The sequence below is a fragment of the Ambystoma mexicanum genome, chromosome 2p, assembly GCF_040938575.1.
Source record: "Ambystoma mexicanum isolate Mex_15411 chromosome 2p, UKY_AmexF1_1, whole genome shotgun sequence".
Lineage (NCBI taxonomy): Eukaryota > Metazoa > Chordata > Amphibia > Caudata > Ambystomatidae > Ambystoma > Ambystoma mexicanum.
Genome location: NC_090923.1, coordinates 1,303,739,395 through 1,303,811,483, shown reverse-complemented (window position 1 = coordinate 1,303,811,483; position 72,089 = coordinate 1,303,739,395). Strand labels below are relative to the sequence as shown.

General features: G+C 46.7%; 1 protein-coding gene across 1 annotated transcript; it reads left to right on the top strand.

Moving 5' to 3' along the window:
* The first annotated feature begins 56,042 nt into the window (after window positions 1-56,042).
* On the top strand, window positions 56,043-60,134 carry LOC138567445 (parvalbumin beta-like). The gene is made up of 5 exons (XM_069645645.1): window positions 56,043-56,174; window positions 56,676-56,743; window positions 57,288-57,420; window positions 58,872-58,981; window positions 59,862-60,134. Exons 2-5 carry the CDS (start codon window positions 56,683-56,685, stop codon window positions 59,885-59,887), a joined length of 330 nt encoding a protein of 109 aa, XP_069501746.1. The 5' UTR covers window positions 56,043-56,174; window positions 56,676-56,682; the 3' UTR covers window positions 59,888-60,134.
* Window positions 60,135-72,089: the final 11,955 nt, after the last annotated feature.

The window sequence follows — 72,089 nt, the reverse complement described above, 5'->3', positions numbered from 1 at the left end:
GGACTTTCCGTATAACCTCGCGGAATCCGCGTAAATTTAAATGATTGTCCTCCTAATGTGAAAGCGAACAAGTATTTACTGTCCTTGTCCACTGGAATACTAAAGAATGTGTTCTTCAAATCTATTACACTAAAATATTCTGCTGAAACAGGTATTATTGTCAATATTGTAGTGACGTCTGGCACTAGAGGAAATTGCGGATGTACTACCTTATTCAATGCGCGTAGATCAATTATGAAACGGTATGATACCTCATTACCTCTTTTTTTATAAACCGGAAGGATCGGCTGTTACATGTACTGCCTGTGATTTCCTCTATTACCCCTAATTTCACCAAATCGGTAACAATACTCTTCAATCCTTTCTCACCTTCAACCAAACTTTTGTATTGGGGTATTCGCGGTAGGGTAACACCTTCTTTTAAAATAATCTTTACTGGCTCTATCTTTAAACATCCCACATCGTTGTCATACATTGCCCATATACAGGTTGGTACTTTACTTAGTTCCCCTGGTAACGCTTCGGACATGAATTCTGACACAGGGGCATTGTGTGGCCATATCGTTAGAAACACTCCGTCTGCTGTGCAATGTATAACAGAAACTAGTTTTTTCAACAAATTTAATCCCAACAATTTTCTCCACAATTTTCTGTTAGAAGGAAAGGACAACGTTTGGTAAATGGTCCTATGGTAACTGGGACTGGTTTGGACACTGGGTTTATGACTGGTGTACCTGCAAACCCTACGGAAATATTCTTTTGCCCTGACAGTGGCATATTCGGAACCAAGTGATGGTCTATTGAACACTTCTGTGCTCCTGTATCTATAAGAAAGCGGTGTTCCTCATTCCCGACTCTCGTTTCTACATAGGGTCCTCTCTGATTCATGGGAATAGACACTGGTTCCGACCCCTGTCCTGGGCTGTCCTATTGGGGAAATAACACATTGTCCGATGTGTAATCATTACTATTACTGTAATACGTGTTTGGCTGTTTATCGAAAACATTTCCACTCTTCCCTCTATTTCCACCACTCTGATTTCCATATTGCTGATTTTGCTGTCCCTGACTCTGGTTTAGGGCATTTTGGTTTTGGCCTTGGTTTTGATTACCTCCGTTATTATGATGCTGCTGCATACTATTCCTATTTGGTCCATTCGCTCCTGGGTGTCCTCTATGCTGTCTCCTCTGACCAGACCCATTTCTGTTCTGTAGATGCGGTCATTGCGCTCGCCAATGTCCTTCCTCTTTACAATATGCACACTGATTCGGCCCCACTGTTCCCCCATGCATATTCAAACTACTCCTTACTTGTGCGTTCCCTCGCCCTCTATTATGTCCTACTACTTGCTGCATTAATACCCTTGTCTTTAGATTTACCCTATCCCTCTCTTCTTTTTCTTTTCCTGCAGTCACTCTGCGCTCATAATATTGGGCCATATGCAGTACTTTTGCTTGCCATGCACTCTCTGATGTCATTATTAGATCCTGAATTGGTAGTTTTAACCCCCTCACATATTTGTCAACAAATAACCTCTTCCCCGCTTCTGAACACACATCCTGCCCGCTGAAGTCTGTGAATACTTCTTCAAATCTATTCAAATAATCTGTAGCCAACTCATCTTTGCCTTGTACACATGCAGTCAATTTGTCCTATTGGATTCTTTTCTCTGGGACAATTGTTTTTAACTTCTGTACTATACGTGCTGGTAATGCCACCAGGTTCGGTCCTGGTGTTCCTCCAACCGCTTTATTTCTATCCTCTATTATCAAGTCCGCCCGTGTGGCGCCAAAGGCAGTTGTGTCATTTACCTTCCTTATTTGTTTCCATATATCTGCTGGCAGGATCACCGGGAATATTAGGTCTATATCACCCATGGTAAGCACGGATGACTGTAGGCAGGACTCTACTTCCTTGTAAAACCCTGCAGGATTCTTTCTTATATCCGGAATCGTCTGCTTTATGTTGTTCACCTCTAGTCTGGAAAAGGGGATATGCACGTATTGGGCGGTGTAATGGGCTGGTGTTACCTGCGCCGCTACATTGCCCGCTGCGGGAACCTCCACTTTGGGCACAAAGGTAGGTGGGACCTCTCTCATAGGAAATGCCCCAATTATCGTCCCTCCCCCTTCTCTTAGATGCAACAATATTCCCAGATCCAATGATAGGGCTGTTTCTCCTGTCCCTCGCTCTAATGCTCTCCTATATACTGCCATTATTTCAGGTGGGCTGGCCTTATCATTTTTTATATCTTTATCTTATAAATGTTCAACCATCGATTGTAGCGCTTTTCTTTTCATAGGCATGGAATATTCATCAAATATCTTGTGTATCTCCATTGTGGGAATACTAGGATCTGACATCCATCTAGACGCTTCTCGCATACATACTTTTAACTTGTCGCCCCTTTGTACTGATGACATCGAATGTTGTTGCTGTATATATGGCTCTGGTTTCCTTTCTGTTTCTCCTGCCTGTACCCGGGTGCAATAAACATTTCGGCATAGTCATTATCTAATTCATCTTTAAGCTCAAAAAGTCTATAGTCATGTTCTCTCACTTCTTCATCCCTCTCCCTACAGCGTTCTAATGCATTCAAATCTAACAATCGCTGCGGTGGTAATTTCCCAATTAGCTGTTTCCATCTTTCCACCAAATATTCACCCATGCATTCCAACACTACCTGTCTTTCGTTGCTTCTACGAAAGTCATATATCGAAGCCAATGTTGCCGTCCCATCATTCCCGTCTATATACATCTCTGCCTGTTGCTGCAATTCCACCTTCCTTTCCTTGCTGATTGCGCTACGGGTTACCCTCGTGCACTGCCGTTGGTCAGTCCCGCCTCTTGCCCCCGTGGTTTCAACTTCAACCCCGGGAGGAACGGACGGTACCGAGTCTGTGTCTAAGGCAGGAGGTGCGGATGGGACAATGGGAACAGCGAGTGTCTGTTGTGGGCCTGGTTGGCTAGTAGGAAGTGTTACGTGCGCGGTCTGTGGCTGTGGGAGGGCTTGAGCTAACGGAGGGGGAGCTTGAGCTACGGGCGGGGTCTGGGCAAAAGCTACTGACGTATCTGGTCTTACTTCTGATCTTGGGCTTTGTTTTGTATGGGTCAATATATTTTCTATCAATTCATCTGTCATGTGTAATTCTTGTTGTGGGTATATCTTTTCTATATTCAACTGGTCACGCCTGCCTGCCCTTCTTAGACTCTCAGTCCACTCCTCCTCTTCTTTTTCTTCCGCTACCTCACCTTTTGATTTATGCCTGCGCGCATGCATTGCTCTGCTTTTAAATCGGAGCATTGCTTCCTTTCTCCAGTCTTTAATAGTTTCAAATGCTGCAGGACGTGCTTTCTTTCTTATTAACACCCTTTCCAAGTTATCTATCCTCGCCATCTCAAAACTACCATTAATCGGCCACTGATGGTCTTGTTGCTTTCTGGTTTGCCTATGCCTATCTCACAGAATATTATCGCACTCACTCCATACTTCACATACATCTCATACACCGGCGTTCCTCCAGGTGGTACAATTTGGCAATTTTCCAAAGACTGTCTACCACAGCGGAAAAACCCTGCTAAGGTGGACAATACCCCAGGCATGTTTCAACCTTCCCCTTGGTTAATCAACCTTACCTAGGGCTTTTGATTTTGCAAAGTCAACTCTCAACCAATATCAGGATGCTTTGAATCGGGGAATGACTCACCTGATAAATCAAGTCGTCTGTATACTGACGCACCAAAGGACGTTGTGTCTGCGTTTCTTGGCTTCCGCCTCGTTTCGGGACCCTCGCCTCCTTGTTCTCTAGCCAGGCACGTCGATCAGGGATCAGATGTGTGCAGATCTGCAAAGGGGTCTCTCATCACTTTTACAGGGCGCCCCGAACACCTCTTGATCCCGGCTCGATCGTCCCGTCCTCGCCGTTCTCTGCCTTTCTCAATTACAACGTTACGCGAAGGAACAAGTGGGGGAGGGTCCCTATTCGGGCGCCATCTTGAAAGGGGCCCCTAGGGGACCCTGACGTCTATGGAAACAAGGTGGGTCTCCACACACGATAGAGACGCCAGACACAAGGTTGTAGTCCCAAAGCTAGGGTTTTATTGCAAAGCAAAAGTCTCAGTTGGCCAACTCGGTCTCACGTCCGGCAACGTGTATCTCTAGACCTCGAGGGACGCAAGAGAGTGAATTACGTACATCAGTTACATATATACAAAATGCATATCAAACAATCAGCTATGACATGTATAACACCCCTCTTCATTGGGTTTCTTTGAACTTGGTGTGATGATGGACATCTCCGACCACTATGACACCTTCAAACATCTATTCTAGTAACAATTTGCAATTTGTGAGTGCGTAGGCAGCTTTCAGTTATTGAATAGAACACGGCGCTTCTGTTCGTGGAAGCGAACCACATACAGGGGGAGTTGCATTCCAGACCTTGCTATCTATCAGGTGCTATTCATGTCCTGGGAGCAGACATGCTCTTAGCGGGCTTAGCAAAGGGGGGCCATTAGAAAAGCATAATTCAAGCCTTTAGCGGTATTATTCTAACATATTCTACCATATAACGAGACTGGCTGGCAGCTGTGAAATGATTAAATGCCCTGCGGCTCTGCTTCAAGGCTACATAAAGGAGGGAGCCGGGCATTCTTCCTGGCGTTGCCTACGTTTGTGTTTCATTGAAACTCTTGTTATCCTCTTGGCCATGTGGCCTTGTCCTTTTCATATACAGACAACAATGTTCCACAGTTGAGCAGTGTAAGCGGAAAATATACTGCGAAGAAATAGGAACAGAAAGCAATGAGCAATGGTTAGAAAACAAAATGGCGATTCTTATTACATCAAAATGGCCATTCATTGGAAAACTCGAAAACCTATATTCTGTCATATCGTGCATGAGACGGTTGGCCCACGGCCACCAAAATGCGTTTGCGGTCTCAAATTAGATTTCTAGACTGACATGAGGATCCCCCACCTGGGCAATCTGTAAATAAAGATATGAGACAAGCCCAGTCCATATATTGTTGATAAGAGTCTTATTTCCTTCTATAAATGTTCTACTACCCCAATGTACCTGGTTTAGCAGACCTCGACGTTGGGTCGTCAACGGTTCCTTCTTGAGTGAATTCCCTTTAAGACAGCCACGGATCATCGAGTTCACTCGAAGGAAAGGTGAACAAAGGCGTCAAGGCAGCAGCTTCGGTCCTGGTGGTGCTCGTCTATGATCGGTCATGGACGTCCTGTGAAGATGAGGCATGCGGTGCACCTCGACAACGATAGTTTGTTGCCACAATGCGTCACTGAAGAACTTTGGCCCAGCCAGGGCATTGGGTCGTCGGCGTCTTTGTGGTCTTCGGGTGGCGGGAAACCCATCGGCAGATTCTCCTCGGTCGTCGGCGGCCTTGACTTTCTCCGGCAGGACAAAACGGTCCTCGGTGATGAGCGAGTGAGTCCTTGATTTAAAGTGTTCTTAGGCAATGGAGAGTTGCCTCTCCGGTTGATGGCGTCACAGCGTCAAGCTGTGCCCGCTTCTGGGCAACATGGCTTTGACGGGCCTCCAGCAGTTACGACAATCCTCTGAACCCTGGTTGACGATGATGGACGGAATGTCTGGGCACTTCTCTTCAGTTTCTTCAGCGGTCCCCGTCTCTGGTCGACAGTCTTTCGAAGGCTGAATTCAGGGGCGCTTTGGCGAAGGTTAGCTAGTGCACAATGGTCCCTCGTAGCTCAGTAAGAGGTCTCCTAGCCAGGTCCTCTCTTGGATCAGTCCTCGACGGCACAGCAGCTTTCACATTGCGTCGAAGGGAAACTGCAGTTAACCTTCTTCTTCCGGCTCAGCTTCGAGATCAAGCATCAAGGTTCGACTTCAGCTTCTGAACGATTTCCATAAGTGAGAGGTTCCCAGATATACTGTTCAGTCTCTCATTCACTCTGCTGGGTCACACTCAGGCAACCAATCATTCAGAAGGGCATTCATGCAGACAGGCAGCCAATAAGGCTCACAGTGCGTTCAGGCCATTCACTTCCCTCCAGACACTCACAACAAGGAATGTGTACTGGGACAAGCACTCAGCCATTCAGCACTCCACACTGGATTCATACCAGTTTCGGGCAGGGCTGTCTCATTCATTGTGTTACATACCAGAAACCAGGCACCCATAACATGAAGTGCATATTGGTCACACACTCCATTTACCCAGGTCCCACCCCAAGGGTATACGCACATCATACAGACACTGGGAAGGCTCAAGCAAATCTGGCCTGAACTTCCCCACAATACCATATATAGAACTTCCACCCAACAGCCAGTCAGGGGAAGGGACAGAGTCAAGGCTTCCCAAGACTTGGGAAAACAAGGTAACAGGCAATAGAAAGCAGGAGGCCACGGAGGCCATCTTGTCTTCTATCAGTAATAAACCGATTCCAATGGCAGGGCCTGGGTATCCCAAAATGGAGGATACTGTCAAATTCAGCATGGGGCTGCCACCAGCCCATACCCTGCTCTGTGCGCCACACACAGGTGCACAAAAACATACTAAGGGGGACAGGGTTGTACCCCAACGCATGGGTGCCATAAGGGTATCCCAAGGGTTTGTACACCAAAAAGAGGAGGAGCTGCACTGCCAGGAGTCCCACATGGACTCCTGTGCAGAAAATAACACAGAACACACATGATAAAAGGACTACAGGGAAAGGACAAGGAGGCCCTGTCCCGCCAATGCATTTCCAGCATCACAGCCGCATGTGTAACAGTGTGAGGATATAGCCCATAGAAAATAGGATTCCTGAACTTGTAGACAGTAGTGAAACAGACACTGTTATTATGGGCACTGTTCCACTTAGGTAGTTCAATACGAGCTATGTCACTGCTGCAAATAGATGATAACTGGGTTATTGAACCCCACGTGGGCAGCAGAGAAGTACGGTTCAAAAATGGGCTATCAGGTCTTGGTAAAAGATTAGAAAATAGTTGTTTATAGTTAGCTTGTCCCTTGGCGCTTATTGCTTGTTGCTTATTGATGAAGTTTGACAAGTTGGTAGTTAGTAGTTAGCACTAGGGTATATAACAACATGGTGCCCCACCAGTGGATAAGTGGGTGGGGGAGTTTACGCTCCACTCCAGGCAGGCAGACAGGCCGTGCTTTACCTGGTCTGGGCCACAAGTTACACCCAGACATCCCAGTCCGCGATAGTACCAGCAGCTAATCGCAGATAGCCAAAAGGCAGCTAGCCTTTATCCCTCTCGTCACTGACACTGTGCCTAAATGCAGGGTGCGGGCTGCACTCAACGCGACACAGCATAATTGACAGAGGGTTAGTGGAAAGGGTTAGGATAGGGGGAAGGGTATAGATATTAGATGTTAGGGGATATAGTGGCTCAGACTATTCAGTGTGCAGTGCCACTGCAGTTACACAGAGCATCCGATTACCGCCACACCAGAGGATTTCGGCAGGCTCCCAATTCTCCCAGTGGGAGATGTCAGCTCAGTGGGCTTCAGACTTCGGCAGTTACGGAGCTCGTAATGCCTCGTCTCTGCGGTTCCCCTCCTTCCTCCCTCCTCCTCCTTCAAGGGTAGAGGAAAGCACCTAACACGTCAAGCTGCACCGTGTTTCCTCACACGCTCTCATAGCCCCCTCCGACATGTAACTCAGCATAATGTGAATAAAACCTCCTCCAGAGCCATTGGTTTCTGAATTTATTTGACAGCCGTGGCTCTGTAAACTCCACTGGTTCCGCTCCAGACCAAATTAAATCTGCAATCCCTTTTGATTTCCCCATCACTGTGCATCTGATTTGTATTGTCTTGGCGCATTTGTTCTTTCTGTTGTTTGCAGTCGTGTGTTGGGTATCCAGTGATGTTACCGAAAATAAAATAACAAATGAAATGTTACCGAAAGAATATTGAAAAATAAATATAAAAGGGGCGGGGGTAAAGGGTTAAAAGGTGTGGGGGTGGTTCACGGTGGGTTACATGAATGGGGAAATGAAGGGTTGGAGGGGTAAAAAATATATTTCTTTTTTTTTCCGGTAACATTTAATTTGTTATAAATGTTCGGTACCATCACATAGAACCAGTGCTCAAGTCGAGGTTACACGCGGGGGGGGGGGGGGGACGGAGTCCACCCACTTTTTTTCAGAGGGTGTACTCAGCCCCCCAGCTAAAATGAGAAACATTGAATGTCTTATTTGAATTTATGAATTCAAGCAGATCTCAGAATAGAACCGTAGTCGTCAGGCTGTCAGGCCGGACACTGCACTATATAACATGATGAAAAAAAAAACTGAAGGTGAAATGTCCCATTTCGGTACTGCAAGTCCCATGCAAAACGTGTATTGGTTGAGTCACTGATTTAGTCTGTTTAAAACATCCACACCTTTTAACGTTTTCAAAAACACTATTAGAAGAACATATCCTCTCCTAGATTTGTTTGTGTGTTGAGTTTATGGAAGGTTTGTGTGTTGAGTTTATGGAAGGCAAATACCATTCGTCCTGTGCAATTTGGCTGGTTATGCAAAGCCTATTTAATGAAATGTGCATTTTTCACCTTGATATGCTAATTTTGCGTTTTGAGCCCCCCACTTTCATTTTTAGGACTTGACCCCTGCACAGAACCGTGTGTTGCCGTGTGTTGCGTTATTCATTGCCCGATTTCGAGTGGGATTTAAATGTGTGTGAACGCTTTGCACTCATATTTGCAAAGTCTGTGTTTCTGTTTCAACTTTTCAGACTCACTGGCAAGGCCGGGGTTTCAAGACAACTTCATGACTTTTGAGGTGTACAGCATGGGACGAGATCACAATGCAATTAGTGGAAGGAGCATGCATTCTACTGGGTAGGAGCCAGAGTCTTTATGGCAGGAGAAAAGGAGCACTTGCTACAGGCCCCCACCTTGGAGGGGGCCCCACATGGCTGCCTGATCGAAAGAAGCCAGTTCCCATTGTTCACCAGAATTAAATAGCACATTTCGGGATATTTTAGGGCATAATGCTGGGACTCCAAAGCCTGTCTGTTGCTGACAAGTGCATTCGGCTCTGATGAACTAATCCTGTATTGCTGCCTGTGTGCACTGTGGTATGCATAGTTTGTGTGTTCACTACGGCACAACTCCTGTGGCAGCCTCACTTTTCTGTGGGAATTATATTAAAGATGTGCAATAGCCAAAAGTTGAAATGCATAATGAAAAATGTCAGTACTGCATGGTTCAGAAGTTAGCTCTGTGTTTTAAGCACTCATGGCAGAGACCTGTGTTCATATGCAAGATTGCAATAATACATTCTAGCAGGATTGACTCTGCCTTTTACTATGTCAGCAGTTGATAAACCGGCATGCATGCATACTTTATTTTGTAGCACAACAGGTGTTGCTCTGAGCAATGTACATGCATCAGATAGTGGTTGCTATACAAGCTAACATTGCATCAATATGGTAAATGTGTAGAAATTGGCTTCTTCAATGGGAAGATGTATAACTTATGCAATCAACTCCAATGATGAAATTGCACAGGTCTCCTTATTCTCAAAGGTGACCTGCACATTTCAGGAGGGGCACAAAGATGCAATGTCCAGTCACTCTGCATACATTAGTGTTGGGAGTGAACTGGCACACTAAAAAGACCAAATCAAGTCAGAAATGGCCCTGCCATGATTTGCACCTCTGATGCACCTGAACAGGCGCATGGGGAAGACCTTAGTTTCTGGGCATTTCTAAAAGTAAATGTTTTATTTTTATTTAATTTGGTTGGTTGAGAAAATCAACCTTTCAAATTTACAAAAGAAAAAACATTTCAGCTCAATTCAGTACTACTATATAAAATACAATTCATTTTACATAAACATACGAAATACAAACATCAACATCAACAGTCGAAACAGTTAAAAAGTATGACCTAATTGTGTTTTATAATTTAGCAAGATGTTTGAGGAAAAATCGCATCCAAAAAATGGACAATTGTGATTTTTATGGCTAGACTAGGTGAGGAAAATAGTCGAGGCCAGATGTCAATTACAGGAAAGTTATTCAAATCAGCAAAGAATTTACCAAAAAGAAGTGTTCGTAAGGGAATGAGGTAAGAGCAATGGACAAAACAGTGCTCAAAGGTTTCTCTTTGGTTTAATATCCTGCAGAAACGGCAAATATTTTCTTCTTGTGTAATCAATTTCCTTCTAGCTAGAAGATCTAAAGTTGGCCATAGATTTAAATGAAAACAAAGTAGTATATTACGGAAGATGGATGATGGAAATGTTAGTAGATAATCCGCAGTGCTCATATAGGGTTTGTGGCCAAATGTTCTTCGGTCAAAGTCCTTATATCGCAAACAATTAGATTGATTGCTACACCAATCATACTGCAGAATTTTGATTTTGGCGCGATTTTGGTGAAATAACAATGTATCAAGATCAACTGATGCGTCCGCCATAGCGTCTAAAGTAAATTTACACCAGCTCTTGGTAAAAGCGTATTGTTGAGACAATAGATGAGACGCCACTTTACCAAGGATATCTGGCTGAGTAAAGGATAGCAGGCATTTTCGCAAGAAGGCACAACATTTCCAAATAACATATGAAAACATCGATACAGACCCCAACTCAAACCGAATTAGAGGGAGAGGGGTACTGTTCGGAAGATGTAATACTTGTTTCCAAAAACTGGCCTCTAAGTTGTTCCATAATGATACATTTTTCATAGGTAAAGATTCTGCTCCATAAGTAAGCATTGGAATAACTTTTTGCTGATAAAAAATAAGAACAGCTTTTATTGAAAATTTGCCAAACTTACCCAACAGGATTTTAGCTTGTGAAATTAGGGAACGAAGTTTACCACGTAGATTTAGTTCATGGTCAAGACTGGTGACAGATGTTCAAATTAATAGGCCCAGATATTTATATTGTGCAACGTCTAACACTACGTTGTCTATACTCCAACTAAAAGGTTTAATCTTCACAGTCTGGTATGCTTTAAAGATAAGTGTTTGGGTTTTGGTTGTGTTAATCACGAGTTGATTATACTTTACATAGATATCTAGACCATTTAATAATTTTTGTAAACCTATTGGAGTTTTTGAAATAAGAACAAGATCATCAGCATAAAGTAAATAAGCAATTCTATGAGTGCCCAAAGAGGGAGCATCACTCTGGATGTTATTCAGGGTTAATCCAAGATCGTAGATAAATAAATTGAATATTATTGAAGCTACAATACAGCCCTGTTTGAGGCCTCTATGAGTGTAAAATTTTGACGAGAGGGCACCCGCCATGGTCAATCTAACTTGCATTGATGTATTAGTATGAAGCAAAACAATTAAGGAAATTAAGGATGATGGACACTGATATTCGACTAATTTGTTGTACAAAAGCAGACAATCTATTGAGTCAAAAGCGACTCTAAAGTCCACAAAAGCTAAGTACAAATTTTGTTTCCTAACGGCATAGTCAGCCTGGAGCATGTGTAAGGATATAATGTTGGGTATAGTGCCTATGCCAGCAATGAAACCTGCTTGATTGGGGTCGTTAAGATGGATTTTAGATGTCCATTGTCTCAACTCTCTGAGAATAATACGACAAAAAATGTTTGCTGGCGAGTCCAATAGCGCAATTGGCCTGTAGATCGATGGATCTTTCCTATCGCCTTTTTTATAAATAGGCACAATAATCGAATGAGTCCATGTAGGTGGTAAGGTTTGAGTTTTAATAACCATATTGAAAATACTGAATAAAATTTTTTACCAAATTACGGGATGAGCTTTAAACATTTTGTTGGATAAACCATCCGGGCCACATCCTCCAGACTTACTAGCGTTATTAATGAATAATCGAATATCTTCTAAGTCAAAGTCTAAATGAAAGTTGTGTGAACAGTTAACTGTTTCTAAGGCGAATCTCCCATCAGGGATTTTATAGAGGTTGGTGAAATGGGTTATACATTTGTGTTCAGACACTTCATTTGTTTGAGCAACAACTTATTTGCCAGTTGCAGCTCCATTAAGTAGTGACCATGTTCTAGCAGAATTTTTACTGGAAATGGTGTTAAGCATCAGTTGGCCATCAACTTGATAGAGTTTCGCACGATAATACTTGAGCCAGTTTTTGTATTTAGTTTTAATATTAGTCAGGGATCTTATCCTTTTTTCCATGGGCAGGGACATTGCTTCACGTTTTTGTTTCCTAAATGCCTTTTTTCGGAGATGTTACTCCACACATGTAATTTGGGAGTGTGTTTTCCATATGTTAAACCTGAAGTTTTCGGAATAGTACGAAACGCTTGCATCATGTCTGAGTATACTATATTGTTAGGTTTGTCATTGGCACATGCTCTAATGGAGTTGTAACTGATACAAGAATAAAAGTTACTCAAAGACTCGGCTGACCATCAGAGTCTATTCCCTGCATTATTTACAGTCAAAAATCCTTGAGGTAGTTTATCTCGAGTTTGAGGAAGATGACCGTGATGTGACCATTTAGCTGTCAGTTGATTATGATCACTCAAGGCAGAAGGTACAATCTTAAATTCAACAAAATCAGCGAAGAAATTGACATTAGTATAAACATAATCTATGATAGAAAAGGTGTTTCCTCGCTGCCAGGTGGGACTAGCGGGAAGATCAGTTGAAAAGGCTCCATTAAGCCTTTGTAAATTATGGTGATTAACAAATTGTAGCCATTTTCTCACTCGATTCGAGCTCTTTTTGGAATTGGAAGAGATGCAGTTGAGATTTAAATCACCAGCAATTAATACTTTTTGCACTTCAGTATTCATAGTTATCATATTGAGTGCATCACCTAAATCTCTTAAAAAGCGTTCGTCAGTGATCCCCACCGGATTCCAATATACGTTTATGATGGCATGTATATTGGAACCTATGTGTAACCGAGCCAGTTGAATGTATGGATTAGGAGAGGCCCATGAAGTAAGGACAAAATTTGGGTTTTCTTGTATTGCTATAAGGAGACCCGCTGAGGGTCTACCCCGTAGACTTGTTTTAGCCGGAACAATTAGAACCACGTGTTTGTCCCAAATGGGGCTCGACGTGAGCCAAGTCTCTTGCAGCAGTACAAGATGAAATGTGTTTAGAGCACTACTATTATTGTTCAATAAATGGGAGTGGCCTCTCGAGTTCCAACTGAGTAGAGATAATTCAATAAGAGATTCTGTTAAAAATAGCTTATGTTGACCATATTGCTGAACTTTGCTTTGCTGCCCACTCTCAGACTTGAATGAGGTTTTACACGTATTTGTGGTGGACAACTTGGTGTTTGAAGGATATAACGCCAGTTCATTCTTTATATCAGTATCTACTGATAGGTTGAAGCCTAGATCAAAGAGTTGTCTTTTAGCTGACCAGATGATGTTCTGTATAGCTCTGGAATTCAGCCGAATTCTGACAACATGGAATACAGACGGATTACAAAATTCCACTAGTTCAATATCCTGAGAACTGATATCCTCTAATTCAGGAATGTCTGAGAAAATGGACATTAATGACTGGCGATTCAAGGCATACTGCACATTAGGTTTTGGTCGACATGATAGGATAAAAGCATGATTCGCCAGTCGTTTTTGATTAACGCATTTTGGAAGTGAGTTTTTAGAATTTGGGAAGGTGGAAGTTGATTCATTTTTGGGAACTTCTTGTAAGGCAACTTGTACTAGCTTAAGAATTTCAGGAGTAAGTTTTGCCAATATTGAGCGGTTATTTTCATCTGCAAGGTCTTGTTTTCCAAAAAGACAAGAAGAGTGTGTGGATAGAAGATTTGGAACAGGATATGATTGATGAGCTGTTGGTAAACTCACAACTGGAATTTGAGCAGTTTGGGTTTTGGGTATTCAAGTGAGTATTGGTTTAGAGGAAATGACTTCTAGCAGACTATGTCCTGTATTTCTAGGAAGGTGTTGTTGGTCCATATAGGCATCTACAGCTCGTCTGATTTCTTCACGATGTGAATCATTGATCGACTGAGTTGAAGCCTTTTATGTCAATCTACCAGTGCTTTTTATCACAACAGGTACAGCTAAGGAAGTTACACTAGGAGATTTAAAAACATCCGCTTCCTCAATCAAGGCATCTAGAGGGGCATAGGGCGGAATCACTTTAGGGGTGGTCTTAATATCAAAAACTACACGTCGTTTTGCCAGTTGAGTGTATTTTTTTATCGCTGCGGCTGATTGGCAGTTCGCTGGAGGGAGGTGAAGGTGTTTCAAAAAGTTTTTTGTTGCTGATGGTTGAGTCTTCTTGGGCAATTGAGAACTTTTCTGCTTCTTAGTTGCCTTTTCAACGGCTTCAGAGTTAACACTTCTCTGTTTTTTTGTGAAAATTGTAAACAGAGTTTTCGATGACAAAGGTAATATATTAGAGTTGGATTTATTACAGCATAACTTTGGTGCTGCGTCGTTAGGTGAGGAAAGAACTGGCTTAATAATACCTAGAAATTGTGGAAGAGCAGAACTTGGTACAGTGGGCCCATCTGTAGAAAGTGTCACAGGAGATTGGTTTGTGATTGAAACAGATTTGGGTACAAATGTTGGAGCAGTCGGTTTAAGTACCTATACTGGTGGTAAAGGACCCACATTCTTATGCTGTAAAAGTGTACTCACATCTAGTTGCCATGATAGAATTTTGTCAAATTGTAAGGGTTGAACTTGCAATTTATCATTTAAAGATTCATATAATTTTACTAAATAATGTAAAGCTGTATTCATAGTGATGAGATTTGTGATGATCAAATTCGCACTGGCATCTACAGGTCTGTCATGATGTGGCACCACTGGAGAGGAATGTGGACGACAGGGAGTGGGGGCAAGATATGATGCTGCAATAGCTGAACAATTTAAATCGTCGTCTGAGAACAAAACTGGAGTATATGAGTAATTTTGCGGTAAGGCATCAGGGAGTAAATGCTCAGAGATGTTTGACTTACTATTACTCAAGTCTATAATTGCCGCATGAGAGCGAGGGGTACATTTAAGGTTTTTTAAGGCCTCGACCGGAACAGAAGCTGGCATATTATTTAAACAAACACTATCAGACATTGAATTATTGGCAAAGGAGAGGCGCAGGGAAGGTTTAGTACAGGCCTCAGTTAATGGATTTTTTATAAGAGAATTCGAATCGGCATGAGAAGGCAGCGAATTTACTTTTGCGGTCTGAGGAGAATAGGGCACTGTTTGAACAGAATTATCAAGCCGGTGTACTACTGCAGCTGCTGGGGAGGAAAGAGGAACTTGTCTGACCGGAAGATTGCTAAAAAAGTGACGGATATCAGCAACAGCTGGCCTCCCGAATCCAGCTTTTTTGCTCCGTACTTCCTTGTCAATCACCGGTGTCGAGCAGTACGCAGTATGTTGTTGCGCACGCCTGTTAGTCAAGACAGAGTTCAAGGAAGACTTGAACCCACCTGGGATTAAGGAGGGCGGCATGCCCGTTTTCAATGAAGGAAATCTGGCTTGCATTTGAGGATGTGTTAACACTATGATACAGATAAACTTATAGAATAAAAATCAGACAACGCCACTCAATTGCTTCAAATGGCTTAAAAGGTCCAATAAATATTTTCGCAACAAAGTGCAGAGTGCAACTAAAAGTTAATATGACGTCCAGCCACTGGGTAAGGCACGCCCGACAGCTTGAGGAGCTGCCTGAGTCCGACTCTCCCCCCTTACCCCAGTGACGATCCAGATGTGAGGCTGGTGTAAATGTGATGCACCCCCAGTTCGAAGTACTCACAGGACAGGCACAGGACACAGCCAAACAGCTCAACAGCGGCTCCAGCCCTTACTGCCTCCAGGGCTTAACGCCGCAAGGGTGATTATGCCGGCAATTAAAGCAGTAGATGAAAGTCACATGATGTCACGTGACCGCAACAGGACCCGCCTCCTCCAGGAAGCGGAACGGTAAGCAGCAAGAGCACACGCAGCTCGCAGTGCTGCAGTAATGAGAGGAGAATGAATAATAACGTTCCTCTGTGTAAGCGCTCCTTATCAATCCATAGAACACACCGCACGGGCGGTTATGCCGGCAATTAAAGCAGTAGATGAAAGTCACGTGATGTCACGTGACCGCAACAGGACCCGCCTCCTCCAGGAAGCGGAACGGTAAGCAGCGAGAGCACACGCAGCTCGCAGTTCTGCAGTAATGAGGGGAGAATGAATAATAACGCTCCTCTGTGTAAGCGCTCCTTATCTATCCATAGAACACACCGCACGGGCGGTTATGCCGGCAATTAAAGCAGTAGATGAAAGTCACGTGATATCACGTGACCGCAACAGGACCCGCCTCCTCCAGGAAGTGGAACGGTAAGCAGCAAGAGCACACGCAGCTCGCAGTGCTGCAGTAATGAGAGGAGAATGAATAATAACGTTCCTCTGTGTAAGCGCTCCTTATCAATCCATAGAACACCTAAAAGTAAATCCAGCTTTTGAATTCGGGGTGCTCTTTAAAATGCTCAGAAACACCCCCTTATTTGTGCAAATGTACAACAGGGGAAAAAGGGCATCTGAATGAGTGCACCTAAGATGAGCTCATTCAGATGCCCTTTGTGAATTGGGCTGCCACCTTTTGTTGGCGCAAGCAAGAAGATGCACTAGCACATCTCCTCAATTCCACCGAGAAATAATTTGACCATCTGCCCCAAAGCGCTAGTCTGAGAGCTGATTAAGTCTCCAAATTCAAGGCTGTGGGGCCAAAGCGTTCATGCTTGTATCCTAGCTTTGCCAGCAGACAATACAGTGATCCTGGTCCAATCATCTTATATCACTTCCATTAATGACTATGCCGTTTTTTGTTAAAAGGTTGGCCTTCTCGCATGCTGGTGGCATTGTTTACCCATTACCTGATCTTTCTTTTTACTTAGCCTTTTGAGAGGAAGGGGTTGTAGAAAGGAGCAGGCAGACCAGATATTGCAAGCCTCTGGCAAGCATATTTTAAGGTCTACTCATTTCACAAAAAAATAACTGTTAGCTTCTTCTTCTTCTTAATTATCTGTTTTGTAAAATTCAAAGGTTTTCTGCACGTTTTTAAAAATAACAATTTTACAAGCCTGTGTTTTGAACGTATTCAAATATTTAAGATACAAAAGAGAAATCCTGATGAAATCTTTTAAAGCACACTAGTTAGTATTAATACTTATATACTTAAAGAACCAAGAAAAGTAGTCACACGGGCAAACGATTATATAGGAAAAATGTGCAAATAGATTTGACTTTGATATGTGAACAAAAGGGGATAAGCTTGGTCAGTAAGAAATTACATATTCATATTTTATTTATCAAATACACACAATAGTATTCAAATACTCAACAAATTGCTGATCATAAAACAAATTATAGTTTGGCCACCAGAGGGCACACAGATGGCTTCACCCATCGTGTGAGCTCAGCAACCCCTGGGCTCATAAGTGGAATGAGTCCTCACCTATAGAGCACCCACCCTGGAAAAGACACCTGGAATTGCTGTGTGAACATCCACCCGCCCCTGCTGAGAGAAAACCCAGACTGAATCGGCAGCAGAATCGCCAAGAATAACACAAAAGAAGTGGTGTGCCCCTACGGCGACCGGGCAAGGCAGTGAGCGCTGAAAGTGAAAGTAAATCAGCATCCGTGTGCGTGGAGGAGAGCCTACCCTATAACAGTGAAGATCGAGAGAGGAGGCTGTACTTCCCAAAGAGGTCTGTGCTCGAAGTGGAAGGCGCGAGCCGAGTACCGACTGCACAACCTATGCTGATGCCTCCGCTGCAGTTCGGAAAGAAGGTTGCAGGCGAGCCGCCGTTGAACCGACACGGCGGCCCTGCAGAGCATTAAGGAAGAGCCAGTGAGTTCCACCAACTCTCACCGGGTCCCGTTCTGGATCCTTCCCCCCTGCTCGCGCTGCCTCAAGCGACTAACCACGACGAATACCTCATTCTGGAAGGGAGGCTCACCCGTACGGTGCGTTGGTCCTGCGCCGCCATTAAACACAGAATCTGTGTGTCGGGCCCTGTGCGCCCGCTCCAACTTTCAGAGGCTATCCGGACAAATTGCTGAGCGCTGCCAACCAAGAAGCTGTCCCTTCAATCTGGGAAGTGCAAAGGAGTGGGAGGTAATCTTCCCTGCGCGCCGTAGCCTGCATGGACATACGTGGTCACCCTGGCGCTGCGGAGACTGCGTTAGAGTATTGCATGCCGAACCCTGGCGCGGCACCCGACCTGCGACCACAATCCACCCCCAATGAGGGACGCAGGCACAACGTGTAGTGCAGCACCACAAATGCCCTAATTCACAGGGCGGACACCGCCAGCGACTTGCACGGACCCTCCTCTGCTATTTTCATCCACACCAGCAACGGGAAACATGTCAAAGACACACCGGCCCCCCGTACACGAACATTGAAACAGGAGACACGCTCTCCAGCTAAGGTGTATACCGGTGGAGTAAGCCCCAGGACTCCCCATTGAATCAAGTATGCTTATAACAGAGACTGCACACAGAAAATACCCAACTGATCTACCAAGGGGACCTCGTGTAAGACTCTCAGAGTAGTTGAAAATTGCCTTCTCACATGGGTGGCACATCCCCCCGCAAGCAAATTGCCAGTGAATGAGCCCACTCCGGTCTATGACTGCTGAGAAGGGTTGGGCCCTCTTGGTTAAGGTATGTGCCCTCCTTCCAAACCCGTTCTTGGTGTAACGGCAGAGCGAGGCCCCCTGTGACATGAGGAAAGCGACTTAGCCCTGAGACCAAGATGGACCACAGGCGTGCAGAGTAAACCAGAGGCATCAGGCTCATCCGATAACACTCAGAAGGAAACATAGAATATACCGCCCATCAAACAACACACAAAGGATGCATGAACGCTCGCCAGAGGCTGGCTGTCATGAGCAGCCGACCCTGGCGGGTATGGAGAAGGTGGAAATGGTAGACGGACACCGCCCTTGTAAACTTCAGGCGCATTCTAGTCTTCCAGCCTATAAAAACCCGGAAGAAGCTAACGCGCATGCGTTGCAACTTTCCAGTGCTACGGGAAGGTTTTTCCTTATCGCTCCTGTGCGTTTGTTTTTCTTCCCGTTTTCAGACGGGATCCCTTCCTACTCCTTTTCCGGCTTCCCTGCCCTTCCATCCTTCTGACTACTTTCCAGTACGTAGTTCCCTGTGCCTAGTACTTTCTTCCTTTTCCGTGCTTCCCTGTTATTTTAGCCTTGTGCTCTACTTACCTTCGTCTGACCTCTCCCTCTGTTGGATTCTCCGCCTGACCATCTTTGCTGTACAGTTGCTGCTCCATTTCGCCGAACTCTTGCGAATACTCGCATCCGCATCACAGTGCATCCTGGGAACTGAAGTCCTCAGCTGAATTACGCCGTTACAACCTGCCAGGGTTTTTTCAACAAGCTTTTTCCCTGGTTTGGGGTGGGCTCCCTGGGGTCCCCGCTGCCAGATTTACCCACGTTTCTGGCAAAGTGGCTTCCGGTGGAGCCCATACCTGCAACTACAAGCAGAAGGGAAGGATTTACCCGAAGGAGATCAGCGGAACTTGGCGACAAAGAAGGAAAGGACTATCCTCAGACCAATCGGAAGAATCCTCTACAACTCATACCAGCTCAGGTGAGGAGGGGGTCGGGAAACCTGGTGTTACCATACAGTCCAAACCTGAGAGATTGCAACGCCCAAAAATGGCCTCTCTTGAACAGTTTCAGGAAATGGTAAATGCCATTCAGGCTCTGACCTCAGAAGTGCAGTCCCTGAGAGCGGATAATTCCGCACTCAGACAAACTGTCCAACAAATACAACAAGCAGGGCAGCATGTCCCACCTCAAGATAACTATCGTGGAGAATTGCCTCCCATTCCATTACCTTGTGGGAAATACGACGGAAACCCTAAAAAGATCAAAGAATTCTTGGACGCTTGTATTATCCAGTTTACCTTTCGGCCTAGAACTTATGATTTAGATAAAACAAAGGTGGGATTCCTGGTTTCCAATTTGACAGGAAATGCCCTTGCATGGGCCACTCCTCTGGTGACAAGTGCAGATCCGATTCTCACTGATTATTCCGGTTTTGTCCAAAGATTCCGGGACAGATTTGAAAGACCCGAAGTAGGGTATTCGGCATACGAAAACCTGTTGGACATCCGCCAAGGTTCTTTTGATGTCCAGACATACGTCACGGGTTTTCAAAGGATAGCTGCCGAAGCTGGATGGCCAGAGACGGCTCAACAAACTATCTTCAGAAGGGGACTCCGTGAGGATATCAAGGATGAACTGGCGAGAGTAGCCAGACCGAATACCTTTCAAGAATTGATTTCACTAGCTCTTCAAATAGAGTTTCGCATGGCCGAAAGGAAAGCAGAAAGAAGAAGACCAAGAACCTTCGTTCCAGGTCCAAACCCCTCCTCAATACCTGAAAAAGGATCTATGGAAGAGCCGATGCAAATTGGATCCACCACAAGAGGACCGCTTTCCACCAGTGAACGCAAGAGACGGAAGGACCTTGGGTTATGCATGTATTGTGGTTCAAATGGTCATCTGTTACGGGACTGTACGGAAATCCCTCTCAGAAGACAGGGAAACAAAAGACCCCAACCTTAAACAGGGAAAGGGAAGGGGTGAATAACGTAAATCCCTGTCACCCAGCACAGCCTCCGGTTTTGAACAGTAACTGTTTATTGGTTATCAAGGTTCAGATCGAGTGGGTCGAACATGAACCGGTGACATGTCTAGCCATGGTTGATTGCGGAGCTGCCGGCAACTTCATGGACGATAAATGGGCTCTGGACCAGCAGATTCCTAGACACCCCAAGATACGACCTATAACCGTAGAAGGGGTAGATGGTAGCCCGTTAACCTCCGGTCCCATCAGTCATGAAACTCAGGATCTTAAGATCACAATGGCTTCCCATCAAGAATATCTAACTTTCGATTTAATCAGGGCGGCACATTTTCCAGTGATACTAGGCATACCCTGGTTGAGGAAACACAACCCGTACATCGATTGGAGTCTTAACACAGTGGACTTCAGATCTCAGTATTGTGAACAACATTGTCTTACTGCAGAAAGTTCAAGGTGCGTACAAGCAGCACTACACCCTTCTAATGGTATTCATATGATTCCAGCACCCTATCAAGAGTTTGTAGATGTGTTCACTGACACACAACCCCGCCTACTACCTCCTCATCGCAAGGAAGATTGCAAGATCGACCTGATTCCAGACGCAGTCGTTCCCTTTGGAAGAATGTTTCCTTTGTCCTTACCCGAGAAAGAAGCCCTAAAGGAGTATCTTGCAACCAATTTAAAGAATGGTCTCATCAGAGAGTCGTCGTCATCAGCTGGAGCTTCACTTTTTTTTGTGTCCAAAAAAGGGACGACTGAGTTAAGACCCTGTATAGACTACAGAGGCCTGAACAGTCTTACGATGCGGGACAGATACCCTATGCCCCTAATTAAGGACATCTTAGAAGCGGTTCAGGGAGCTCGAATATTCACGAAACTGGACCTGAGAGGGGCTTACCACCTCTTACGTCTCCGTGAAGGGGACGAGTGGAAGACCGCTTTCCGGACACCACTAGGTCATTATGAATATAGGGTTATGCCATTTGGCTTAGTCAATGCACCTGCTCAATTCCAGCGTTTTATGGACAATGTGTTTGCAGATATGCTATTCTCTTCAGTAGTAGTCTACTTAGACGATATATTAGTGTATTCTACCAACCTGGACGAACATCGCACGTTGGTTATAGAGGTTCTACACAGATTAAGAAGACACAGTCTATTAGCTAAGCCCGAAAAGTGCGTCTTTGAAGCAACCACGGTACCTTATTTGGGTTTTTTTTTATCCGCTGACAATGTACAGATGGACCCAGCTAAGACCAAAGCAATCACCCAGTGGTCCGTACCCTCCAACGTGAAGGAAGTACAAAGATTCCTAGGCCTTGCGAACTTCTATAGAAAATTCATATCGAACTTCTCAATGATTGTTCTACCCATAACGAATTTGCTAAAAAAAGGAGTCAAATTTATTTGGGACACAAGCACCGAACAAGCCTTCCAAGTATTGAAAGAGACATTCGTAAGCGCTCCTATTTTGAGACAACCGGACCAGACCAGACCGTTTATCGTGGAGACCGATGCCTCCCAAGGTGCGATTGGGGCTGCTCTTCTACAGAAGGAAGAAGATGATTTGGAACACCCTGTCTCCTATTACTCACGGACGTTAAGTCCAAGTGAAAGGAACTATTCAGTCCTAGAAAAGGAGCTTCTAGCTATTCGCCAGGCCTGCAAGGAATGGAGACATCTTCTCCAGGGTTCCGTGGTTCCCTTTCTAGTTCGCACCGATCATCGAAACCTTAAGGTCTTACAACAGATGGAGTGTCGTAATTCAAGACATGCCAGATGGGCCTACTACTTTTCACAGTTTGATTTTTCTATCACCTATCTTCCAGGGAAAGAGAATACTCTAGCAGATGCCCTTTCACGCAGCTTTTGCGAAGAAGCAGAAGAGCCACATGAACAGGAACTCATACTAGCAGGAAAGACATTCATCAACACAATCAACTCTTTTTTACAGAAGGTACAGGCAGGACAACAAAGAAACCCCAGCACGGAAACAAGTCTTAACCAGAAAGGTGGTTTTCTTTTCAAAAACGATGCCTTGTTTTTACCTACCCGAGACCTACAAACACAGGCGGTTTCATGGTGCCATGATATTCCGTCAGCAGGACATAAGGGACAGAGAGCCACGATAGAACTTACATCCCGTCATTTTTGGTGGCCTTCTCTGATCAAAGATGTAAAGGAATATGTAGCTACTTGTCCAGTGTGCGCTCAGAGTAAATACTCCTGCCATAAACCTTTGGGTCTTCTTCAACAAGAAGCACCTCCAGGTGGTCCATGGCAACACATTTCTACGGATTTCATTGTGGATTTACCGGACTCATGTGGATACACCGCCATAATGGTCACAGTGGACTCCTTTAGTAAACTGGCTCACTTTTCTCCACTTAAAGGACTCCCTACTGCCAGTGTTACCGCAGAAGTATTCTTGAAGGACATAGTGAGGCTGCATGGGCTCCCCAACATTATCGTCTCCGACAGAGGGACACAATTTACGTCCAAGTTCTGGACCGTTCTGTGCAACATGTTAGGAATAAAGAGAGCACTTTCTTCAGGATTCCATCCAGAAAGCAACGGACAAACAGAACGTCTAAACGCCACCTTAGAACAGTATGTTAGATGTTTTTGTAACCAGGAACAAGACAACTGGCTCCATCTTTTGCCGCTGGCTGAATTCTCATATAACAATGCCATCCATACCTCCATTGGAATGAGTCCCTTTAAGTGCACTTACGGTTACGAACCCAAGCATATACCACTGTCTGGTTTGCCTCCTACCAATACACCTTCAGTGGATCAATTACTGGACACGATACAAAGATTGCATCGGGATACGTTATCTAATCTCATGAAGGCCCGACAAGACTGCAAGAGATGGGCGGATTCCAAAAGGAGCCCAAACCCTCAGTGGGATATAGGAGACCGCGTATGGTTGTCTACTAAATACTTACCCAGATGGGTTCGTCCAGGAAAGTTTGCACCCAGATTTCTGGGCCCCTTCCGGATAACAGCTAAGATCAATCCAGTAGCATTCAAGCTAAATCTCCCATCAAGTCTCAAGAGGGTTCATCCAGTCTTCCATACGTCGCTTCTTAAAGCCTACCGTGAAGATCCCCATTCTAGAAAGATACAAAGACCACCGCAGAAGACCCCGGATTCTACAAAGGAATATGAAGTATCCGGCATTCTCGACTCCAGATACAAGAAGGGAGTTCTGCAGTACCTGGTCTTTTGGAAAGGGTATCCAAAGACCGAATGCACATGGGAACCACTTAGGAACATTTCTGCTCCTAAATTGCTTCGGAAGTTTCATTATCTCCATCCGGGAAAGCCGGGAGGGAGAGCACTGAAGAGGGGTCATACTGTCATGAGCAGCCGACCCTGGCGGGTATGGAGAAGGTGGAAATGGTAGACGGACACCGCCCTTGTAAACTTCAGGCGCATTCTAGTCTTCCAGCCTATAAAAACCCGGAAGAAGCTAACGCGCATGCGTTGCAACTTTCCAGTGCTACGGGAAGGTTTTTCCTTATCGCTCCTGTGCGTTTGTTTTTCTTCCCGTTTTCAGACGGGATCCCTTCCTACTCCTTTTCCGGCTTCCCTGCCCTTCCATCCTTCTGACTACTTTCCAGTACGTAGTTCCCTGTGCCTAGTACTTTCTTCCTTTTCCGTGCTTCCCTGTTATTTTAGCCTTGTGCTCTACTTACCTTCGTCTGACCTCTCCCTCTGTTGGATTCTCCGCCTGACCATCTTTGCTGTACAGTTGCTGCTCCATTTCGCCGAACTCTTGCGAATACTCGCATCCGCATCACAGTGCATCCTGGGAACTGAAGTCCTCAGCTGAATTACGCCGTTACAACCTGCCAGGGTTTTTTCAACAAGCTTTTTCCCTGGTTTGGGGTGGGCTCCCTGGGGTCCCCGCTGCCAGATTTACCCACGTTTCTGGCAAAGTGGCTTCCGGTGGAGCCCATACCTGCAACTACAAGCAGAAGGGAAGGATTTACCCGAAGGAGATCAGCGGAACTTGGCGACAAAGAAGGAAAGGACTATCCTCAGACCAATCGGAAGAATCCTCTACAACTCATACCAGCTCAGGTGAGGAGGGGGTCGGGAAACCTGGTGTTACCATACAGTCCAAACCTGAGACTGGCTCAATATTGCTATACTCTGCATTATCCCGACGCAGACCCCTGTCTAGATTCATCTAGGCATCGGAGTCAGAAGCAGCTGCGACCAAGGCTGACGTGGCAGCCCTACTCGCTGGAATGAAAAGTATGAGGGTGGACATTGGTGGTCAGGTGGATAAAATAACACTCAGAATTGACAAAATTGAGGAGAGGCTAGAAGAAGTGGAACACAACCAAACCTCCCTCAATACTTTGGGATCCCAAATGGACCAAAGGATCGTGGAAATAGAAACCAGACAGGAGGAGTTCGTCTGAAGATGGACGATTTAGAGAAGCATGAATGGCGGAACAACCTGCGGATCTTCGGGTTTCCGGATAAAGAAGGGGAAACTGAGCAGGACCTTAAAAAGATTTTACACATGATGGTGAAGGTGCTGTTCGAAGATGATGCAGTTGATGAACCAAAGCTCGACCAAATACACAGAGCGGGGGGAGCAGCGGGTGGACAAAAAACATTCCTTGCACGGTTTCATAACTATGCCGACAAAGCCAGAATTCTAGAAAAGGCCAAGTGCACCCCGCAAATCCTTCTCGACACAACAAGAGTGTCGATCTTTCAGGATCTGTCCTCACTCACCCTCGTCATGCGAAGATTGTATAGGCCTCTAACCACAGGGCTTAAAGAAAAAGGTATCCAATACTGTTAAGACCTGCACATCAGACCTGCTGGGCAACCAGGACGACGAACAAAACCAGGGAGAAGGACATGGTGATGACAGGCAATGGTGCATCCAGGGTCCGAGACGGAAGAAGATCCCTGGATCTAGAAAATAAAGAAGGATCAACACCTCACCAGGTGCAGAGCTCTGAGGAATACAGGAACTAGACAACACTGGAGAAAAAGACACTTCACAAGACAAGGAGCGACGACCGAGTCATGCTCTGCAAAACGGTGTGCACACATATCTTCAGTCTTCATGGGCTACTTACCTGACGTGATCCACTCAAATACTAGAAGATGACCAGAGTGGCAGGAAAGTTCCATCCGAGAAGATGCGATGGACCAAACATTCTGCTGACCTTCGAACATGTGAACACGATTAATCCTTGCAGAACATTGTAGTGCTCCGAAAGGGGCACCCCAAAGGTAAAAAAGGGGAACTGCTTGCATACTTGATACAGGCACCAGTAGCCCAAAGCCCATGACCTGTACAAGGTCACCTTGAAACGATGTAAGGGTTTCATCAATATCACGAGTTGGGAGGGGCCGGCGGGTAATGGGGGCTCAACGTTAGTCGCAGTGACTTGAGATGGGGCCGCAGAAGGCACGGTGATCAATGGTGGTCTGGGACTGGCTAGGTGAGGCTAACCCGGCTAGGTCAGACTCCACCAGGGGTGGAGGGGAGGGTTGAGGTGAAGGAATCGGATAGACACAAGTTTCCACATGAATATGTTTGCTGATACTGTGAACGTGCTGAGAGAAAGTTGTATGAGTGTTCCACATGAACAAAAAAGATATGCACGAAAAAGACAAAAATAGAACTATGGCTGTAGAGTCTCCATACACTAAACCCGGATTTTTTAGGGCTGGCACACTCAATGTGAAGGGACTGAACTCATTCACAAAATGGTCACTACTGTGCAGGGAATTTAAAAGAGCACAATTAGATGTACTATTCCTTCAAGAAACTAAGTATATATGAGGGGATGAACGTAGGGTCCTGCACTCTAGGGTGGGGAACGAATACTGGGCCTCCAGTCCCTTATGGAAGGCAGGAGTGGGTATACATGTGCGGAAGGGGCTCAATCTTGAGATTACTAAGGTATGGACTGACATGGAGGGAAGGACCATCGTAGTGGTGGGTAAAACACACAATGCCACACTCACATTTGCGACACTTTATTCTCCTAAGGCTGGGCAAACTTGCTTCCTACAACGCACGGTCCCGAAGATAATGTTGGAAGCCTCAGGGCACAGAAACCCTCCGAGGGGAGAGCAGAGAAAATAGCGGAAGCTGTACAGAAAAGGGAGGAGCTCTGATGCTTAGAGGACGGAGTAGTCATATGCAAACTACAATTTCTCAGACAAAAGCATTATGAAAAAGGTGATAAAGCAGATGCACGGCTGGCTGCTAGATTGCGGGGACAATGGGCCGAAAGAGGTGGGTAGCCTCCATTCAAGAGGGAGGGGATGCTCAGATAACGGAGGGGGGAGAGATCCGAGGCTTTTGCAAAATTTTACAAACAACTATACAGATCCGAAACGGTAAATGGGAAAACGGACATTGACCAACACATGCGGGGGTTAGACACGCCAAGACTTGCCCGAGATAAAGTAGAAAATATGGAGGCTCTGATTACAGCGGAAGAGGTCGAAAGGGCAATCAAGAGGCTCCCACTAGGGAAAGCGCCAGGTAACAACGGGTACACAGCAGGGTTCTATAAGACCTTAATCTCGTCCCTCCTCCCCTTCATGGTCGAGTTATTCAACGATATACTACAGACAGGGATATCTCCTGAATCCTTCTCACAGGCCTTAATCTCTGTGATCCCTAAGGAGGGCAAAGACCCCAAGCAATGCAGATAATATCGCCCCATCTTGCTACTTAATATCAACGCAAAAATGTATACTCGAGTACAAGTAGCTAGACTTGAGACCCACATGCCCCTGATGATACACTCCGACCAGGTCGGATTTATCTTAGGGAGACAAGGTGCGGACACGATGCACAAGACACTTCATTTAATTAATGAATCAAAGCGAATGTCTGGAGACCCCGCACTTTTGTCGATTGACGCTGAAAAAGCATTCAACAGAGTAGAGTGGAGCTTCTTAGAGGCGGTACTTGACAAAGTCGGGCTGGGCCCTATCTTTAAAAAGGGTTTAAGGCTGTTTACACATCTCCAAAGGCATCAGTCATAGTTAACTCCATATTCCAGATGGTCCAACCTGCGGAGAGGCACGAGACAAGGCTGCCCACTTTCCACGATACTGTTTGACCTTTCCCTAGAACCCCTTGCCATAACACTCAGAGTAGACCGTCAAGTTGAAGGTCTCCAGGTCGATGGGAGGGAATGTAAGGTAGCCCTTAGGCCGATGATATCCTGCGCCATGTTAAAAATCCCCTAACATCAATACCTAGAGCCATACATTTGATAGAAAGATATGGAGAGCTTTCGGGCTTCAAAATTAATAGATCTAAATCCATACAGTCCCCACTCAGGAACTAACTTCTGAGAATGCCATAAGACTCTCTGCGCTGGGCCTCGTGATGGGAGACACCACTCTCCATTATCTGGGGATTCATTTAACACGGGACATAGAGAATATATATGATGCAAATTTCCCCCACCTCCTAGCTTGCTTTCATGTGGATTTGTCGAAATAGCAGAAGCTCACGATCTCCTGGATGGGGAGACTCAACGCAATAAAAATGGTCTGCCTCCCAAGATGCCTGTATCCATTCCAAATGCTTCCATTAAAACTCCCAGAGACATTCTTCAGAGAAGTACAAAATGCCATCCTGAGATTCTTATGGCAGGGGAAAAAAGCGTGGATAGCATATGAAGTCCTCACTCTGCCCAAGGAAAAAGGGGGGTGGGTCTCCCTGACCTAAAACTATATTATCGTGCAGCGCAGCTAAGGGTACTGATTGCCCGCTTGAGAGGAAAGCAGGAGTTGCAGTGGATACATCTGGATGCCCACAATGTAAACCCTGCCACTGTCTCGGAGTGGCTGTGGGTCCCTAGCAATAAACAAAGACTCCGTAACCAACCCATATTAGGCACAATATGGGAAATATGGAGGGAGGGGGCGGACATGAGGGGTGTTACCACATGGCCTTCCCCACTAAGCCACATATGGGCCCCGGGAGTACGTGAGGAATGCCAGACCACGCACAATTCCAATCCTGGTTTGATGCGGGCTTCGAAAGGGTGGGTCAATTATGGAAGAGTGGTATCTTCATCACGATTACGGAATTGGAAGAGTCGCTGGGTATACATCCACTGCTTGTCTTACCCTTCTTACAACTTAAGGGCACCAGAATGAGGAAGGAATGGCGTGAGAAAATACAAAGAGAACTCAACCCATTTCAGAAATTACTAGACACAATTGCAGAGACCAAGTGGCTGATTTCAAGCATGTATAGGGCACTGCTGGATACTGGAAAATGCTCAACCAGTAACTTGAAGCACATGACCCTGCTGCAGTTAGGGTTAATGGCAATATTCCTCTCAACTGATAGACTTCCTACTATCTAAACAGGCATAAATAGTTGCAAAAAAGTGTGCAAATTGCCATAAAGTGGATGTCACTGCTAAAAGGCACACAACAAAGAGTGCTAAATATTAGACATTTAGATAGTAGGACGTCTATCGGTTGAGAGAAATATCGCCATTAACCCTGACTGCAGCAGGGTCATATGTAATTAGGCTTAGCCAGTCATTTTTGCCATTTAACATTGATATTTTTTAGGCAGTATCAAATGCATATATCTTCTATAATGTGTTTTATGATCAGCAATGTATTGAGTATTTTTATACTATTGTGTGTATTTGATGAATAAAATATGAATATGTAATTTCTTCCTGACCAAGCTTATCCCCTCTTGTTCACATAACGAAGTCGAATCTATTTGCAAAACTTTCCTATATAATCGTTTGCCCGTGTGACAACTTTTCTTGATTTTTTGATTACATATGTTCCCCAGGTCCACGGTGAAGGGTATACCCATCCTTTGGCTTCGGTACTTATATACTTTACTTGATAATGTAGAAAATGAAGCTAGAATAATTCCCGTTTTGCATAATATGCTCCTATAATATTCTTTTTTTTTTAATTATCATGTTTGATTATGTGATTTGTGTACTTTCCAAAGTCAGTTCTAGTCCATGGTACGAACTGGAAAAGAAAGTGTTACAGTGCAGAAATTGGAGAGTGGGTGCAAATCCCAGCTCCACCTCTTAACCAATGGGTGATCCTGGCCATCAGATTTAATCTCGTAATGCCTAACCTGTCAAAATTGCCAGTCCCTAAATCTTTCAAAATTGCCTCCTTTCATAGTGATTTTGCTCTCATATGATCTTCAAAAAAGCCTTATTAATGGTTACACTGTCTATAGTGTTGCTTCCTCTCATAATAGTGAGCACTGGTATATTGCCCACCACAACCACTTGTTTCTTTGCTCTCTAATGGCAACACTGCTTGAAAACCATATCCCTCTTCTAATCTCAGTCAGTCTGGATGTGGATACCTTCCTTCCTGGTAGGTTCTCAACTTCATACACTATCTATGCCATGGTATGTGCAGCTTTATCCTTGCTTCCAAATGATCTCCTCTATCCATGCCTGAGCTCCTTTGCATTCTTTGAGACAGCTAATGTGAGGCCTTTGTCTATTCTGGGTTATATGTGCCCTTTTCATTTGGTCCTGAATTAATACTATAGGCCATTTAGCTTCCTTGTAGATGCTATTATAATTATTCTTTTATAACGCGGTTTGTAAGTGCGGGATCGGGATTCAAAGCTGTGTTGAGCTGTGTTGTCTTGCTTTCAAGACAAACGTGTTGCCCCTGAGCTATCCTTCCTCCCCATTGACAAAAGGTGTCCTACCTATACTAGAACATATGTACCCTCGTAATGGACTGCTAATGTTGGCTCAGAAATGCTGCTTGTTTATCATTCTAGAAACACCTGTGTACAGGCGCGTTATAAATGATTTATCATATCATGTAACTACAGCAAGAATGAAGAGGGTAAGTGGACTGAAAGGGGGAACAATGCTTATTTTAATCGATGAGAGACAGCATATGCAGCTATGGGTTGTGATCATGGGGGCCTGACCAGATATTCTGGATCCCTTAATTCCTTTGGTTTGGTGGAGGGGGGCCTCAAAAGTGTCCGTGCCCAGGACCCCCAAAGTGCTTAAGATGGCCCTGTTACGAGGGCTTAAATCTGACACATTCTACAGTGAAATGGCTCAGTGACTGGGTCGCGCAAACGATTCAAGCTCAGTCAGCGTAGGTCTGTGCACCATGACACCGCCAGACGCCACCGGGTGTAGCATCTAAACTGTTGCTTTTTCGATGTTCTGTCATTTGATTTGATTTACCATTTGTCTATAAAACTCCACTACTGGGCCTTGCTTCAAGTCTATGCAAAAAGGATGAGCATACTCGTCCTTGGCACTTAAGGGGTTAAATCATAAGCGAGACACAGAAAGCGACAGTGTCCATCCAACATTAAAAACATTCTTCAGTTAAAAAGGCACAGATAGGTATTGGGCCGCAGGTTTACGCCATAAGCAATAATAAATAATATGTATTTACTTTAATAGTTAATTACTTTATTATGTGTGTTTCAGGGAAAGTGCACGGCATGTGTACAGTGTGCCAGGCAGGGTCTACTTCCAAACTCCCCGTGCTTGGAAGAGAAGCATTCATTACACACTAGCCACGCGGCTTGTGTCTTTGATTGCTTGATAGACCCCCATATGACCTTCTTTTTTTTAATTTTTTTTTATTTGTTTAGTTGAATAATACAACTTTTCAAATACATATCTATGTACATTCATACTAGTAATTACATTTAAATCTTTGTCAAAATAAAATATATATCATAAAATCCTCTTACTTCATACTTAACAAATTCTCATAAATAACACAGTAAAACATATCATAAAATATCATATTCAATTCATGCAATTAGTAAAACTTATTCACAAGGCCACATATGATAAAAGAGCGATGTACCTTTTCATTAGATTATGTTCATAGATTCCCAGTGCTCTCCTCTATACACTCTATAGCAGGCAAAACAATATCGAAGAATTGTATAATTGCAATCTGTATTGTGATTCTTGGATTAGAAAACAACTGTTGCCATATTTGGTACTGAGACATGAGATTCTGGAATAATAATTTATCCTTAAAACATCTATTTCTCACCCTGCTCACAACTTCCCATTCTACTAATAGATGTTGCAATGTTTCAATCTGATTCACTTTCATACAGTAACGACAATCATTTTTCTCATCAGTAATCATTCCTCTCCTTCTTAGAATGTCTCGTGTAGGCCATAAATTCAGTCTGAATCTCAGGTATTTCCTCCGCTGCATACCGCAAGGGCATTTTTCCAAGTAGGAGGCTGTTATTCCATACCTTTTGAGCCCGAACAAACATATGTCAAAGTCTTTGAGAAGCATACACTTTTGGATAGTTTCAGCCCAATCATGCTGTAATATCTTAGTTTTTGCACGCTCAGGATTCTCCATCAAGAGTGACACAGTTACATTGGCCATATACATAGCTTCCATGACATGCTCCCTCCACACCCGTGGAAAGTTATTTTCAGACAGAAAGAGATTAAAGGCTATAGTTTGCAAAACGCACAATTTGTCAACCCCTTCCAACACTTTCCGGAGGAAGGCACATTGCTTCCATATTGCATATGAATAGAGGGACCATAATCCTATCTCATAGCGAATGAGTGCTAGAGAGACACCATTAGGCAACTGCAACACTCTTTTCCAAAAGATGGATTCCATATTGTCCCAATGCTTGCGTCTAATCGGCATCATGGCTTTGGCCCCATACAACAAGATTGGTGTAACCTTCATTTTGAAGAACGAAATAACGTGTTTCATTGAGAATTTACCAAATTTTTTGCACAATATCTTGGCTTGGGACACTAATGATGACAATTTGGCCTTCGCTTCACACATATACTGGATTTGTGATTTTCTCTGATGAATCACCACACCCAGATATCTGTACTGGCATGTAACATGCAATTGCTGTTGTTGTAAATACCATCTCTGTTTATATATCTTAGACTTCCGACCTGGTCTGCATATCATTCCTTGAGTCTTCTCTAAATTTATACTCAAATGATTTTTCTGAGCATACATGTCGAGTTGATTTAACATGTTTTGTAAACCTATGGGAGTCTGTGATAAAAGCACTAGATCATCAGCATATAATAGGTAGGGTATTCGTTGAATGGCAGTCCGAGGCGGGTCACCTACACAATCTCTCAATGAAACACCAATGTCTAAAATGTAAAAATTGAATAAGAATGAAGCAAGGGCACAGCCCTGTTTCAACCCTCTCTGCGTAGCTATCACAGATGATAGTGTTCCATCGGTGGACACACGTACTTGCATCGTTGTATTTGTGTGAAGCATAGTTATTAAAGCTACTAACGTTTTGGGGCATTCATGTTCCTTTAGCTTCATTAACAACAGGGAGCGATCGACTGAGTCGAATGCGGCTCTGAAGTCCACGAAAGCCAAATATAACGGGCGCTTTTGCGACAATTGCTGCTCTTGAATCATCGAGATTGTGAATATGTTGGGGATCGTACCAAGGCCCTTTACAAAACCAGATTGAAAACAATCTAACAAATTCATCCTTTCCGACCAACTCTTCAATTCATTCAGAATCAGCCTACAATTCATTTTGCCCGGAGCATCAAGTAATGATATAGGGCGATAACTGGCCGGCAGTTGCCTGTCGCCCTTCTTATAAATTGGCACAGTTATTGCTTGAGTCCATGTCCGAGGCAATTTCTGTTCATTATTGATTGAAGTGAATATATGATACAGAATAGTTGCCCATAGCTCTGGGTGTTGCTGCATAGTATAATTAGATATTCCATCGGGTCCAACTGCCTTCGATTTACTAGCAGTTTTTATAAGGTGTAATATATCGTCTTCATGAAAGGCTAAGTTGAACGTATCTGTTATGGTTGGCTCTATAGTTGTACTGTTCACGGTAACAGCATAAAGATTGTTAAAATGGGCCACCCACAGATGCGGTTCAACAGCGGAATTCTGTGCACTGAACTGCTGCCGACCCAATGCTTGATTCATCACAACCCACATTTTGGATATATTTTTATTGGTCATGATCCCCAACATATTGACTCCATCACGATGGTACAATTTCATTCTATATCTTTTAACCCAATTGGTGTAGATGTTACGTAGTTTTTTACTTTCGGCAGCTCTAAGAGAGGCAATTACCTTAAATTCTTGAACCACTGGCCACAAGGCCTGATTCACATATATATAATCAATGATAGAGGTCAATTTGCCTTTGTGCCAAGTTGGGCGGGGAGGAATGTCTGAAGAAAATGCTCCATTAAGCCGGATAAACCCTCTGAAATGCATCAGACTATTCCATTGTATCATTCTTTGATTATTCGAATCACTATTCTCGTCCATACATTTCAGATTTAAATCACCAGCCAATGTGAAAAATTTGATCAGTTGGTCTTCCGCCACCATATCAAGTAAAGTGTTTATATCTCTAAAGAAACATTCATCACTGAGAGCAACAGGATTCCAATAAATGTTTAAAATAGCATGGCCGACAGATTGAGAAATTACTTTAACTAACATCATGAATTTGTTTGGTGTTGCCCATAACGTGGAAATTAAACCCTGCTGTTTTTTGACAGCTACTAAGAGCCCCGCCATAGGTCTTCCTGCAGCTGTCTCAATAGCTGAATTTCTATGCACATCATATCCTTCCCAAATCGGTCTCACCGACAACCATGTCTCTTGCAAGAGGACCACATCAAACCTATCTAAGTGATGTTGATTATTATTTAACAGATGCATGTGGCCTCTCGAGTTCCAACTAATCAAGGACAGGGTACAATTCGAGGGTACTGGGTCTAGTTATCCCTGCTGTGCATTCCCATAGCAACAGCAGGGCTTATTTGTAGATGCCGATTTACTAACATTCTGAGACATTTTGGTATTTCATTCAGTGTTCTTGTGACGTGTTGAGGTCTCTTGCCTAGATACTTGATCAATGCTTAAAACAAACCCCAGTTGAAATAGGGAATCCTTTGCCTTCCATATGAGGTTCTGGACAACCCTAGAATGCATCCAAATTGTTACTGCATTTAAATTGTCCTTATTGACAAATTCAACTAGTGTCAGATCTGATGACACAATATCTTCCAATTGCTGCACATCTGAAAAAATTGCCATCACCGCTCTGCAGTTTAAATCATATTGTGTGCACGGTGCTGGCCTACAAGCTAAAACTAAGGAGAGTGGGGCAGGGTCTGGTTTATGTTTGACTAATGGAGTTTTTTGTTGTTGTCCCTATTCGAGAATTTTCAGGATTACCCGATTTCAAATTGGGGCTGATATCGGCCTTAAATTTTCCCAAGGCACTCTCAATTAGACGCATGACCACTCCAGATAGATCACTTGCTAAGAGCGAGTCCTCTACTATCGGGTTTCTAATGTCATCCTGAGAAGGTGTTTTACGACTCAATTGAGCAGAATCCGTTTCGGGCATGTGTAACACCTCTCTTATTGCTGGGTCTCTTTTTGAATGGGCATCATCAGCCACCGTCTTCTCACTAATCGTATTCTCTTTTAGCGCACTACTTATCCCAGACGGTTGTGAGGCTGAAGTATCTACTGATTTTAGGGTCTCTAAAGGGGTTTGTGCTCTACCTGACATGTATGCATCAACCGCCTGCCTTATTGCCTCTTTACTCAGGGAATTTACAGGCATCTTGTTTGAGCTTTTGCTTACAGCTTTTCCGTTTGGCACACATTCAGTGTTTACACCAGCCCTAATTACGGTTGGTGTCTCCTCTGACTGTGAGACTATGTTAATTAGTTCATCTAGTGGAGGATAGCTCAACGCATGTTTGGCCTGAAAATTCAAAGACCCCATTCTCTTTTTCTCTAGCCTTTGCTTCTCATATTTATCTTTAATTGCCTTGGAAGCCACTACATTAATATTGGAGGTGCTTTTGTTTTTAGGCAATGTAATCGATTTTATAAAACGTTTTGTTGCCGCACTTCCCGGGTGCTTTGTACTTGCTATGTTTTTTGATAGTTTACAAATGTTGCTCTCCACTACTTTTTTTGGATCAATTTCACAGGATTTGACCTACCCTTTAGTTGTTGGGAAGTATCTTTATCCAACAACTTTTCCTTATTGCAGCGATGTGCAGAAACAGATGAAAACAAGGGATAATATTTTTTTTGTGAATCCACACATATATCTACTCGGGATTCCCTATTCAGCTTCTTAGGATCTGTTGAGCAGTTTGAAAAGGGATCATAAATTATAGAATCAATACATGGCAAAACCTTCCACCTCTTGTTTTGTTCTATTTGACTTGACCCAATTACATCATTCACTTTGTGTCTTATGTTTTGGTCAGTTTGACAGGAAACAGTGTACACGCTAATGTTAGATTGCTTAATGGATCCATGTACTTGTTGTACTTCCGACCTCAAGGTGTCACAAACCGCCAACACCTGCCTTAATACTGATTCTTGGGCCGTCATTCTTTTCTCCATTGTTTGGTATAAACTCCCCAATGTTTGTATGGTCAAATTCATTGCATGCATAGCAACATCTATCGAGGTATCTATGCGTTGTGAACCAGCCAAAGACTTTGTGCCATGTGTGTCAATTTGTGTTCTATTCCTATCTTGACCTGTCATGGGGGACACAGTTTGGATTGTAGAATGTGATTCTTCAGTAAACATCATAGGGGATTGAGACAGATTCTCAGATAACATTTGCTTAGAAAACACAGAATCATTAAGATCAAGATCAATCACAAAAACATCCTTCGATGTTAAATCTATATTAGTACACTCCATGGTCTGTGTGGAAATAGATATGAAATCACGCAATGCAGTGTCCGTGATTGAATCATTACATGTTGTTGCTTTCGCAGCCTGCCCCAAGTTCGCACTTTCTTTAGAATGTACCAAGCCACTCAACGATTCTTGGGGAAAAGGCTGTGCCAGCACACCTACTAGGTTGTCAGATGAAGGCAAAGTCCGCTCCTTGACTAACCTGGTTCTGGCTCTATGCGCCGCGAGGGACCCACTGCAGAACATCCGTATGTCCATGCTGTGAGAACCTCCCTCGGCACCTTTGCTCCTTACCGGTGTGCAGCCCGCTGATGAGGGAGATTGCCGCTCCCCCTCTAACCGATCAGCTAAAAATGCGGGCATGCCTGCTTTCAATGAAATACTGCGCATAGTTCCAAGCTTAGCCCACTACCAGGGCGCGTGGCTTAGGGACGGAAAACTTCTCAGCCACGCCAACACCGAAGCTATCACACGAGACGAAGAAAGCAGGAAGTGCAGCCCCACCTACGCGCCGACAAGGCGAAGAGGCACTTCCTGGCACTTTGCTCAGTGCGCGCGTGCCGTCCAATATGTAGTAAACACCCCAAGTGGGCGTGGTTTAGATGTAGAAGGAGAAAAGGAACGTTGTAAATATATGCTAATGCTTAGCAAAGTACAAGCTAGCTCGTTAGCCTGCTCTGTGAATTACCGAAAGTTTGCACGTAAATAGTCCATCAATGGAATGCTCCGACAAGCACAGTCCGTGCAGGAGCTCCAACGCAGAGTAGCAGCGAGACGAGGCGAAGAGGCACTTCCTGGCACTTCGCTCGGTACGCGCGCTGGTGCGCGCGTGCCGTCCAATATGTAGTAAACGCCCCAAGTGGGCGTGGTTTGGCGAATGTTCGCACGTAAATAGTCCTTCAATGGAATGCTCTGACAAGCAGAGTCCGTGCAGGAGCTCCAACGCAGAGTAGCAGCGAGACGAGGCGAATAGGCACTTCCTGGCACTTCGCTCGGTGCGCGCGCGCTGGTGCGCGCGCGCCGTCCAATATGTAGTAAACGCCCCAAGTGGGCGTGGTTTAGCGAAAGTTCGCACGTAAATAGTCCTTCAATGGAATGCTCCAACAAGCAGAGTCCGTGCAGGAGCTCCAACGCAGAGTAGCAGCGAGATGAGGCGAAGAGGCAATTCCTGGCATATGACCTTCAGGTTTCTTTGTTCTAGACTGCTCATTCCACCATCTCAGAACGGCGACCAGCTGCAATCACTGGGTCCAATTCCAGCATGGAGGGAGCTGCGTGCCCTGTAAAGCATATCCTGTTATGTCCCACTTCTTCTCAAGCTGGGGATTTGGGGAACGCTTTCATCGGGCTGGGTGGCGGGCCTGAAGCAAACACAGGACTTTTCACTTGTGGCATCCCGCACTGGGTGATGGGGGGAGGGTGCGCTGTGGTGAGGGTAAGTGGGTCTGGCGGACCCAATACGGGATGGACGCTTCATCGGCCAGTGGACACACCCATTGGATTTAAATAATTTGCCTACTTGCTGGGGCTGGCTTGGGCTCGATGGCAACCGGCGGATACATCCTGCTGCTGCTTCATATCGAATCGATCGGCCCACGCTTGCGCACTGTGAGGGAACGTGCAGTTACAGAACGTCAGCCCCTGCTCAATGCGCCGGCATGGGCCAAGGCTTATGTGATCCCGACATTGCTGCAGGCTTGCAGCTCAGTCAGAGTGCTGATTTATTGACTTCTATTTTTAAAAGAATCGCTCCGGAGAGGTTTCTTTTTAAAATAGAAGTATAGGAACGGTGACACTAAAGAAATAAAAGTATAGGCGCACCGCTCCCAGCCATTCCCCCTCACTTCCAAGTCTGGTTCTTGCATGTACCAGGGTGCTGATGGTTTCAGCTTGCAGGTGCGTCGTTTCTGGGGTGCGTGTCAGTAGATGGAGGCTGAGAGGGTGACGTTGAGTGCTTCCAGTAGAGAGTCGCAGTTCGGTTGGGGGTGTCCGGTGCTCGTGAGGTGGAGGTTGGCGAGGTCTTCCGTGAGGGCTTTCTACAGGGACGTTTTTGAAGGACCTGAAGGTTTGTGTGATGGGTTTCTGTTGGGAGTGCTGGACTGGGGTGCTGTGCAGGATGTTGAAAGGCACGGCCAGGTGGTCTGACCAGTCAAGCGGGAGAGGAGAGCTGTAGTGGAGGGAAGGCAGTGCAGCAGTGGTGGAAGTGGGGGGGCAATAAATAGTGGTTTAAAAGAGTGTTGGAGGATGCTTGGTAGGAGGTGTTGCTAGATCATGCAGAAATGCTTTTCTGGTGTTTTTTGTTGACCTTTCGTTTGGATACAACGATTATAATGGAACTGTAGGCAATCATTCAAGGAATATAAAAAGCAGGAAACATTAATGCCACGTTGGGATTGGTTTTGGATGTTAAAGAGCACCTGGCTCTGGAAAAGGCATGCAGGGCCAGACTCCAATAATGGGTGTTGCCCAGTGAGCAATGCAGACAAGTATTGACTTTTAAAGCTGAAGCTTAAAGTCCTGGACAACAGATACATATGAACATATTAGGTTCAGCATCTTGCGGAACTTGTTTACCTCGGGAGGGAGAGGTAAGGCCTTAAACTCCCAATCATGGAAGCCATTTCCTTGGCGCTGAACAGCAGGCCAAGGACACAGGGACGAGCAGTCATTACTGAAAGAAGGAGGGTGGACGGTTTTACCATTTTAACAGCCTCTGCCACTGGGTAAAGCAAATGACGGACCTCTGCTTGCCTGAGTCCCATTTTCCAGCTTCCAAGGAAAGCATGTGTGCAGAAAGGCCAGACGGGAAGGACTTATATTGGCTTTGCATAAGATGGTCACCAGAGTACCCGCTCACACAGGACCACACGCTGGTGGCAGCTGTTCATTAAGAGCATGAGTCACTCTGCCAGCCGCAGGCCACATGTGCAGCCCAACGGCATCTCTATGTTTTGGTGATGGCAAAGTCCTATTTCATAAACCTGCGCCTCTGCATTTGTGTGCGCGCCCCATATGCAACAAAAAAACACCTTTAGATTGACAGCATTCTGGTGTGTGTTCCCAGTGAGCTACCCTCTCACTGCCAGTCCATTCATAACCCAGACTCATTTATCTTCAAGCATGCCAGTATAGAAATGAAATGTGTAAATATCTCATGGATTTTTTTTTAAAAAACTCTTTGGAAATAATTTCTATACAGGCCTTTCTGGTGTTCAATGAGAGATATAAGCACCACTGTTAAAGAAACACTCATTTTTTCTCAGCCTGCCATTGGAATGGCTGATGCTAACATAATGCAAGTTGTTATAGTGCTTGGAAGCAGGAGCACTATGGCATCATAGCACTCTTCATGCACATGTGATGGAGCGTGTTCTTTTGTATTGAAAAATGGCTGGCGCGGGCAGGAGAGGGTGGTGGGGTAGCTGGGGCAATACATGTTTCACTTCAGCTGCACAGTCGATGCACGATACTGCCGTGGCTGCCTCAGTGAGCTAAACGCCCAACTGTGCCAGCTTGCGTGCTCCAGATGTGCATCTCAGCAGGGCCGAATCCGCCCTGCATCCGACTGATGTTGACACATTGAGCAGCATCCAATTTGGTAGTAACAAAACCTAGTGTTGCAGCGCTGAGAAGCAGGAGGAATCTGGCATGAAGCGCCATCCATAAAACCTATTCTAGCTGCTTATTGAAAATCCCGGGCACAGCAACATCAAAACGTGGACATTGTTGCTATTCACAATAGAATATGCCACAGGAACATACAATAATCCAATTGACTCATGCTCTCACAGGCGCACTGAACAGACTCGGGGGCTCGTGGTGAAGTTATTCCAGTTAAATGCGTTAATGTTAGGAGCCTGATGCCACCCCCCAATGGAATGTCGGACCTGGCCTGCCAGATGACAAAAAGCCCCTACACTCTGTTGCCAACACTACCACCCTTTTATAGGAACTCAATCAAGCAGGGTGCAATTTTAGGTATTACCCAAATTGACCTTTTACAATTGAACTTTTGTCCTAATTGACCTAATTATAGTGGTCCTAATTGACCTTCTGCACAATTGACCTTTATATTATTTTAGTTATTTTATATATGTTTAGGAATAAAATAATATAAGGGGTTCGGGTGGGGTGTTGCGGGGGTTTCCCCCCACATATATGTACTAATTGACCTTCTAAATTAGGTCATTTCTCCTGAGGTCAATTGTGAAAAGGTCAATTAGTATACATCCCAATTTTACAAGTCCCAATGTTCCAGCGAGCAAGTGGCAGCAGACATTCGTGGATGAATGGCCAGAGCCTGCTGGACTTTTCCCCGCTTAATGGACGAAGTTAATTCATCCTCTCTACTGCACCCCTTCCACGACTCAGACCATTCTATTTGCAACCTCCCTTAGCAAATCCCCAAAATGAAACCAGGCTATGACTTACTCGTTGCTTTCTTCGCTTGAAGCACGGCACTCCCGTTCTATTACTTCCATCCACCATGTTTCGACTTGCATACTGCAGTATGCTTTCATCAGGGGTCTGATTATATTAACCTTACAGTGTAGCCCATTATTTATTTAAGGATTCCTTTATAGCCGCGCAACAAGCCCTTGGACATCAGGGCGCTAGTTGCATTGGTGGGACGGTCGAGAGATTAAACAGGTGATTATATATATATTTTATGTGAGTGTTAGCAAGTGATCCACGACAATGGTAGCCACAAAAGACACTGCTACTGTAGGTGGTGCACAACAGGCATTGTGTGCAGTATTTGAAATACAGGCTCGTGTTCGACTTTAACCTATTGAGAACTGGCTAAAAATGAACCCTGGCTTATAAAACAGTGCAGGTTGCTGGATTCGACTGCTTCAAAGAAACACTTCCAATTTAGGATGTAACTCAGGATGTAATTTACTTATGTGCTAAATGTTAAAAGTTTGGGCACAAACTGCAAAACATTAATACATAAAAATAAAATGAAAACTTCCAACTGCACGACAGGACGGTTGAGGTAGGGGTGTGTGACATAAGGAGGAGCACGTTCCGGACGTTTGGCAAACGCACAGATGGTGGAGGAATTGGACGCGCATTTGGTATAACACGTTTAGATCATGCATGCGGCGATGCCATGTACAACTGCAGGGGGCTCCGCGGCGAACGCAGAATCCATGCGTGTTTGCACAAGCTTCACGAAAGTGGCACAAGGAAGGCACATCTTTCCATGCAGAAGCTCTTGGCGAGTGACACACACCTTGGAGTCATGTCACTCACCCGCCAAGCCCTTTGCACGTCCATTGACGTCAATGGGCTCTCACCCGTCAAAAACAAATCTCGCTCTTTTGACCTAACCTGATGACGGAAAAGGTTAAGAGGACATCAGAACTGAACATTCTGCCGAAATATGTATGACGAAATTGACACGTGTTGGGTTATTCTAGTTAGAAAAAAATGCCTATTGCTGTAATGAAAAAAACTAAAACCCCCACTGGCTGTTTGGTTACAAAAGATTCCCGTGCCCGTGGCCTTTTGGAGTGGCCTTTTGTGTGCTTTTGGAGTCTCCAATTTTAGCGTTGCCCGCGGCACTTAAATAGTGTTTGAGCCGCCTCTCAAATAATATAGCTCGCCGTATCTTTGACCGACCCTGCTACGCCTCTGGCGCTATTGCAAGCAAAAAATGCAGTTGCACAATATATATTAAATGAAATAGACAAAGCCTAATGTTAGCAGAAATCGTGTAAAATATAGAGGTGGGGGAGCCAGAGATTTCATGGGTAGGGGCCAGCCAGGGCTGAGCCTGGGGGTCAGGCCTGGCTCTAGGAGCCCATCGTGGGCCGAGCCCGGGAAATGGCTGCACAAATGACTCTGGGGGTAAGCGGGGCTGTTTCAGGGTAACAAAAGAAGGCGACAAACCATCAATAATCCCATGGAGCAATGGTATGGCAAGACATAGTTAAATATGAAAAGGGTGAGCTTTAAAGTGAACATTTGCCACTCTTGTGAATCTATTTTGCTGCAAACTCTGTCAGGAAAAGTGTATTTTAAAGAGTGCAGCCTGGGCATCCTATTTATCCGTGGGGGCTGGGGGCATGGGGGTTAATGGACTTCATCCGCCAGGTACTATAGTCGAACAATACATACAGGGGAGGTGGGGGGGGGCACAGAGCTGCCTGCGTGTGAACCAATGACACACATCTGATCCTATCTTGCTACTTTTATTGTGATTATTTAAGTATTGATATTACAGTTGCAAAACCAAGAGGTGATCTGTTTAGGCTTCCATTCAGCAAGGAAAAAGATAACACTACAATCCAACTCTTTTTTCTCAACATATTACTGGAATGTTTATAGATTGTCAGAATGGTTTATTATGTGATTTGTGCAGGTTTTTAATCATCTCTATAAAATGGGTGGGAAGCCTAGCCCTGTGATTTGTAAATATTTTACAAACTAATCACTTGCCTGTCATGACCCCACCCCCATCGCTCTGGTCACTAAACCCTCCACACACCCCCAATGCCACAAGAGGTGAGTTTGCGGATTCTTTGCATTTGCAGTATGGTCTATGATGTCATGAGCAGTGCATGGTGGGGGCTGATATCCTGAGCGCAATAAACCTACTATTAGTGACAGGCCAGGTAGGCAGTGTACCCTGGATTTAGCCAGTAGTCAGGGGTGGACTGGCCTATAGGGAACTCTGGAGATTTCCCGGTGGGCCTCTGCACCCTGGGCCTCTTTTGTATGGTATTTTCAAATGTTCTCTTAGGAAAAGCATTGGGTTTGCTGAAAATGTGTCATATGGAGCCACTTTGAACATTATTTCCAGGGCCTCTTTTGGTTCCCAGTAATTATTTCCAGGGCCTCTTTTAGTTCCCAGTCCACCCCTGCCAGTAGTCATGGCCCAGTTACAGCGATCCTTCTCTGCAGGGTTTGTTCGGTATGCCTTTTGGCTATGCCATGGGCATAGACACTACCGTTTAGAAATGTACATCCAATAGAAGGTTGTGGCTTCCATAATAGTGGCTGGCAGATGTGTAGTAGTATCCTATAGTATTCATTACACACCTTGCAACCTGAATGAGTAGCGCCTTGACCTAGGAGGCAACTACATGCGCCTTTTCATCATCTTTGCAGTTTAGGATCTGAGAATCCGCAATGCCAGCTAGGCAAAAATATTTAGTCATGCATCAGCCAATCATATTGCTGGATTCCCAATGGAATTTGGGTCAGGGGACTGTCCACCGACCCATTGGATGAAATATAGATAACATATTTTGGGGCATTTCACAAATGGAACTGCTAACGGTCCTAAATATTTCCTTAATGACACCCCAGATGCATTTCCAGCCCCCCTCTGCTCCTTGATCTTAGCATGCCTGTATCTATATTTCCTGCCTGCTTTCAGACACGGATGGCACCTCTTGACCATAGCAAACTGCCTTCAGCTCACTATTACGCAAACTTAAGTACCGGTCCAATACTTAAATTTGCATGACAAGCAGGGGTGTTGCTAGGTCTGGAAAAGATCCGGGGCTATGCTAATTTTGTGACTGTCGGGACTGGGGGCTAGCCAGCCTTTTTGGTTGTAAACCCTGAGCTTCTATCCGGGGCTACAACCAAAATACCCAGGGCTATAGCCCCCTCACCCCCCCCCCTAGCAACGCCTCTGCATGACAGTGAGCTGGAGGCAAAGCGCCTTGTGTTTTCTGGGAAGTGGGGGCGGTAGACACCCTTGTGCGGCCACACCCTTACAGCCGGCGCTGTATACAGTGGCTAGCAAGGATGGGGCCTGATGCTGGCAGTCTGGCGGGCGGAAGAAAGGCAAACGGCAGCGTGTCTTTCTTTTCTTTCTTTTAAATCAGAGTGGGCGAGCACCCGGTGGTGCTTGTGGCCGGCCCTTGCCTTGGGCAGGGGACAGGCCAGAGCCCTGGGTGGGTATAATTAGGCGGGTGGGGGTGCCACTGCAGTAACAGTTGTTGATAGATGCAGGAACACGTGGAGGTGAATATTTCTTGACACTCTGTTAACTGGGCTTACTAAAAAAAGGTGTATGGCTATTTAATGAGGGAAGTGTGGTTTAGATTCAGAAGGGGCGGATACAGAAGGTGCACAGGATGGCACGTAAGGCATTGAAGGGGCAAGGGTTGTGGTCTCTCGGTTGGTAACAGGAGGGGCATTGGTGGGGGTGAAAAGTTGGGGGACTAGGGCGGACGGCGCACAGGGCGGCATCCCGTGTGGATGAACGATGCAGAGGAGCCTCGTGAGGGTGAGGTAGCGGGGTGCGGATTTAAGTGCATGGACAGAGGTTGTGAAGACGGCCCCTGGAGCATCGAGAGAGTAGTGGGTGACTGGAGCATTTGCAAGGGTGAGCATGGGGTGCATTGGCAAAGGAGGAAGGATGTGGAGGTACTGAAATGGCATGGACGGAAGGTGCACGTACAGCCCCTGGTGCATTGGCGGTGCAGCACTTTGGCAGTGCATGGCAGTGGAGAGCAGGTGCGGCAAATGGTGTGATGGGGCCGAAGGAGGCCAAGGGAGTGCCCGTGCAGGAACACCTTGAGTTGTACATTCCCCTGAGAGTTGAACGTGCTGGCCCCCAAACTAAGCAAACTGGAACGGACTGGGTTCAAATTGATTACAGTGCATTGGCAAGGGGGAACAGTTGGGATACGTTATGGTTGAGGTGATGAGTATTTGGGAAGGTATAGAGGGTGGTATCAATTTCTTTGTTGGTCATTGTGGGTAGAGCATACTGTCTGTGATGGTAGCCCTGGGGGTTTGGCTGACTTGGTCACCCATGCTTGTTCCCGGGTCACCACATTACTCCATCGCGCTCATTTTCTATGACTGGCAATATGTATGGGAAACTTTGATGGGGCCCTGGGAGTCCAGGCAAAAATGGGTTAGCGGCAGTGGATTGTGAGTGGACAAGCTGGCCTGGGGGAAAGGGAGCAAGTGAGCGAGGGGAGGCTTAGGGCAAGAGGTCAGCTGTATAGGTGGGTAGGGAATGGCAAGGGTGATAGAGTATGGGTTGCATGTGTGGGCGGTCTAGGAGGGTTTTTCCAAGGTGCCAGTAGGAGTGCAAGTTTGGAATTTCCTGCTACGATACCGGGTTTAAAGGTTTTGCAGGGGGCCAAGCGGGCAAGATGGGGCGAAAAGAAGAGAGATGCCTGGATGCGAGCAGAGGAACAGCAGGTGGTGGGGGTTTGGGGGTTTCATGAAGAAGGGGTTGACATGAGGTTTCAGGCCACAGGTCCTAGGTTGATTTGTGGCATCGTGAGATGCAAGGTTCAGATTTACGGTTTACAAAATTTGAGGGGAATTCTTTAGGATATTGGAGTCAGTGTCGGCCAAGGGGGGGGGGGTGATGGGCAGTGGCAATTTTGTTGTAAAAGGGGGGTATACATGTCTGGGGGGTATAGGGTTGTTTAGCAAGGTAAAGGGGGTGTGGGGTTTTTGCTGGGAGGAAAGGGGGGGGCAGTGTTGTGACCGGTTATGGTTGAGAGAAGTTGGGCTATCATTTCAGGCAGGGGCGGGGGGAAAGTGACAGTAGGGAAATGTTCGGGGGGATAACGGAGAGGGTCAATCCTGGGGGAGGTAGGGGCAGTTGTTGGTGGTTACACTACTGGAGGGGGGATTTCCAGTGTTGGGGACTTATGAGAAAGCAGAGGGAGCAGGAATGTAAGTCCTGGGAGGCATGGGGCGGAGAGGGAAGTCAGAGGCTTATGGGAAGCAGTGGTGGGTGCAGCAAAGGAGGAGAAGCAGAGTGCGGTAACGCGGGGGGGATTCGTATGGTTCTCATTGTGTCGTTTCTTTCACAGATGCGGTGGATGGGCGGTGTTCTGGGGAAGAGAATGTGTGACCAGTTGCTGGTGGAAGGTGTCTAGTAATGTTGGGGAAAGGTTTTCGTATATAATGGGTGCGTAGCTATGAGTATGTGTTCTTAGGTTAGTTGGTCTTATTTATTTTAATTTTTAATTGTAGCATTTATAGCAGTGTGTGCACCAAACCCTAAGGCATCAGGGAGCTAGTTACAGTCAGTGCGAAGTGAAAAGATCATGCATACAGGTTACAGCATACAGGTGGTAAAACATAATCTAGCAGAGCCTTGTCTCATGGTACGGGCGTTACAACAGGTATGTAAGCAAGCATGAGTGACAATATAAGAGTGAATGCATATTCTGGCAAAGCCTCGCCTCATGGTATGGGGCAACATCAAGAGTGTAAGCAAACATGAGTGGCAATATAGGTGTGAATGCATATTCTGGCAAAGCCTCACCTCATAGTACGGGGGCTACATCGGGAGTGTAAGCAAACATGAGTGGCAATGTAGGTGTGAATGCACAGTCTGGCAACGCCTCACCTCATGGTACGGGGGCTACATCGGGAGTCTAAGCAAACATGAGTGGCAATATAGGTGTGAATGCATATTCTGGCAAAGCCTCACCTCATGGTACGGGGCTACATCAGGTGTGTAAGCAAACATGAGTGACAATATAAGTGTGAATGCATATTCTGGCAAAGCCTTGCCACATGGTATGGGGCAACATCAAGAGTGTAAGCAAACATGAGTGGCAATGTAGGTGTGAATGCATATTCTGGCAAAGCCTCGCCTCATGGTATGGGGCAACATCAAGAGTGTAAGCAAACATGAGTGGCAATGTAGGTGTGAATGCATATTCTGGCAAAGCCTCACCTCATGGTACGGGGGCTACATCGGGAGTGTAAGCAAACATGAGTGGCAATGTAGGTGTGAATGCATATTCTGGCAAAGCCTCACCTCATGGTACGGGGGCTACATCGGGAGTCTAAGCAAACATGAGTGGCAATATAGGTGTGAATGCATATTCTGGCAAAGCCTTGCCACATGGTATGGGGCAACATCAAGAGTGCAAGCAAACATGAGTGGCAATATAGGTGTGAATGCATATTCTGGCAAAGCCTTGCCACATGGTATGGGGCAACATCAAGAGTGTAAGCAAACATGAGTGGCAATATAGGTGTGAATGCACAGTCTGGCAACGCCTCACCTCATGGTACGGGGGCTACATCAGGTGTGTAAGCAAACATGAGTGGCAATATAGGTGTGAATGCATATTCTGGCAACATCAAGAGTGTAAGCAAACATGAGTGGTAATATAGGTGTGAATGCAGAGTCTGGCAACGCCTCACCTCATGGTACGGGGGCTACATCAGGTGTGTAAGCAAACATGAGTGACAATATAAGTGTGAATGCACAGTCTGGCAACGCCTCACCTCATGGTACGGGGGGCTACATCAGGTGTGTAAGCAAACATGAGTGACAATAGAAGTGTGAATGCACAGTCTGGCAACGCCTCACCTCATGGTACGGGGGCTACATCAGGTGTGTAAGCAAACATTAGTGACAATATAAGTGTGAATGCACAGTCTGGCAACGCCTCACCTCATGGTACGGGGGGCTACATCAGGTGTGTAAGCAAACATGAGTGACAATAGAAGTGTGAATGCATATTCTGGCAAAGCCTGCCTCATGGTATTGGGGCTACATCAAGTGTGTAAGCAAACATGAGTGGCAATAGAAGTGTGAATGCATATTCTGGCAAAGCCTGCCTCATGGTATTGGGGCTACATCAAGAGTGTAAGCAAACATGAGTGGTAATATAGCCTCACCTCATGGTACGGGGGGCTACATCAGGTGTGTAAGCAAACATGAGTGACAATATAAGTGTGAATGCACAGTCTGGCAACGCCTCACCTCATGGTACGGGGGGCTACATCAGGTGTGTAAGCAAACATGAGTGACAATAGAAGTGTGAATGCATATTCTGGCAAAGCCTGCCTCATGGTATTGGGGCTACATCAAGAGTGTAAGCAAACATGAGTGGTAATATAGCCTCACCTCATGGTACGGGGGGCTACATCAGGTGTGTAAGCAAACATGAGTGACAATATAAGTGTGAATGCACAGTCTGGCAACGCCTCACCTCATGGTACGGGGGGCTACATCAGGTGTGTAAGCAAACATGAGTGACAATAGAAGTGTGAATGCATATTCTGGCAAAGCCTGCCTCATGGTATTGGGGCTACATCAAGTGTGTAAGCAAGCATGGGTGACAAAGTAAGTATGAATGCACATTCTGGCAACGCCTCACCACATGGTACGGGGGCGGGGGGGCTACATCAGGTTTATAAGCAAACATGACTGACAATATAAGTGTGAATGCATATTCTGGCAAAGCCTCGCCTCATGGTACGGGGGCTACATCAGGTGTGCAGGCAGACATAAATGACAGAGTGAAGAGACAAAGTAAGGTTATTACAGGTGTGTTAAAGATTTAGCATTGGGCTAAGAGAGAAAGCAGGTAACGTCCGTAAGCAGAAAAATACTACCTGAATGTCAGATGCAGAAGATTCCAAGTAATGTTCAAGTGCAGTAACATGCTGCAAGAGCCAAATCAGTGGCTGGTCAGTGGGACATATGGCCTTTGTGATCTAGACGACTATCTGCTAGATATGGAGACACATACAGTTGAAGCAGTGCAAGAACATGTGTGAGGCTTACGGCATGTACGTATAGTATGGGATAGCCTCTCCTCCTAGAGCGTAGGGCAGCATCAAATGTGTGGACGGGCAGAAATAAAGAAAACAACGCTATATGGCACTCTAGGTTGGAAAGATGATGAGTGTCAGGTGAAATAGATGTGAGGAAGCATGGGAGCTAATCGCTTGATCGGCAAGTGCCAGCAGGAAGCTTCCACTGGAAGGTGGGGAGCATGATCGTGAACATGCACGCAGATGGTCGAGGTTTAATTATAAACCTCTCTTGCGGGCCTAAGCATATCGTAGGCTATTACTATTTGGTTATAAGGTAGGTTGGCCACGGTGGGCAGGACTTCGTTAAAGGAGGGGAGTGGCCCTCAAGGGTAGGATGGGAAAGGACGCTATGAACCGGTAAAAGGAAGGGACCAGGCAGGAATGCTTGTAGTGGGATCAAGGGCTGTGAGAAGGGGTGCGGGAGGGGCAACGGAGAAAGGGGACATTACGGGGGTGAGCTGGAGAGAAACAATGGATTTGCAGTTCAGGAAGTTGAAGAAGGGGTGCAGGGGCTTTGGCACAGAGCTAGGAGTTACAAAGAATTTGGTCATTAAAGAGACTGGAAGGGGTGGACTATGATGCATCTGGTTGTCAGGAGTTGTAGGAGGCAAGTGGTTTGAAAAATAAATAAATAAATAAACAATGAAATAATTAATAAAGTGAGGTTGGGGGTGAGGCAGGAAGAATACCTCTGGGGATGGTTTTTGCGAGTGCTGTGGACACGGTCGGGTAAATGATGGTTGGTTGAAGCCGAAGGATTATTATTGTGGTAAGGAGGATGGGTAGTACTGATTGGACGGACAAGTTAGCCCGGGGTTACAAGATAGAGGGAGAGGAAGTGAAGAAGGACTGGCGGGGGCTCGGGGAGAGGACATGGATAAAGTTGGGAAAGATGTTGGGGAAGGAATATTTGAAGGGAGGGAATGGGGGCAGAGGAAGTGGGTTTACCTACATTTTTAACGGTTTGGTTAGTCTGTAAGGCTGAGAGGCCAGGTTAGCAAAGGTTGTAGGCTGTGGCCTGTCACTTTAAAATTGCCTTTTCCACTAATGGCGAATGTGGGTATTTTGTGCAGTTTAGCCCAAGGGGGGCCCAGTGCTGGACTTTCCCCGGTAGGCCTCCAGGCATAGGGCCTCTTTTTCTGCTTGGTGGAAGAATAAATAATTAAACGAACATCATCCATGTTCCGGGCCAGCCTGTGTGGTTTAGCCTCAGCAGGCTGCTGCATTTCTCCCCGGGACATGCCAGTTGTGTGGCTCACGTCTGCGCATTTGGGTTGCTGTCTGGGGCCAGGCATGACAAAACCACACGTGCCCCGAAAGGACTAACTTTGTGACTTGTGACTCGGTCTGTAGGCCCCATCCTCTTAGCAGGGAAGGACTTTGTAAGTGCTGCGATTTTAAAAGGCAGCGTCGGAGACCATCAGGGGGCGGAGCAGGTGATATGGCTGGTTAACCTGTCTCCTCCTTCACCTGGCTGATGATGATCAGGGAAATTGACCCTTTGTTTAGGTTCTGTGGGTTGAAGATGTGTGCCGGGTGTTCAGGAGCATTTTAAGCCTTTCATGGGCTTTCTACATGGTCTGTGAGTTGAGTTGTGCCTTTATATTGAAGGTGTGCGGCCTCTGTGTGCACTGCCCGAGCCGGGAAACGGATTTAAGTCCTTAATGTAGATTTCATTGTGGAGGCCTGGCCGGCGGATGCAGAGCGAAACCCTTGCCGCTCTGCATGAGGACGGGGCTGCAGTATGGATACCACGATATCCCGCCTCTGAGCTTTTCTAGCTATCACATTGTAAAAGTTTGTGTGCGACGTAGATTGGGAAGTCAATCATTCGACTTCATTTACAGGTAAGAGCTGCAGCCCTGGACAGGGGCTCCACAGAGAAGTGATACCTTGGCCCCATGTGAGAGTGTGTGTGGCTTAGTCACTGTTGGACTCTTCCAACGTGAGCTCTCCCCAGTAGATGGATTTTCATAGCCTCAACATGCAGTTAAGCACACGTAGTGCCCCAGCGAAGTGACACAGTCGTTTTGAAATATACATAATTGCCATTGCAGAACCTTGCATTGTCACAAAAGGCTCACAGGCGCCACCTCCTATAGGCTGACCATCAGCTTGCTTCTTAAAGGTGACAAAGGATTTACATTCTATTTTCATCATTCCGGACGGTGTGCAGATCTCCAATACAGTGGTTTTCCTGGATACACTTTTGCATTTACAGTGCAACAGTTTGTTTTTTCATGTGTTGTGCCTTTAGGTGACAATGGGATTCTTGCTTTTATCAGAGCTCTATTGTTTGAGATACCAGGTTTCTTTGCAATTATTTAATCTAGTGGACTAACCGACCACCTGCGCCACTACCTTAAAACTTGATGCACTATATAATAACAATAGTTAGTATTCTAGATGCAGAGACAATTTATTGTGTTGTACACTTTGTACAGCTAGCCAACACGTGTTTCGACCTTGGCAAGGGGCAAGACATGCGGTTTAGAGGGATGGCATTTAGGGCGATGAACAGCAACTTTTGGACACAATCTACAGGGGCACGGAATTGCCCCACTAGTTTCAATTGGCAGCGGGAGGGTGGACAACAAAAGGCATTTGGAAACCATTTGGATGGAAAGCAAAGCAATTGTCAGAGAAGGCGTAGATACTTTCAACTGTAGTCAAGTGGAAGGGGCTCCACGTTGGCAGTTATTGGCCTGGTGCCACTGCGCATTATTCTTGCATGGATGATTTACCGTTTACAGGGAAGAGTCCTTACATGGAGCGTTGTGTCCTGTGCAGGGAATTCCAATTCTGGAGTGTGCGGCATGCAATGCACCAATTTGCTGTGTACAATGCGGTCACGAGTCAGTGGCTGTAGAGATGGATGGAGCCAATTTTGTAATTGCTGACTAGAGTAGACCTGCTAAATATAGGAATAGAGTGGACTTGAAGCTAGGACCACAAACCAGGATGTCCTGTGTGACAGTCTGCCAAAACTTACATTTTTTGTAATGAAAAAACTAGCTATTGTTTGAATGTGGGGTTTGTAGTCAGCAAGCTCTCACATTTTGTGCCGTCCACCTGCTGGGAGATGAGAGCGACCTTGTACTGGTCCTTTTGCCTCATCACCTTGCTTTGTGCATCTGACCTTTCTACACCACTTGTTCCAACGGATGTCAGAGCAGCCTTGCACATTCCCTGCTAGTGATAAAAGAGTAGTGTCTAGCACGTCTACTCAGCCCTCTCACTTCTACAAAACAGTGATCCCAATAAAAAAGGTGAAACAGGCACAGGTAAGAAATACATTCCCTTTGCCTCATGCATGGTGCTAAACGAGGCCCCAAACTCTCAATATGGGTTTTACCTTAACCAAAAGTGCACCATGTAAACACACTGTCATTCGCAAAGTGGAGCCACCGAAAAGCGAACCACTATGGTTGAAGGCACAGGTGCCGAGCCACTTTGTCAAAACATTGTGGGCGCTTCATTGGCATGACTCACTGATATCATACCAAGTCAACCTTTTTATTAGGTTTGGCTAGAGGGCCACCTGTAAGCTGAAACTATTACAGTACAGCTATGGAGAAATAGCATGTGAGGCGTGACAAAAAGCTTGTACATGTTTGGTTATTTTACCCACCCATTGACTGCCCATGGCATTGCTAATCCCTATGGCCATGTTGTCTACCTGCTTTCTGCCCCTCGCCACCCAAAACACATCCTCCTAGGATGTATTTGAGCTAGCTTGATCAAGCCTTAACATCAAACGGTGTGCCTAAAGTGCCTGCCAGTGTTTTCTCAAAGCAGTCTTCTGAGAGTTAATGACTTTATTGGAAATGTAAAAGTGCTACTGGTGATATAAAAAGTACTATGCCTGTTCTTCACTGAAGTACTGTTGAAAACCAGCATTGGCAAGGCCAACAGTTTGAGCTTGTGTATCAATATTAGGCATCCACATGGCTGTGCTATTATATTCCTAGGTACTCTCACCAATTTGCAGCTGCTACCATCAATGGACAGTTACTACCACTATGGGAGTGCCTGGCAAATGCCTTTCCCCTGCCTACACAAAAACCAAAACTGATGGAATTGCCAATGCTCGTTTAAAAATGTCTTTTATCTGTTCGCACTTCCCAGCCCCGGAATATGGTGAAATGGGTTATGGATGCATGTTGTCTGGGCACCTTTAACACCAGAAGAACTCGTTTTTCTCATCTGCAAAATGTGTAATGTCCCAGGTCCCTCTATCATTGAAGATCTACTTTGAGAGATCATGAACTTATTTAAAAGAGACTTTTTAATCCATATACCTTTAAAACATAGAAGGGTTGGGCTCACACGCTGTGCTCGCTCGTTCAGCGGAATATGGGGTCACTTTGAAAAAAATGTTCAGGGCCACTTTTTTCGTTCCCAGTCCGGCCCTGGGGGGGTGCCTGTGGAGCATGCGGTACGCGTTGCTCCCTAGGGAAGTTTGGGCTCTTCACTGTGGCCAGCGAGCCACCCTGGGGTGCAGAGCGCCAACATCCTATTTATATGGATGCCAGCGAAGGTTCGGGAACAGTCAGCTGTTGCTGCCGTTCGTATTGCCCAGCCGCCCACCCTAGTAATTCTGGGTTGGGGGAAGTTGACGGGTGGATGTACTGGGCAGGTAAGGAGAATATTAAGGGAGAGCTGGTGGTATGTGTGACAGGTCAGGGCGGAAAGGGGTTAGGGTTAACTTTGCATTTCATTGCTCTATTGTTGCTGATGTGGCAGGTCAACCTGGCTTTCAGGTTCAGGAGGTGAGAGGTATGGGGATCGAGGCAATTGAGGGCTTTGGGGATTTTGGAGTAGTAAGTCGGGGACACAGTCGATTAAATGATGGTTGGTTGAAGCCAAATGATTATCACAGTAAGGAGGGTGCTTAGTACTGCTTGGACGGACAGGCTAGGTCGGGGTTACAAGATAAGGGAAGAGGAAAGAAGGACGGACAGTGACTCGGGGAGAGGACATGGATAAAGTTGGGAAAGATGTTGGGGAGTTCAAGTGGGAAGGAATGTGTGAAGGGAGAGGATAGGGGGGTTACCTACGTGTTTAAAGGTTTTGTTAGTCTGTAAGCCACCTGAGCCAGGTTAGCAAAGTTTGTAAGCGTTGGCCTGTCACATTAAAGCAACCTTTTCCACTAATGGCGAGTCTGGGTATTTTGTGCAGTTTAGCCCAAAAAGACTGTGGCTTTTGCATGTTACACTCTGCATCCCGGGAACAATCATGAGATAAAGTGACCCCTTACAGGCCCGGATTGACCTATAGGGCAATGCCAGAACCAAAAACACAAAATGCTAGTGTGGGGCCATTTTTTTGGTCAAGGTGGGCCACTTTTTTGGCCCATGTGGACCGGTTTAATAAGCTACTTTTAAATGTACAATTAACATCACATTTTATCAAAAAACTCCCCCTTGGGTACTACTTAAACAGTCTGTCACAAAAGGAATGAATTGCCATTTGCCACTGTGGGCCATGCCATTTTTTCTTTGGTGCTCGAGACAATTTGATGACCCAGTCCAACCCTGACCCCTTGTGTACTGACCATCCCCTGGTCCGGTTCACCCCACTCGTGCGAACCTGCCAGGTCGGCATTGGCCGCCGGTGAGCTCGGCCCTAGCAACTTCCTAGAGCCAAAACTAGGAGCAAAATAGTTTGCCTCGAAATTACCCCCATGTTTCGGGTCCAGCCTACAATGTAATGCAGCTTGCCCAGACCAGAGGCAGTAGAGGAATCTGCAATTCCCTTGTTTGCATGATGCAAATCGTTATACTAAAACCATTTCAGTCTGGCTCCCTGGGACTCTTCGCCATTCGATAAAATGTAACCTACGTATATTGCACTGCGCAGTTGTGAACTCACAAAACAAATTAATTAGCAGAATCGCTTCCACTGACTCCAGCACCACCAGAGACGAGTCTGCTGAGCAAGCCTATACCGCCATCTGCTGGACACAAACCAGCAACAATATATCCCTTCATTACTTTTGTGAAAGTCGACCCGGTTCTGTGTGGGTCAAGCATCATATTCAATTTGTTTCATTAACAGCACGCGCAATGCATGAAATGGAACTACGCTATAGCATACTACTATTTTACACGCTTTGTACAAAATCAACTCACCGACATCACGTGTGCTTTAATGCACTGAAATGTTTTAAGAAACCACGTATACAAATTAAATGGAGCATATATTCCCAGTTTCACGCAGTCCATCGAGCAGGTGACGTGCTGCTTGTCAATGTGTAATTCATGAGTTGTGTTTATGCATGCAGCTTTTTATGTCACGTGTTTTTGTTTGGCAGGCTAAGTACTGGAAATGTCCATGTGCCTTGAAACGAGAGGACGCGAGTAAAAGCCTATTACAATCTTGATTGCAATATTTTGATTCAAGTTTTACATAGAAACGTATTTTTGCAGGCCTTAAATACTATGAGGTCAGTAGAATATATATGTACGTGTGTGTGTGTTTCGTCTCTGGCCTCCTTTCTCTAACTTGGGCCCTCTCGGCCGTGTGTAGTCGCTACATAGTCGTCGCATGTCCTCCACTTCCGCGATGGACCGAATCAGTCAAACATTTTTAAATGGGGTTCCTGCGCCAGCCCTTTCGTCTCACGCTGGCTTCCAACTTGCACGACTATTCTTCAACAGAAAAATGCTCTGCTCGGATACTACAATTGCCCCTTTTCAATTCTGAAGGAGCAGATCGCATTTCCTCCACCGCCCTCACAGGATCAGCCACAAGTGTCAAACTTGTCAAAGGTTTTACAGTCGTTGCAAACCAAGCATTCCGCTATTATTAGAAGAGCCCCCGTGAGCCTTTTCCATTAACATTCCCAAACTGCTGACCCTTGCCCTCCTTTTTTACCAAGTGAGGGGGGTTGGGATTCAAAATACGAAAGTGATCATGGTAACGTTTGTCTGAATTAAAAATGTTGTTTTCTCGAACATTGTAAAGGCGTGCACGTTTGCTAATGCTTGAGGGCCCTGCTATGACCAGCCATCCACGTGCACACATTGTTTAGGCCAGAGTGTGCATTCCAGGGTGTTATAAATATAATTTTGACCAGCCAGCAACTTTAACCAACTAGGGGCGCCTCTGCAAGGTTTGGCGTCACGTGGATGCAGCGCTTCTGTATATGGTTCGGTTTCTTGACTGGGACAAACGTATAAAAGACGGGGACTTGGGCAGTAGAGTCAAACCAGCAGCCTCCGACGACCTCTCCAGTCCTCCGCAGAAACTCCCAAGCAAGGTGAGTTGGCTTGCCACCATTGGATGGACTCTGCCATGTGGGCACTTGGAATCGCTCCCGGGATGTTCATCTCCTTGAATTCTTCATGTTTGGTGCTCAAACCGAATGGGGAACTCGACTTAAGGGACGCCATGGAGTTCATGCTGTGGGCTTCGCCTCAAGACTTGCAAAGTGGACGCTTGCATCTCGGTCAGAGCTGGATTTGAGACCTGCACTCGTGTGGGCTGGCCTTTCCATTTGCTGCGGTCCTGGTGCTCGGCTTTGGCAAGGAGGGCACACAGGACGTGCACCTGCTTCGGGCATTCCTCCTGGCACAATGGGGACCTGGGAAACCAAACTGATCGTGCAGGCCCAGCCAGGAGCCTAAGCCCGGGACTTGGCTCTGGAGCCTTGCAGCCCGGCCTGGGCTCAACAGCTATGGAGCCCAGGGTGCTGTGATGCTATTGTAACATGGGACATTTCAATGATCGAGTATTAACCCAAGCTTTTATTTCCTCCTAGCATTAAGATGTCTTTCTCCGGCATCCTGAGCGACTCTGACATCGCAGCTGCTCTTAAGAACTGCCAAGGTAATGCAAGGCACTGCCTCGCTGGCCTTCTGTGTCTTCGTCCGTAGTGCTCAGTTTATTCGCCCCCAGACTTTCTAGCACTTGCTATCGTCGTCCATGGAAACTCTCCTCTCTTGCTATCTCTCTCAGGTCTCTCATTTCTCCTTTCTTTCTCCTGTCTCGGCCTACAGATCTTGCTCTGGTGCATCACTGCGTGCCACCCTCTCTGTGCCTCTCGTGATATTGTGCATCCTGCATCCTTCTCTGTATTCCTCTCTCCCATTAGCTGCATATTTACCTATCTATGCCACATGTAACTGTTCCCCCGTCCCTCTATCTCGCCCCCTTTCTCCTCTCTGTTGCCAGCTCTGTCACACATTTTCCTTCTCTCACATTATCTCCCTCGCCCCACTCTCTTTGCCGCCCCTTTCTACCCTACCCCAGCACCTCCCCTCTCTGCTCCTATGACCTCAACTTTGTAGAGCCCTGCCCCGCGTTCCATTGCTTCTTTCCGACCTCCCCTTAGGTTTCTCTGACACCCTGTGCTTTTTTCCTCCATCCACAGCCGCAGATTCTTTCGACTACAAGACCTTCTTCAGCCAGACCGGCCTGAAGAGCAAGAGCGCCGACCAGGTCAAGCAGGTCTTCGAGATCATCGACCAGGACCAGAGCGGCTTCGTAGAGGAGGATGAGCTCAAGTGAGTGTGGAAGTGTACCTCTCACCGCGCATGCGCACGCACATAGACTCACCCCGCATGCGCACGCACACAGACGCCCCCCACACACGCAGCCAAATACGCCCTGCACACGGAAACATGGGTACGTGCCCAATCTTACTCGCACCCACCTCAAGAAGAATATTACCCAAGGAAAATAGAGGAGGCGAGGAAAGCAAGACTGAGCAGGAAGTGAGAGAGTAGACGGGAAAAAAGCCGACAACAGCAATGCAAGGAAGATAACACATTTGGAAAGTTTGGGGGCACTGGAACGGCAGGGGGCAGCATATGCATAAGAAAAGCAGTCCAGCAATACATGTTATGCTCAGAAAGAGAGGGGTCGCCAGGGAAGCCGAACTCAGGGAATGAAACGGTGTCAGAGGAGGTCAGGAAACCCAGCAGCATATCATTGCAACCCGTTGGCCCCGAAAAGGGAAATTCTAAGCTGCCCATCGAATGCAAATGAGAATACATTGTAGAGGCCTTATGCACAGGTGTGTTCAAAGGATGCGCCAATGTCCTGCCCGTGGCGAATTTCACCCCCCACCTTCCAGACCTCTGCCCCCTTTGCTTGGAGAATTAAAACCACCAATCACTCAGTGTTGGACACAGACAAACGATTAGGACCCAGAGCATTTTTTGTAAATCTTTGAAATTAAGGCCACAAGAGCACACACATAGTGCAGGCACCTAAAACCCGCAGCGTTTAGGACACCATACAAAGTAAGCTATTCTTTATTAAGACAAGTAAAATACGATCGCACAGAAAGGCCTTTGCACAAGAAGACCCAGTTGGAGGGCAGAGCGCAATTGCTTTCATTACAAATGTTCTAGTATGCACTGCCATGAAAAAAAAAAATCTGAGCGTAAACACTAGAATTTCGACCCTACTTCTCCTGCTACAAACCTTTAAAGAGGCTCTCTGTAGATATTCAGTCCCTGCCTGGCCCGCAAGGTTGGCACCACCCCCGTGGCACTGCCCACCTCCAAGGTATTGGTAATCTGCACCCGAACTAAAAAGACAAAGCTCACCAAATCAGCCACAGACACAAAAGCAAAGGAGCTTCTTTTTTCTCACAAACTTAAGGGAATATGAAGCGGGCCATTGAACTATCAATGCTGCTTTAACAAATAGCCCTACGTTTGTAGCCTGTTAGGAAGATCATAGACTCTTGTCTGTTTCTTACAACTGAAGGCCTCTGGGTGCTGAATGTAAACTGGGGAACAGCTGCCCGCTCGCTGTATGCCTCCTCAGAAGGGCTGCTTCTAAGAAGCGGGGAGATGAATTGGGCATCCCCTTCCATTCATTGTTGGAAATGTCTCATTTGAACGTCACCCTGATGGTCTTCTAAATGGAAACGTGCAATCTAATGCGTGTTGTTTGAACATATCTCCTTATACCTCTGTTTATTCTTGCTCTGTTTCTCTCTCAGGCTCTTTCTGCAGAACTTCGCTGCCGGCGCCCGAGCCCTGACTGATGCTGAGACTAAGGTCTTCCTGGCAGCCGGTGACTCCGATGGTGATGGCAAGATTGGAGTTGATGGTAAGCACTTGGAGGAGAGATTTGCTTGCCTTGTCAGTTGAGCAATCAGGAGACCCGCATTCTAATGCCCTCACTTAGCCATAATTGTGAGATTCTGGGTAACAGTAGTTTAAAAGTCTGGGACCCTTGCTATCCCTATTTACTTAAATTTCACAAAGCTTAAAAACAAATTACCCTTTTGTATGGAGTGCTCTACAAAAAGTGGACATTTACGCTACCCACACTCATAATAGTATGTACAAAAAGTAAGGGCAAAGACATCCACTGTAGTGCATAGTGAGTCAGGTGCCGTCTCCAGAGAATGTTCTTGGGTTCAAGGTTCGCCCCAGTAAACTTCCCATCAGAGCACTGGTTGTGAACACATTTGCTCACATGGGGATGGCAGACAATGGCCGATTCAGGAAAAGACTCTGTATGTCATCTTCACCAGAAAGGCACGCGTTTCACAATGTGAACCATTCGCCGATGGTCTTGCAGTTTCCATCTAGAAGGTTTGGGAATGCGGCCACTCAGTTCAATGCAGTGGAATCGAGGAGTAAAACAAGGCAGGATTGAATGGAGCAGAGAAGTCCTTCTAGGAGGTGCTCGGGGCCTGGGGAGGTGACACCCATGACCACTTTGGGAACTTTCCAATCTTTAGCAGTAGTGCCTCATGTGTTTGTGTGCACTAATAAAAGGCCCTACTTCCAAAGTTGTCAATGCAAGTTTCCACCCTCCAAGTTTGAAAAAAAAGAATTGTAATAAGTATATATTTCATATAAAAACCTTTGGAGATGGGCATCAGAATAACATAAGGAGTGTGCGTAAAATATGTACTGTTGGGCTGATCCGTTCCATTTTCTGAAGATCTAACACCCAAAATGTCTCTCTTTCTTTTCAGAGTTCTCAGCCCTCGTCAAGTGCTAAGCAGACCGCCGCGACCACCAGGCTGCTCCTACTCCCCACACTCATTCTTCCAGAAAACCAACTATTTATTTATTTGTTTTGTACAGCGAAAATGGCATTGACAAGTTCTTTGTAATGTTGGAATTGTGCTTATCCATGACTAGATAGGTTATAACTGTGTTATTGGATGTCGCAATGGAATACAGGGCTGTATGTCTTGGGACTGATCTGCAACCATCTACCAATAAACAGATATATTTTGAAAAGATTTATGCCTCTGTAATATTTTCTGGCGCTCACTCCACTTTGGAATCAAACCATGATGCCTGGGAGGGTTTATTATTCACCCGACGTTCTTAAGAGGTAGTGATCCGAAGAGAAAGAACAGTGGAAATGTATGGCTCAGTTGACAAACTCCAATTGATTACTCTCTTAAACAGCTGGGGGTAAATGCTGCTTTTGGGTAAAGTGTTGTGCACAAGGCGTGTGCAACTGGAAGTAACTGAGAGGGAAGGAGGAGTCAGAGATGACCTTACGAAACTCAGAAAAAAATCCTAGATGATTCAAGGGTTTTTATTTTGAACTATACGATTTTCTTTGCCAGAGTTTGAGACTGTGGAATGGTCCAAATAATGGGTTGTTTTCTCACTTGTCCCTCAGTCTACAATGGGCAGCCATCCACCCTAGCCGTGGCTTTCCTATAGCCCCAGGTCAGCGTGAATACTAGCGATGGGTAACCCCAAATATCTACATTAACCTCTCTATCGTGGGCGGGCCTTAAAGACAAGGCCTTATCTGGCTTACTTCCTCCGGAGCTTTCTAATAGGACCCTACTCTAGTATTCCCCAAAAGGATGGTGACTGTTTTCCCTCAGACATATTCTCATTCTCACTCCTGTTCGCCTCCTTACTCTACTTGCTTTCCCCTACTACTCTACCACCTTCTGGCTCACTAACTACACCCTCTGGTCCCTCCCCCTCCTTTTCTCACTCCTCTTCCTCTCTTACGTCCGGCCTCTTTCCTCCTCTGTCCCTCCGATCTTCTCCCACTCCTCTCTTATCTCTGCCACTCCCCTCCTTCAATTAGCATTATCTCTGCGCCGTTTTATGCCCTCTCTACAACTCCTGTTTTATGCACTCTACAGCTGCTGCCTCTTCCTCCCTCTGTACCACTCACCTGTCACTCACTCTATATGCTCTCATTTTGACTTACTGCACAAAAACCCAGACTCGTTTAGAGTAGAAAAGGATGCGCTAATGTGACAGGTCAAAGCTTATAATAACCGCTTACCTGGCTCCCTGGCCTTACAAACTAACAAACTCTTTTAAATAAACCAATTAATAATTAACACTTTCATTTCCCCGACAATTAAATAAATAAATCCACTTCCTCCCTAACCATCCCTTGGTCCCTACCGCAAACAGCACCACCCCCATCCTTTCCTGCGCCATTCCCCCATTGTGCTTCCCTCCCCCCACATCTAAAGGGACCATGCCCACGGCAACCAAACTACTTCCCAGACCCCTAAAAAAACTCACCTCTACACCAATCTCCTCTTTCCTGTGACCTACAGCCCGTCTGACCTGCCACATCAGCAACAGATATTATACATCACAACTTCAAAACTAGTGCCCCAACCTGTCACACAAAACTACTGAAACAATACAAACCTTGAACAGAGACTCAAAAACCCCATGAATATTTACAGAAAGAATAAACCAGAAGAAACCAAACTAAAAGAGGCCACCCCCCCCCCCCCAGAAAATTAAAACCAGGTACCTGGAACAACCCAAAAAAGGGGGTGGGCAGGCGGGTCAATCTAAAGTCCCCGACCGTCGCCTGCTTCCCGAACCTTCCCTGACCCTAATACCCCAGGAAGTGGTGCTCTACGCGCAGGCCACCTCGCTGGCCTGTGCAGCGTCAAAATAACCCCGGGGGAAATGCTTTGCGTTCCCCCCAGATCCCCCCTTTTGACTTACTGCACAAAAACCCAGACTCGTTTAGAGTGGAAATGGTCGCTTTAATGTGACAGGTCAAAGCTTACAAATAACCACTTACCTGGCTCCCTGGTCTTACAAACTAACAAACTCTTTTAAATAAACCAATTAATAATTAACACTTTAATTTCCCAGTCAATTAAATAATTAAATAAATTAATCCACTTCCTTCCTAACCATCCCTTGGTCCCTACCGTCTCCTTACCAATTCTCAAGGCGTCCCGTTTTCTCCCCGGGGCCATGCCCCTTCAGGTTCAATACCTGTTCCCCCGGGGTAGCCCGTTTGTGCAAACAGCACCACCCCATTCTTTCCCGTGCCATTCCCCCATTGTGCTCCCCCCCACATCTAAAGGGGCCATGCCCCCGGCACCAGAAAAACCCTCCCCCGAGGTGTTCTTTCTGCCCCACGCCCCCCACCATTCCTTTCTACTTCCAACTCTTTACCACATCTCTCACCAACCAGGTCAATTCCAACAAATAATGAGTATTTCCAAAAAACAGACAACTGGACTCCGTCCTCTCTAAGTATCATGAAGCCTTTATAAACTATTTCTTTGTAGTCCAAACCTGTACCCCCGCCGAGGCACAAAATATTACCATCTCTGTTTATCCCCTTCCTTGCCCGGGCTATCGCTCCCTCACTTCTCGCTCTCCTCCAAACTCCCAGTGGCAACAACTTAGTCAAAACTACACATGTTTGAGGCCACATCTCTCGGACCCCTAGCAACACCCTTTTCAATTTTCTAAGGAGAGCCACACCTGTAACTCTTAACAGGTCATTTTCCCCCTGCAAGAATGATCACCCCCTCTGCAGACCCCTAGCATTCCCTCAACCCCTCCAACATAGGCAGCAGCTGATCCCAGCGAAAACCCCCCTAAACTGAACCATCTTACCAATGCCACTTTGTAGCTGCAACCCAATTGCCTGTCAAATGACCCTTTTCTCTTCCTCCTTTCCTGCCCACTTAACAAAAGCGTGGCCCACCAACCAAGGCTGCGGCATCTCCCCCGAACTTCGCACAGCATCTGAAAAAGAAATTACAATGTCACTTTCCATTCACGACCACCCCACCACATTCCGCCCTCCCCTAGACCCCTGACCGTATTTCAAACAGCCCCCTTTACCCAAGCCCTAATATACCTTGTATTTCCCAGACCTCCACCGTCCATAAGACTTCACTTTATGACCGATAAGCCCCAACCAGCTAGTTTCAGGTGCCTAACCCATCCTAACTCAATGAAGTCCACACTCCTAACCTTCCCCACACCACTAGTAACACTCAGGAACCCATCCTCACCTGGCCATCTCCTTATCCCTCTACGGAAACACCCCCGGTCCTCTCCTACCTGACCCCCTATATTTCGCACCTTTCACACCGATCCTTTAAAATGCACCTAATCCCACGTAGACCCCCTTTCTCCTCTTTCCTATTACCCTCCTGCTCACCCTTGCCCCTCACCTTCCTACTATGCCCTGTGTTGCCCACCCTGCACCCGGGGGCACACGTGCACCCCCGTCCATGCAGGCCCTTTACTTTATTACTCCTCTCCGCCACTACACCAGGGGCCAAGCCTGCGCTCCCGTCCATGCAGTCCATTCCATATAACTAAATCTTCCAGCTCCTTGTGTCCATTACCCCATGTTTCCCACATGCACCAGGGGCCCATATTCACTCCCGTCCATGCAGGCCCCTTTTCTTCTTTACTCCTCTCCACCGCTGCACCAGGGGCCAGACCTGCGCCCCCGTCCATGCAGTCCAATCCATATAACTTACTCTTCCAGCACCTTGCTTCCTTACTCCATGTTTTCCCCCAGCTGCACCAGTAGCCCTAGTGCAACCCTGTCTATGCAGTCCCATCTCATCACTTCCCCCTGCTGCACCAGAGGCGCTCCCGCACCACTGTCCATGCAGTCCCTTCCCTTCATTCCCCCCAGCTGCACCAAAACTCAAATGAGCCAATTTCCTCCAGTGCTGTGCATGCTCAATTCGTGCTCTATCATGTGCCCTGTCTCCTGCGAACCAGGGCTACTACCGCACGTCCGAAGTTATGATAACCTCTTAACCTCCGTCAGACTCACCGTATTTACTGTCGTCATCCCCCTAAAGCTTACTTACCTTGTTGTGCGGCGTGAGGGCTTTGCCACTGTCGTCCATGCCCTCCAAATGACAGCCACCACCCCTTAACTTTTTCCACAGTTACATCCCCCCTGCAGCCTTCTCCCGCCCTACCTAAATGTCTTCCTCCTCAACCCTCTCCTATCCCCTTGGGATCTCCCCCAAAACCTCTCATCAAACCTTGTGCCCCCCTCCTTTTCCGATAAACTGAGCCCGACCTACCAGAACATCCTAATTTAACTGGCATGCGGTCCTTCCCCCCACCTCCTTGCCCCGCTCCTCGCCCTGTCCCACTGTCCCCTGCCTGAAAACAGTATGTAACCGGATGCCAACCCGCACACCTGCTGCACTCGTGTTTAAATTTGTACATCAACCTCACACAGCCTTCTTTATTGAAAGCCCAACATGCTGCTGAGGGCTGCCCCCTGCCTCCTACCCCCACCCCTTCCAGGTCGGGGTGACCAAGAAAGGGCCGGTAAGGCACGGGTAATCCGCTTGCCGTGTGTACCGTTGGAGCTGGCCTCGTTGGCGCCATCCATTGTAGCCACAGATCCATGTCTATTTCCCCCCAAACAGCCTGACTGTCCTCAGACATTCTTGCTCTGAATTCCTCATCATAACACACCCACGCAAAGCCCCCGAAACTTCTAAACGCCTTCCTGATCACATTCATATATTTTAACAGAGCCACACACCACTCCGGAAATTTCTCACAATAAACACTGGCATAAATAATAAATGCTGACGTCCAGTTTTCAATTGTCACTGGGACTCTTGGGCGCGAGGCCAACTCTCTCTCCTCTTCCTTGGAACCCTCCTTTGCTCTCACTTCCCTATGAAGCAATTTAAACACATCCACAAATTCCCCTGCCTGAGTCTTATCCTTAGTCGCTGCCATCAAGTGTGCCCCCAAAGGATTTGTGATGCCCATGTAAGGTAGCTTTTTCTCCTTGCCCTTCACTTCAACTTCTTTTTCTTTTGAAACATGTACCTCGAGTACCAATGGCTCAACCACCTTGTCCATTTGTACCTCCACCGAGCAATTTCCCTTTTCACCCACCAAGGATCCAATAGCCTGTACACCGATCTCTCCCCTTACCCCTTGCATACCAGGCCCTTCATTTCTTGCCTCCGTTCTCGTATCCCCCCTCTGCCATGCAGTTGACCAATCCCTTTCCCTCTCACCTCTTTCCGACATGTCACCGCCTGTCTGTGGTCTGACCTCAACTCTGATGTTCCTCATCTCTTTTCTTATTGGGCTCCTACTGTGGGGACAAAACATGTCAGCAGTCTCACCCAGCCAATTGTTCCCCCAACCTCTTGCCCCCCGAACCTCTTGCTTCTGTCTTTCACCATCCCAACTCAAACCCCTTCTCTCATTCCCCCTCCTCCTTACCGCCCTATAACCTTCATCCTCCCACTGCCCCAAATATTCCTCCATCCCAACTTCATCATCCTTGAAATACCATTGCTGATGCGAGCCCATGCTCGGGTTGCGTAGATCCTCTTCCTGCGAGCCAGGGGCGTCCACCCTGCCACTCGTCTGTTGTCTTCTCGGCAGAGCCGCAGAAACCCCTTCCTGGTCCTCTTCCCTCGGGCGAGGTGTGCTCTCCTCCACCCTGTGATCCTCATCGCTAGGGGCCGTGCTGCACCCTCTAGACTGTCCTCGCGCCGACTGAGGGGCCGTTCTTAAACCCTCTCCATATTCATCCTCTGGGTCACCTCACTAATTGATGGGGACCTCTCTCTCCTTCTCCCACCTGCACTCTTTCGCAGGTATTTAACCCCCTTGCCCCTCTGTCTTGTCACCCCACTCTGCACCCCCTCGCCCCCACCAACGTGGGCCCCTTGCCCCAACCTTATTTGGACCCTCCTAACATCCCCAACCTCCCCGTGGTCATTATGCATCACATCCCTCTGTGGCTCCCCACCCAAATGCATTTCTCCCCTGGATGCTCACCTATCAATCTCCCTCCTCAACTTCCTGCCCCCGGATTCCCAAGCCTCCCCTCTACCCGCAGCAGGGGCGCAAGCTACCACTGCCGCTAGAGCCCCATCTGATGCTGCTCTCCGCTGTGGCCTACCCCCACCTCCATCCCCTTCATCCTTAACTTCAACCACTGCCCCTTTCAGTTGGGCTTTAGATGCCCTGCTAATAATCTCTAGGGCCTCCCTCAACACCTTAGCGTCCACCAGCCCCTTTTTCATACCTCCCTTACCCACCATTGTGCACAAATATTAATATGGCTGTGCCAAAATCTGCCCTTAAAAATGTACACCTGGCTGAGCAACACCCCCGAGCCAAAACCAGTCAGAGGAAAATGTTTCCCAACTAGTCTGCCCTGGAAAGGAACTACTGAAAATAATTTCACTAATAAAGAGTTAAATAAACTCTTCTACTGCACCTAATAAAAGAATTACCAATATATATATATATAATATATATATATATATATATATTCTTTTTTATTTTTTTTAACAACCTAAATTAACCCAACACCAAGAAACCCCCTCCCAGGCTCCTAGCTAGTCACCAATAAAACCAACAACCCAAAACCCTGCAGCAAAGCTCCAAAGAGGGCCGAAAAACAGCTGGAAAACACTGCCCCCTGACAGCACATGGAAGACCACACAGCAGAGCCCAGAAAAGCGATGCGGTCCCTTTAAGGGATCTGCACTGCACAACGTTCCTGGGTCTGATAGCACTCACAATGCACCGCGTAGCACCGGAAGAAACAGGATAATACTCCCTCCCCCAACTGAAACGCGATACCAGGAGCGGGATAGCCCGGGCACTGCTTGTCCCGAGTCCTGATAACAGCTCTACACAACGAAGCCCCGAGAGCTGAAACCTTTCCTCCCTCACACCCACAACAACATTCTAAGCCGGGAAAAAGAAAAAACTCCACTCCCCACCCAACAGACACAGAATGAGGCCGCTGACGGCACCAGTAAGTGGGGGTACCTTATCTACGGTACCCCCCTCTATATGCTAATATTGAATAAAATTTAAAATATATATGCCTCACTATACCTAACCTCCCCCCTGTTAATACAACCCAGACCACCTCACCTACTCTAAGCTTCACACGCTAGGCCCCATATAATCAGGGAAGGCTCGGAAGCAGGCGACCTGGTCAATCTAAAGTCCCCAACCGTCGCCTGCTTCCCAAACCTTCCCTGACCCTTAAATACCCCAGGGAGTGGCGCTCTACGCGCAGGCCTCCTCGCTGGCCTGTGCAGCATCAAAATAACCTCGGGGGGAAATATTTTGCGCTCCCCCCGGTGCCCTCCTTCACCCTCTACACTCTTCCCCTACACATCTTCTACCCCCTCAAAGCCGCTCCACTGCCATTCACTCTCACATATACCTGCCCAATTGCATCTTCACTCTCTCCACTGGGTACCACCCTCTCTCACACACAATACCTCACCTGCATGCCTATCCATCGCCTCCACAGACTCTTCAGCACTCCGCACCACCTTCCGTCCTTCTCCTTGACTCTTGGTTTTCTGCCACACTTTCTGACCTCAACCGAACATCCCTCACCCACAGTGGCTCCCATAGCGCTTTTATACCTTGGACTTCAGGTTTTTAAACTTCCCTCCTCCCCCAATTAGGTCCACGTTCCACCAGACTCTGGTCTCCAATCTAGGGCTGTCTCCCGCCCCCCCCACTCCCCAGAGGACGGGCCATTGTAGTGCAAGGCTACATAACCCCCTCGGAGCCCTGCCCCCTTTTGTTGTGCAGCAATTTGGAGTCTCTTTGCTTTTCTTCTCTGGATGTTGGGTTGGTGTTCTGCTTAATCTACTCTGCAGTGAATGGAGTGAGAGAAACCCTTTAAAGAGAGAGAAACACACTCTGGAAGTAACTCTATTTCCTTATGTGAGTGTTTTCATTCAAAAGTTATCAAGTACCGGACTGTGCGAAGTGGTGGGATTTTGACTCCACTTTGTGACGTGTTCATGACCCTGCCCTGATGTCGTTAAACAAACACAAAGGCCCTCATTACGACCCTGGCGGAAAGTAACTGACCGGACCGCCATAGCGTAAATAGCGTTTCCGCCATCACACGACGGAGTAAAGTGCGGCTAATTCCGACCCATCGGGCACGAGCACTACGCCATGGCGGAAGTGCAAAGTCCGCGATGGCGGAAATGTCCCCAAAACGCCCCTCACCGCCGTCGTACGGCGCCCTAGGTGCAATTCCGCCACCCATCATAGCGGTCACCGTAATGAGCAGCAATCGGAAAATACGGTGACCGTAAATATACGGAAACGGAAGTAAAAACATGGTCCCGGAACGGGAAACAGCACGCCGTACACCTATAAAATCAGAATTCCCACACAACCATTAAAAATACTACCCTGAGACACATCCCAACCCGTCATCCACCCTAGTGAAAACAATAAAAATGGCAAAAGTAGCGAAAAAAGCGTGCGACCGCAAGCGGCAGGTCCACTTCTCCCGTGAGGAACTCACCGTGCTCACAGAGACCCTCCAGGAGAATGCTGGCGTCGTCTTCTCGACGCAAATGACCAGGACGGCACTTGCGAACAAGAAGGCCATATGGGCCCTGGTGGCACAGCGGGTAAGTGCGGTGGGGACCGCACCTCGCAACCCACAGCAATGCAGAAAGCGATGGGATGACTTGCGGATACGCGTACGGAGCATACTATCCGCCAACCGTAACATTGCCACAGCTACCGGGGGAGGATCGGAATCACCCATCAAGTTGACCCCCTGGGAAGAAATCTGTGCCTCCACCATTGGAATGGAGAGTATAGAGGGAGTCGGAGGGATGGAGAAAGGAGTGCAGACATCCGAAGAATCAGGTAGGTGGCCCAAATAAAACAATGCTAAATCCACAATGTCCAATCATGTGAAGTACCATGTGTCCACATAATGCAACAGAAACACATGTCCAGGAGAACGTCCACATACATTGGCCTGATAGCGCACTTTAAAAGTCACATAAAATACATAAATAATTAAAAATCCTAAAAACACCCTCTACACGTGCATCAGGCACACCCTAACTGCAGGCTGCAAAACAACTGCATCCTCAATCCACACAAAAATGAAACCACCCCCAAGGCCCTGACCCAAATCATCCTCAGGTACCACCCCAATGCATGTGATACATTGCCATTCCAATTTCCACAGACCCATTAATAACGCTCGCCCTCCTTTACTCCACCACAGGGTCCGATTCAAACGACGAGCTCCAGGACACCCCTACCAGCACACCTGCAAAGAGGGCCAAGACCAACGGCCAAAGACCCTCCACCTCAGCTGCACGGATCAAGACACGGCAGAGCACAAATCAAGTAGCAGCACACAGGAGGGGACTCCAACAGGCACCCCAGCAGCCAGCATGCCCACAACAGCACCACCACAGGTCCCCCCAATGGATGCCACAGAAGGCACTGCTTCTGGTGGCAGCAGCACCATAGGTGACACTGCATTAATGGCAGCATGCTCCGACACAGAAAACGGTGATGTCGATGTAGGATCCATCCATGACCTGTCTCAATCCCCCTGTTTGTTTCATCCCGTACACCATGAGGATACCACGCAGGGGCACCCACAAGACGACGACTGGCCATCCCCCACAAGCCCTGTGGCAAGGCAACATGAGGTGATCAGCCCCTCTGTGACACCACCGCAAATGGCCATGGCACAGCAGAGGCAACAGTCCCTCGACCAGGTGATCGTGCAACAGCAGCAACTGGCCACGCTCCTCAAGGACCATGCTGATGAATGTGGGGGTACTAAGGCAGCCATAGAAACATCCACTGAGACACTTAGGGCACAAATGGAGAGAAGCACCGAGAGCCTGAGGGTGCAAATGGAGAGAAGCACCGAGAGCCTGAGAGTACAAATGGAGAAAAGCACCGAGAGCCTGAGGGGGGAACTGCATGCGACGTCCAAAGACGTATGTGCTGAACTTGCCGCTGTGCGCCGTGTGCTCACTGAGCTCTCACAAACCCTTAGGGACATGCATGGACGTGAGCAGGCAGAGACATCATCCGTTGCAAGTTCCGTCCAGGGCAGCCCCCAACGTAGATCTGGGAGGAACCTGCGCTCCACAGGCAGGGGTGCCCCTGATACCCGGAGAGGGGGCTTGCAATAGCGTCTGCCCACTGACAATGAGCATCTTTGGACACTGGTGTTCGGGGGGGAGGTAGGAGGGTGGAGGAGGGGTGTTGGGCTTTCTTGGGTGGCGGGTCGATGGGGTGTGTAATATAATTTCACATATGCTATAAACATTGTACAATCATCCAATGAGATGTGTGGACATTGATCTTTGTGTACGAGGCCTTTATAGGCGTACAGTCCATATTGTGCATGTTCCAGACACACACAGTGCCACAAGTCCCGTGTCCATGTATCAGCCACCAGGCGTGAGTGCTAGAAGCATGAATCTATGAGAATCTGACGAATTTCACGGGCCTCCTGTGCCTCGCGGACTCCTTGAGGTGCTGCCACATCCCCACCCTCATCATGACCATCTTCAGGTGCTTGCAGTTCTGCGTCAGGGGGCATGGGCACATTTCTACGTACGCACATGTTGTGTAGCATGACACATGCCATGACCATCTTTGCAACCTTCTCATGGCGGTACAGGAGTGCCCCGCCAGACCTGCTGAGGCAGCGGAAACGAGTCTTCAGTAGGCCGAATGCCTGTTCTATGACTACACGGGTACGTGAGTGGGCATGGTTGTAGTCCTCCTCATGCTGGTTCTGTGGGTTCTGTGGGTTCCGGAGTGGTGTAAGGAGCCATCTCTTCAGTGGATACCCGGCATCACCTGTATGTGGACAATAAAGGATGTTTGTGGAATGACATAGCTACGTACGCATCCCCCCCCCCTTCCTGCCAGGTCATTGCCGCATCACATACCCCACATTATCATGCACGAAATGAGACTCACCGAGTAGCCAGGATCTGTTCCCTGCGTGTCGCTCCATGTAGCGTGGTATTGTGGAGTTCCTCAAGACCATAGAATCATGGGTTGATCCAGGAAATCGGGCACAACAATGTGTAATGATCCTGTTGGAGTCACACACCATTTGTACATTAAGAGAATGATATTGTTTTCGGTTGCGGTACTGGACATCCATGGCATGTGGGACGACCAATTCCACATGGGTGCAGTCGATGGCACCAATGCAACCCGGTATGCCGGCAAGTGCATGGAATCCCACTTTTGTGTTCGTAATCTCCTGCTCCGAGCGTGGTAGAGAGATGTAGTCGTCTGCGTGCTTCAGGAGGGCATCGAGCACTTGCAATAGTGTCCGTGAGAACAGTGGCTGTGAAATGCCATGCAACTGTCCGACTGTGTGCTGGTAGGTGCCTGTGGCCAGGAAGTGGAGTACAGACACCACCTTCAGTAGGGGTGGGATGGCGGTTGGGCTATCTATCATGCTGACAAGGTCAGCGTGTGTCATGTCCACAATGGCGATTATGGTGTCCCGGTCCAAACGGTAGAGGGTGTGGATCTGCTCATCAGTGAGGTTGAACGGATGTGCTCGGAGGCGTGGGATTGCGGGCTGCCTGCGTGGTGGTAGTGGCTGTGCTGGTGGGCCTTGCTGGCCCTGCCTTGCCCTCCTCCTCCTCCTGCGTCTCCTCTGTGCGGCCGGTTGTTGTAGTAGTTGGTGTTCGTCTTCTTCTTGAAGTTGGAGTACTTGCAGTGCTATCAGGTCCCCCAGGGCCAACATCGCTAGTCCTGCCGGTAGCATTTTGGAGTGGGTGTGGTTGTGGGAGGGGGTTGGGTGTGCAATTTATGTGTTTTCAGGCTGTATAGCCTCCACCTGTGGTGATTCATTCCACCTGTGCCAGCTGCAATCCCCTTTGGGCGAGCACTGTACCGAGGTTCACCGACGGGCGGGGCGTCCCATTTGTGAGTGAAGCCAGTTGCCATTTTCACACACTGCCGCACTACATGGATGGATTTGTGATTTCAAGCGGTCACAGATGCCTTTTCGACGTGATGTTGCAAATGAGGAATTCGAAGGACAGCGCTTTCGGTTTTCAGCTAGCGGCGAGGAGACGCCCACAGGTCTGACTGCAAATATAACGTTCTATTGTTTAATGTCCTTGGGA

Excerpts from the sequence above, each read along its gene's own strand:
- LOC138567445 (XM_069645645.1), top strand. The coding sequence starts at position 56,683 with ATGTCTTTCTCCGGCATCCTGAGCGACTCTGACATCGCAGCTGCTCTT. Across the intron at positions 56,744-57,287 it reads TGCTCTTAAGAACTGCCAAG|CCGCAGATTCTTTCGACTAC; the intron begins GTAATGCAAGGC and ends CTCCATCCACAG. Across the intron at positions 58,982-59,861 it reads TGGCAAGATTGGAGTTGATG|AGTTCTCAGCCCTCGTCAAG; the intron begins GTAAGCACTTGG and ends CTTTCTTTTCAG.